The sequence below is a fragment of the Trichomycterus rosablanca genome, chromosome 2 (genome assembly GCF_030014385.1).
Source record: "Trichomycterus rosablanca isolate fTriRos1 chromosome 2, fTriRos1.hap1, whole genome shotgun sequence".
In the NCBI taxonomy this organism is placed as follows: domain Eukaryota; kingdom Metazoa; phylum Chordata; class Actinopteri; order Siluriformes; family Trichomycteridae; genus Trichomycterus; species Trichomycterus rosablanca.
In genome coordinates, this window is record NC_085989.1 from 45,436,647 (window position 1) to 45,508,735 (window position 72,089).

At 40.4% G+C, this 72,089-nt stretch overlaps 2 protein-coding genes across 2 annotated transcripts in view; one reads left to right on the plus strand and one right to left on the minus strand.

Annotated features, from left to right (window-relative positions):
- Positions 1-9,117: 9,117 nt before the first annotated feature.
- ubn2b (ubinuclein 2b) lies at positions 9,118-51,399 on the minus strand. Its single transcript, XM_063016410.1, has 15 exons — positions 50,762-51,399; positions 45,881-45,997; positions 45,198-45,299; positions 44,958-45,089; positions 43,828-43,931; positions 42,443-42,917; positions 36,802-36,872; positions 32,364-32,600; positions 32,129-32,239; positions 28,972-29,115; positions 28,071-28,121; positions 26,008-26,050; positions 24,418-25,899; positions 15,563-15,785; positions 9,118-9,789 (listed from the first exon to the last, which is right to left on the minus strand). The coding sequence occupies exons 1-15, from the start codon at positions 51,134-51,136 to the stop codon at positions 9,746-9,748; spliced, it is 3,711 nt and encodes a 1,236-aa protein (XP_062872480.1). The 5' UTR covers positions 51,137-51,399; the 3' UTR covers positions 9,118-9,745.
- Positions 51,400-59,056: 7,657 nt separating this feature from the next.
- Positions 59,057-72,089, plus strand: part of mcoln1b (mucolipin TRP cation channel 1b) — a 29,091-nt gene continuing 16,058 nt past the window's right edge. The window contains exons 1-4 of the mRNA XM_063016467.1: positions 59,057-59,224; positions 63,272-63,528; positions 63,672-63,836; positions 71,338-71,494. Coding sequence (XP_062872537.1) covers positions 59,176-59,224; positions 63,272-63,528; positions 63,672-63,836; positions 71,338-71,494 — 628 coding nt within the window. The 5' untranslated portion in view covers positions 59,057-59,175. The remainder of the gene's footprint in view (positions 59,225-63,271; positions 63,529-63,671; positions 63,837-71,337; positions 71,495-72,089) is intronic.

Genomic DNA, 72,089 nt, shown 5'->3' on the forward strand with positions numbered 1-72,089 from the left:
TCCTCAGAGAGTTCTTTGCCATGAGGTGCCATGTTGATTATCCAGTGGCCAGTATGAGAGAATTGTACCCAAAACACCAAATTTAACAGCCCTGCTCCCCATTTACACCTGGGACCTTGACACATGACACCAGGGAGGGACAACGACACATTTGGGCACAATTTGGACATGTTCACTGTGGGGTGTACTCACTTATGTTGCCAGCTATTTAGACATTAATGGCTGTGTTGAGTTATTTTCAGAAGACAGTAAATCTACACTACTATACAAGTTGTACACTGACTACTCTAAGTTATATCCAAGTTTCATGTCTATAGTGTTGTCCCATGAAAAGATATAATGAAATATTTGCAGAAATGTGAGGGGTGTACTCACTTTTGTGATACACTGTATATACATGGCCAAAAAAAGGTCACACTCTAATATTTGGTTGGACCGCCTTTACCTTTGATTACGGCACGCATTCACTGTGGCATCATTTCCACAAGCTTCTGCAATGTCACAACATTTATTTCTGTCCAGAGTTGCATTAATTTTTCCCCAAGATCTTGTATTGATGATGGGAGATTTGGACCACTGCGCAAAGATTCTCAATGGGGTTCAGGTCTGGACTCTGTGGTGGCCAATCCATGTGTGAAAATGATGTCTCATTCTCCCTGAACCACTCTTTCACAATTTGAGCCCGATGAATCCTGGCATTGTCATCTTGGAATATGCCCGTGCTATCAGGGAAGAAAAAATCCATTGATGGAATAACCTGGTCGTTCAGTATATTCTCTGCTGGATGCATGCCAATAATTTGACCCTTCTAAAAACAGATTAACAACTTTTCCACGACCACAGGATGTGTCTTTCCACATGGTTGTTTAACAAATGAGAAGCTACTCACAGCATTAGTTAGGGTTAAATAACTTGTTGCCAGCTGAAACATAATCACCCATGCAGTAATTATCCAATGGGAGGCTCTTACCTATTTGCTTAGTTAAATCTAGGTGGTGACCTTTTATTTGGCCAGGCAGTGTATATATATGTGTGTGTGTGTGTGTATGATCAGAAATCAAGCACACTATTTGAATGGTCAATATGTTACTTTTGTATTATCAATATATATATTATATATATATACTGTATATATTATTTAAATATATATATTTAGGTTCAAACGTGTGTATTTTTTTTCTTACCTGCTAAAAACGTTTCTGCCTGTGACCGATGGTCCTTCTGTCGTTTGCCTGCAACAGTTACAGTGGTGTTCAAAAAAATAGCAGTCCAACACCATTAACCTGATAAATCACTGTTTTTAGTAGAAATGATATTTCTACATAGCAAAAAATTCACTTGAAAGTGTAGTAGAGTATTGAAAACAAAACAAACCCAACAATTAGGACATGCATGCCACTCATTCTGAGTAATCGAAGCATTGATTGAAAGGGGGTTGTTCAAAATAATAGCAGTGAGGAGTTCAATTGGTGAAATCATTCATTCTGCAGAAGAACGGGTGTCAGTTTTGGCCCTTATTTAAGGTAGGAGGGGGGCAAATGTTGCACATGTTGGTCATAGCTCATTTCCTTCTGAAATACTGGGTAAAATGGGTTGTTCCAGACATTGTTCTGATGAACAGCGTACTTTGATTAAAAAGTTGATTGTAGAGGAAAAAACATACAGAGAAGTGCAGCAAATTATTGGCTGCTCAGCTAAAATGATCTCAAATGTACGGTGGCCCGCTGAGTCAAAACACGATAACATTTACAAAACAAACAAAAGCTGACAACACAACAACATTAGGGAAAAACGCGAATACAAAAAGGACAACACAACAACATTAAGGAAACACGAATACAAAAGGACAACACAACGAAATTAAGGAAACACGAATACAAAAGGACAACGCAACGAAATTAAGGAAACACGAATACAAAAGGACAACACAACGAAATTAAGGAAACACGAATACAAAAGGACAACACAACGAAATTAAGGAAACACGAATACAAAAGGACAACACAACGAAATTAAGGAAACACGAATACAAAAGGACAACACAACAACATTAAGGAAACACGAATACAAAAGGACAACACAACGAAATTAAGGAAACACGAATACAAAAGGACAACACAACAACATTAAGGAAACACAAATACAAAATGACAACACAACGAAATTAAGGAAACACGAATACAAAAGGACAACACAACGAAATTAAGGAAACACGAATACAAAATGACAACACAACGAAATTAAGGAAACACGAATACAAAAAGGACAACAACGAAATTAAGGAAACACGAATACAAAATGACAACACAACGAAATTAAGGAAACACGAATACAAAAAGGACAACAACGAAATTAAGGAAACACGAATACAAAATGACAACACAACGAAATTAAGGAAACACGAATACAAAATGACAACACAACGAAATTAAGGAAACACGAATACAAAATGACAACACAACGAAATTAAGGAAACACGAATACAAAAGGACAACACAACGAAATTAAGGAAACACGAATACAAAATGACAACACAACGAAATTAAGGAAACACGAATACAAAATGACAACACAACGAAATTAAGGAAACACAAATTCAAATCCTACAACGGAAATGCTCCCGGTCACTAGAGGGCACCTCTATCATTTTTTATCTGTATGAACATTGCAGCAAAGAAAGCAAGAAGCAGAGCAGCGTAGTGCAGAGAATCTGGATTCGGTTTAACTTTAATGTTCAGTGATATAATTCTTAATAAAATTGAGCTTTTTAGTGTCGGTTGTTTAATTGTAAAGCACCTTTTTGTTTTTTAAACATCAGGCAGCAATTAGCTTGCCAAATGTTTTAATATAATTGCAAAATCAACTAACTTGAGCTTTAACCAAACTGTGCCACGCTTTTACAGTTTAACATGTTTTAATGTCATAAACCTTTTAACAGTATATTTACAATGTATTAGTTAGTTATCATTAAGCATTTTAAGCGTATGTATTCATGCCCATTAGTTTAATATTCAACATTCTTTTGACATTCGGCATTCTGGTTTAAATAAGTGCTTGAAAAAACACATAAGACTTATTTTATGAATTCTTACACATGAAAATAGGTAACATACTTAAAAAGCTATTTTATTTTAATTTTAAGATTACGTCTATTTACTTTAAAAAAAAACTAATGGAAAAACTGAGTCGTGTTCATAACATTTTGTGCATTTTTTTCAGAAAAAGGAATCCATTAAAGTGTCATATAATTTGATGTATTAATGTCAAACAAATTTTTATATACACATCGGTTTCTTTCACCTATTACAAACCTTGTACAAAGCATTACAAAAATGTATTTCTTTTATAAAAAAAATAAATAAATACATCTAAATCTTGTATTATTTAACTAGATTAATGTCAAACCATTTTTAGACACAAATGGACACACCTGTAAAATATAATTATCATACAATTATTGATCTTAACTAGAAATTAAAATAAATGATTTAATAATGTAAAGAAGTTTGTAGGTGAGGGGTGTGTACTGTATGTGTATATATAAAATAGTTTACATTAATAAATGTAATCATGTCAAATAATTCTATAATTTACAATGATCCTATATGAAATAAGGTAATATATCCGTTATTTGTCATGTATACATATACAGATGTACAGTACAATGAGCATACATTTTTTTATCTTAACTATAAATTTAAAAGAAAATATAACTAAAAATGTAACTAAAAAAAGTTTGTAGTAAATGGGAAACATTGAGGTTTATACTAATAAATAAAATTACGAGACCTGCATAGATTAATTCATCTCCAAAATAAAATGATCAGATTTATTGATCTTTATTTAAAATTAATATAAAATAGTTTGTAGTAGGTGAGAAACATTAATGTGTTTGTATGAAAATGGTTTGAAATAAATTTATCAAAAGCTCAATTTTATTAAGAATTATATCACTGAACATTAAAGTTAAACCGAATCCAGATTCTCTGCACTACGCTGCTCTGCTTCTTGCTTTCTTTGCTGCAATGTTCATACAGATAAAAAATGATAGAGGTTCCCTCTAGTGACCGGGAGCATTTCCGTTGTAGGATTTGAATTTGTGTTTCCTTAATTTCGTTGTGTTGTCATTTTGTATTCGTGTTTCCTTAATTTCGTTGTGTTGTCCTTTTGTATTCGTGTTTCCTTAATTTCGTTGTGTTGTCCTTTTGTATTCGTGTTTCCTTAATGTTGTTGTGTTGTCCTTTTTGTATTCGCGTTTTTCCCTAATGTTGTTGTGTTGTCAGCTTTTGTTTGTTTTGTAAATGTTATCGTGTTTTGACTCGGTGGGCCACCGTACAAATGCCTTGAAGTGACAACCAAAACCTGAAAGATGCAGAAGGAAGCGTGGAACTACTGTTCCAATGGATCAAAGAATAGCCAGAATGGCAAATACTCAGCCAATGATCACCTCCAGAAAGATCAAGGAACATCTGAAGTTACCAGTGAGTACAGAAGATGATTAAATGAAGCCAATTTACCAGCAAGAACTCCTGCAAAGTCCCGTTGTTAAGATAAAGACGTGTCCTGAATGGGTTCAAATTTCCCAAAGAACACATTGACTGGTCCAAAGAGAAATGGCTCAACATTTGTGGACTGGTGAAAGCAAAATTGTTCTTTTTGGGTCTAGTGGCCGTAGACAGTATGTCAGACGACCCTCTAGCACTGAATTCATAGCCACAGTTCACTGTGAAGGTAGTAAAGCATGGTGGTACAAAATGATGATATGAGGATGTTTTTCATACCATGGTGTTACGTCTATTTATCACATACGAGGGATCATGGATCAGTTTAAATATATCAGAATACTTGAGGAGATCATGTTGCCCTATGTAGAAGAAGAAATGTCCTTAAAATGGGTGTTTCAACATGACAATGACCCAAAACATCTTGGTTACAGACAAACAAGATTGAGGTAATAGAGTAACCAGCACAATCCCCTGACTTCAATCCCAGAGAGAACTTGTGTTCTGACGTCTGAAACACGTTTTTTTGAGGCAAAACCCAAAAATGCAGAAGAACTGAGGAATGTAGTTTAATCATCCTGGACTGGAATACCTGTTCAGAGGTGCCAGAAGTTGGTCGACTCCATGCAACACAGATCTCGGAAACAATTGTTCTGCCACTAAATATTAGTTCAGTAATTTAAAGTAAAGTGAAACCTCAAACATTTTTTCATGTTATAGATACATTTTTTGAGTTTTTAAAGAAAAATGCTGCACTGCTATTATTTTGAACAGCCTAATATTCATTTTTCTTAACTTTCTGTAAAGGATTAAACACAAACTGGCTAAATGTTGTTAATGTTTTGATTTAGAATTGAAAGTGGAGTATTTTCAGTGCATTTGCATTTATGGAAATAAAAGTTATTATAATGATTTTGTGCTTTATTCTCTTTTTTAAAATCACTGCAATTTTTCTGAACACTACTGTATGTACTTCTCCTTTTTCTTCGCTGGGCAATTACTTGTTGAGGTACTACAGGCTGGCACAGACTCGTCTCCCACATTACTATCTCGAGCTTCAGGACACAGTGTGACGCGTTTCTCGGCAGCATATAAGCGCTTTATGTCTATAAAACACCTGTAGTTAAGTAAATGAGGTGAAATCCAGCATCTTCTGGAATATCCTCATATTCGATTTCTATACAATGTTTATATGTTTCTGCTATCCTCTGGCTCTCACCCTCCAATCCAAGCCAGCGTTTAACGCTGTTTCTGAAGGTATTCCACCTCGTGCGAGTACAAACCTTTGCGTCTTGTTTCTATATGGATGTGAGATGCATGTAACATTGTTTGTAACCCTGTTTGGGCGATTTGGAAGGTTTTCTGGTCCTATAATACTCGTCATCACTGCTCGATGTTGACAACAAGGGCGCAGACATTTTGGATTGCGGTTCCAAAGAGCGGCGACCTGATTGGTCCAGCGGGAAAGCAAGTGACGATTACTCCGCAAATCCTTATCGCTCATGATCAAAATATGACTACGTGAGGAGGGAACTATTGCCGACTTTAAACACTAATTAAAAAAAAACTGCTGGAAAGTAAATGGAGAACTTTTATTTTCTCGTTCTAAACCAATGGATGTTTTTAATAAAGTAAAAATCATTTAGTACCCATATATGGAAACAGGATTAAACAAAAAACTTGTTCACCTTATGGCCTATAGGTTGTTAATTTACTTTAGCACTGGATGCAATAAACCATCCGAATTATTTTTGTTTATTAACGTTCCAGGAAAAAAAAATAATTTTATAAATTTCGGATAAGGCAATTGAGTGGTACAGCCGTCTGTTACGCTAGCACGCCACTGCTGAGATCCAGGTTCAAACCTATACCTCCCAGGTGCTATCAGCCTCCCTAGGAGTCTACACAGACGTGATTGGCTATGCCTGGAAAGGACAGAGACCCTAAGATGGGTTGGAAGAAATATATTGAAACACTGCTGAAAAATAAAGCTAAACTCGATTAGATACACTGCCAACTAAATCTACACAGTAATGTGAACACACACAATGACTAACAGCATGAACAGAACTGTGTGGCAGCTATGTTACCAAAAGAACTGCTGGGACAGATGCTGAATAATTGAACCCTCACTGCTGCTGGTTTTTCTCCCTACACAAATTTGGTACTTGAAGTATTTTTTATCATCATTGCTGAGGTGCTGTTATACATCTGTGCCCAAACTAGCTGTTTTGAGCTGATCAGAGGTCCAGTCACAGCATCACACTTTTTATATAAAAAAAAAATTAGGAAAAAAAAAATCATGGTGTTTATCAGAGCGACTCGACACTCGGTTAATTAAAACTGTTAAAAACATCGTGGTAACACTTATACTTATCAGCCATAACATTACAACCACCTCCTTGTTTCTACACACATTGTTTTTTTTTTATCAGCTCCACTTACCATATAGAAGCACTTTGAAGTCTTACAATTACTGACTGAAGTCCATCTGTTTCTCTGCATGCTTTGTTAGCCCCCTTTCATGTGGTTCTTCAGTGGTCAGGACCCCCACAGGACAGGTATTATTTAGGTGGTGGATGATTCTCAGCACTGCAGTGACACTGACATGGTGGTGGTGTGTTAGTGTGTGTTGTGCTGGTATGAGTGGATCAGACACAGCAGCGCTGCTGGAGTTTTTAAATACCGTGTCCACTCACTGTCCACTCTATTAGACACCCCTACCTAGTTGGTCCACCTTGTAGATGTAAAGTCAGAGACGATCGCTCATCTATTGATGCTGTTTGAGTTGGTCATCTTCTAGACCTTGATCAGTGGTCACACTATTTTTGGTTGGTGGACTATTCTCAGTCCAGCAGTGACAGTGAAGTGTTTAAAAACTCCAGCAGCGCTGCTGTGTCTGATCCACTCATACCAGCACAACACACACTAACACACCACCACCATGTCAGTGTCACTGCAGTGCTGAGAATGATCCACCACCTAAATAATACCTGCTCTGTGGTGGTCCTGTGGGAGTCCTGACCATTGAAGAACAGCATGAAAGGGGGCTAACAAAGCATGCAGAGAAACAGATGGACTACAGTCAGTAATTGTACAGGGTGGGCCATTTATATGGATACACCTAAATAAAATGGGAATGGTTGGTAATATTAACTTCCTGTTTGTGGCACATTAGTATATGGGAGGGGGGAAACTTTTCAAGATGGGTGGTGACTATGGCGGCCATTTTGAAGTCGGCCATTTTTGATCCAACTTTAGTTTTTTCAATGGGAAGAGGGTCATGTGACACATCAAACTTATTGAGAATTTCACAAGAAAAACAATGGTGTGTTTGGTTTTAACGTAACTTTATTATTTCATGAGTTATTTACAAGCGTCGTGGGCCAGTTGAATGGCCCCCAAGGTCTCCCGATCTGACCCCCTTAGACTTTTATCTTTGGGGTCATCTGAAGGCAATTGTCTATGCTGTGAAGATACGAGATGTGCAGCACCTGAAACTACGGATACTGGAAGCCTGTGCTAGCATTTCTTCTGCGGTGTTGCTATCAGTGTGTGAAGAGTGGGAGAAGAGGGTTGCATTGACAATCCAACACAATGGGCAGCACTTTGAACACATTTTATAAGTGGTCAGAAACTTGTAAATAACTCATGAAAGAATAAAGTTATGTTAAAACCAAGCACACCATTGTTTTTCTTGTGAAATTCTCAATAAGTTTGATGTGTCACATGACCCTCTTCCCATTGAAAAAACTAAAGTTGGATCCAAAATGGCCGACTTCAAAATGGCCACCATGGTCACCACCCATCTTGAAAAGTTTTCCCCCTCCCATATACTAATGTGCCACAAACAGGAAGTTAATATCACCAACCATTCCCATTTTATTTAGGTGTATCCATATAAATGGCCCACCCTGTATAACTACAAAGTGCTCTTATATGGTAAGTGGAGCTGATAAAATGGACAGTGAGTGTAGAAACAAGGAGGTGGTTTTAATGTTATGGTTGATTGGTGTATATAGTAAGCATAACTAATGCCATTCAGCACAACAGCTCAACCTAACGTGTTTTTTAATTTTCATGTTCAGCAGGCTTTTTCCTGGTTAGGGTCGTGGTGGGTCAGGTTTCCCCAAAATCACTGGGCACAATGCAGTAACACGTTTCGACTGGACGTCATTCAATTAAATGGCTTTGACCCCTTCCCTCTCAGACACAGCCGATCATGTCTGTATGTAAATGTCCGACCAGCCTACAGCACCACTGGAGATTCAAACCCTGGATCTCGGCGGTGGGTTAGTGTCATTGATCGCTGTGCAATTCAAGCGCCTGGCTGTAAAATACTCAATAAAACGTAACGACAGTCTGAAGGCTAAATACGATTGTTTAGAATATGTTGATGTCTTTTATGGTTGTGCTGTTTACTATGTACAGATGGTAAATTAGCAGCTATTATAAATGATATGATAAAACCTTTAGTAGGATCTAAGTCTGGCTCCCAAATTCATTTCAGAATGTGAAATTGCACATTGAAAAGCCACGCCCACTTTACATTTTAGTGTCAAGAAATGCACTGGAGTCTAACTCACGAGAAAGAAGAACACAACACACACCCCACTATCCTGCAAAGCCGGAGCTTAAACTAACTATTGCTTTTTATTTCGCTAGTGTGGAGTTCAGCTCAAGTAGACAAACTTCAGAAAATTCAAGTACATCACAAATTGAAGCCCCACCTTCCATCTGTGTAGAAAATGTCTGCTGTTATTCAGCAGGGGCTTTTTTTCCCCATAATTCCACCTGGGACAGCACCAAAGAGACATCCACCTGGACCTGAGATAGGGAGGCATCCATTTATTCATCCATCCATCCATCCATCCATTCACTCACTCACGAGGAACTACAGCATTCACACGCTACTCAAGAGTTCATACGTCGCACAGAGTGTGTACGGGTGCGTTTACACCCGCTCAGGACACAACCTCCCCGTCCACAGCAATTAAGGTCTGTGTGTGTAAACATCCACCAAAAAAAGCATCCAGTCCACTGACATTATTAATCATCATCAGATTCTGCATCGAGTCAATTGAGGAAAAAAAGGTTTAAAAAATAGAGCCGTTCGTATTGGTTAAGCCAGCAGTCCTTGCGTGAGTGGGTTCTCCAGTGGGACAGCCATCGTCAGAAAGTCACTTCATCTGATTTCTCCAAAAAAAAACAAAAAATAAAGTCCAACGGAAACGGAGTTTGCGTTAGAGCTTCCGCTTCAGGTCGCCGCTCTGACTCTGACTGACATCTGCAACAAGGAAAGAGAGATCAGTTTCAAATCCAAAACAGAATAGTAAAGTCACAGTCACCGGAGACGATTACAGGACAAACAGCCACCCACCACCAGACAAACACCAACACAGCCACCGAGCAAGCAGTGAGAAGAAGAATAGAGACGGGTAGGGCTGTCACAGTTTAGATCCAGCACTGGTAGGTATTTAATTATTTTACATTTACATTTTCAGCATTTAGCAGACGCTTTTATCCAAAGCGACTTACACAGTGAGCGGAACACGATGAGCAATTGAGGGTTAAGGGCCTTTCTCAGGGACCCAACAGTGGCAACTTGGTGGTGGCGGGGCTTGAACCGGCAACCTTCTGTTTACTAGTCCAGTACCTTAACAACTGAGCTCTAACTGCCCAATTGAGCTATCAACTGTCACATTTATCTATTATTTTATTAGGATTTTAACGTCATGTTTTACACTTTGGTTACATTCATGACAGGACAGGTAGTTACTGGTTACACACAATTCATCAGTTCACATTTTTAATATCAAACACAGATATGGATAATTTTGTATCTCCAATTCACTTCACTTGCACGTCTTTGTACTGTGGGAGGAAACCGGAGCTCCCGGAAGAAACCCACACAGAAAGGACCTGGACAGTAGTGGTCTAAAAAAAGTATATTTAAAAAAAAAAAAAAAAATTATATATATATATATATATATAAAAATAATAATTATAAAACGGATAGTTCCGGTCCTAAAATCTGATTGGCTGAGCCGCGTTCGAAGCCGTTGTAAAATCCCAGATAAACTCACACCTATGACCACCTCACATCATTCCATATTAATACGCCACTGAATAGAGAAAGTTAATGTTATTTTCGACCTCACGTTGCCTAGCAACACTGTTAATCGAACTATTTTGCGTCGCGGAAGAATGCTTTATTGTAAGTTTATACACAATAAATACATTTATGAATTAAACATTGTTGTATTTATTATATTTTATGTTGACCGCCGTTTTATAAAAGCAATAAGCCACTCGAGACCGTTTCGAGACTCCGCTTCGCGTCGTGCCAAAAACGTCATTCCCCGTGATAAAATCACAGTAATGCACGGCCTCTCGTGGCTTATTACTTTAGTTAAAGCTGCAGTATGTAACTTTTTAAAATTTTGAGCCGTCTCTGGTGGACACCGGTTATAGCAAGCAACTAATAATTAATTCTTTTAAGTGCCAAGTAAACCATCGTATTTATAAGAAGTCAACCACCTCCTTGTTTCTACATACATTGTCCATTTCATCAGCTCCACTTACCATATATAAGCACTTTGAAGTTTTACAATTACTGACTGTAGTCCATCTGTTTCTCTACATGCTTTGTTACCCCCTTTCATGCTGTTCTTTAATGGTCAGGACCCCCACAGGACCACTACAGAGCAGGTATTATTTGGGTGGTGGATGATTCTCAGCACTGCAGTGACACTGACATGGTGGTGGTGTGTTAGTGTGTGTTGTGCTGGTATGAGTGGATCAGACACAGCAGCACTGCTGGAGTTTTTAAACACCTCACTGTCCCTGCTGGACTGAGAATAGTCCACCAACCTAAAATATCCAGCCAACAGTGTCCCGTGGGCAGCATGCTGTGACCACTGATAAAGGTCTAGAAGATGACCGACTCAAACAGCAGCAATAGATGAGCGATCGTCTCTGACTTTACATCTACAAGGTGAACCAACTAGGTAGGAGTGTCTAATAGAGTGGACAGTAAGTGGACACGGTATTTAAAAACTCCAGCAGCACTGCTGGGTCTGATCCACTCATACCAGCACAACACACACTAACACACCACCACCATGTCAGTGTCACTGAAGTGCTGAGAATCATCCACCACCTAAATAATACCTGCTCTGTAGTGGTGCTGTGTTAAAGAACAGGGTGAAAGGGAGCTACAACAGCATGCATAGAAACAGATGGACTACAGTCAGTGATTGTAGAACTACAAAGTGCTTCTATATGGTAAGTGGAGCTGATAAAATGGACAGTGAGTGTAGAAACAAGGAGGTGGTTTTAATGTTATGGCTGATCAGTGTATACTGACAGCTACAGTATATGAGCAAATTATCAATTACAGCCGAAAGATCGGTGCAGCCGGCTTTACCGCATTCAGAGTTCATTAAAGTCAAACATGCAAGTCAGCGGCGATTAGTAAAATATTTGTGAATAACGTCTCGGTTGTGTTTACCGTGACAGCCCAGAGGACGAGGGAGCGACGGAGAGCTACCCATTACCTGAGAAAGCAAGCTGCAAGTGAGGAGGCAGAGCAGCACCTGACATGAGACCCTTTAACAGATCTGAGGAGGGATGGACAGAGACAGCAGGACAGGAACAACAAACCGAGGAAGGACAGGCCAGGACAGAGAGAAGTACAGAGGACAGGACGTTAAAGTAGACCAGGTTAGGTTCAGCAGGAAGGTGAAATGTCAACAAAAACAGAATGAGTGAAGAAAAAAAATCAAAACAGAAAAGCACCAGGTCAAAAACAAAGTACATTAAACAAGAGCACAGGACACAAGCAGAGACAAGGACATAGAGAATCTTAATACGCTTCTTACTAATGCTTTTATGCAAAAGTTTGCACACCCCTGGTCATAATTTCATGCAAAAGAATCACATGTAAGCAGGGAAAACTTACATTTTCATAGGGATGTCCCGATCCGATCTCACAGATCGGGATCGGGGCCGATCAAGGCATTTTTAACTGATCGGAAATCGGCTTTACTAAACCCGATGGTAATCCCGATCTTTTGTTTTACGTCAGCATGTCCGCTGTGTGGAAATACTTTAAATTGGAAAGTGAAACGAGTCCAACAGCGGTGTAATGTCTGTAATGTGAGCGTTTCACGAGGCGGTGGGAGCAGAGCTGCGTTCATTACTGTAGAATTTTACTGTTCATATGGTGTGTGAGTCAAGGGTCACTCCGGTTTTACAAAACAATAACTTTTAATCCCAGTATGAAAACTTCAGGACCATAACATCCAGCTTTTACAAGTTTACGTGTTACAAGACTGAACGACATCTCAGTATCAAGCTCTCCGATTGGCTTAGTTATGTAATCGAGCGTCGTAGTGATGCACTCGCTTAATAAAGAAATAAAATACACGCTATATTCACAAATTGTCGGGAGCAGAACACTTTATTAACTTCTTCTGTTCCGAATAGCGGACAGCCAGAGCCGAGCACGCTATCCCATGCACTATGGAAGCCCCAAAGGGTCAAAACACACTCACTTCGCATAGAAACTTCCATCAAACCATTCACAAAACAAGCACTTTAAGAACTGGCTTTCCTTCATAACAAAAGAGTGACTTTCCATTTTATTTTGGTATTCAGGTTTTACTGTAATGCTGTTAAGTAACTTATTTGTTTTTTTATATTCAAGTTAAGCTGCTACACCACTTGTGAGTGGAGATTTTTGTTCATTTTTAGTGTATCACTGCATTAAACAGAATTATGTTCTTTGAATATAAAGTTCAAAGTGAAACTGTAATTATCTCACTTCATTTTTACTACAATGCTGCACTAGGTTTGTTTACTTTTATTTTGTAAAAGAACATTAAGCAATAGCTTGGATGCAGCATTTTTCCCTACAACACTGCAGAGCTATTCAGTTGTTAAACATATACATTGGATTAATTTGAATAACTGTAATGTAGTTGAAGTGTGCACTGTGTGAACAGTATTATCCAGTTCTTATCTAGACAATATCTAGAAAATACAAGTATCTGTTTGAGAATCGGTATCGGATCGGGATCAAAATTAAAGATCGGGATCGGGATCAAAAAAACGTGATCGGGACATCCCTACATTTTCAGCATTTAGCAGACGTTTTTATCCAAAGTGACTTTATTAAGTCAAGGGCCCAACCTTGTGGCAACCTGGCAGCGGTGGGGCTTGTACCAGCAACCTTCAGATTACTAGTCCAGTACTTTAACCACTGCCCATTGCATTTCTCTGCTAACTGTAGAGCACAATTCCTGAAATAGTACAAAAATACCAAAAGTGCCAACGCTTTTGGACATGCCATGCATTTCTCCCCTCAATATGTGAAATTCAACAAACATGAATTGTGCATTAAATAGTGCATGGGTTCACTAACTTTTTTAATTAAAAGGTTACCAAAACATGGATTCTGACCAGGGGTGCTCAAACGTTTGCAGAGGACTGTACACATCATTCATTCTCATTCACAGCATTTTGCAGATGCTTTTTTTCATCCGAAGCTACTTACAATTATGACTAAATACAGTATGAGCGCTTGAGGGTTAAGGGCCTTGCTCAAGGGCCCAACAGTGGTAACCTGGCAGTGGTGGGGCTTGACCCTGCAATTTTCAGATTACTAGTCCAGTACTTTAACCACTAGGCTACAACTGCCTGTTGCATTTCTCTGCTAATTGTAGAGCACAATTCCTGAAATAGTATGCCATCCCATAACATGTGAAATTCTGCAGAGGACTGTACACATCATATCATTTATTCTCATTCACGGCATTTAGCAGACGCTTTTTATCCAAAGCGACTTACAATTATGACTGAACACAGAATGAGTGGTGGGTCTTGAACTAGCAACCTTCTGATTACTAGTCCAGTGACCACTGAGCTACCACGGTTATATCTCCACACTGCTTATTGTATTAGGTAGATTACATAAACTCACCAGGCACTTTGTCAGGTGTACCTATGTGGTACATACATTATTTTATAAACTGAACTTTATGGGTATACAAACACTGACTGTACCCCGTCACCACCAGTACCCCATTTATCGATCAAAGAGAACCTCTATTGACTAAATGATGTTTGGGTGGTGGATCGTTCTCAGCACTGTGCCATCATGCTAATAACATGGTAGTGTGTGTTGTTCTGGAATAAGTGTAGCAGGTGCAGGAGTGTTGTTGGGATTTTAAAACATCTCGGTGTTGATACTGGGAGGACAACAGTGCTCCAGCCAAACATTAAAAGAAGCCAACAGCGTTCTGTGATCAGAAAGTATCCTCTGATGAAAGACCAGTGGGGCAGGGGCAGTGGGAACAGGATTAGTAGGTCACTGGTTCAAGCCCCACCACTGTCCGGTTGCTGCTGTTGGGCACTTGAGCAAGGCCCTTAACTCTCAATTGCTTGCAATGTACTGTATATGGTCTTAGTCGCTTTGAATAAAGGCGTCTGCTAAATGCTGAAAATGGGTAACATGGGTGTGTGTTACTAATTCACAAAGTTTAAACAGGATTTAAAACCCCAACAACACTGCTGCACCTGCTGCACTCTTCCCAGAACACCACACACTACAATGCTTTTACCATGACAGTGTCAGTACGGTGCTGAGGATGCTCCACCACCCACTAATTTCTTGTCATCGGGGGCCTACGGGGGTTCATTTCTACTGATAATTGGGTACAGGGGCTACAGGCAGTGATTGTATACCCACAAAGTTCATCTGTATGGTAGGTGTAGATAATAAAGCAACCAATGAACGTGCTGATCAGATAGGCATACAATAATAATGAAGTGTTGGGTGAGAGTAAATGTTTACACATTAATGGTGCATCTACAGACTGTAGCTGTTACTCGTCTGCAAAATTGTGTATATGTTTAACCATGTGATCTTATCTGGCTTTAAGGTGGAAGATTCTATTACATTTATAAATCATTTAGCCTGGACTGTGCTGTTCGATTCATGTTAAAAAAAACTAATGAACAGCAGACGAAGGAAATGATTGTTTATGGTCTCTTACTAGGCTGTAAGGTGTATCCTGAGCCGCTTTGGTTAGCATTGCTAGCTCCAGCGTTGGTTCCCGTTACAGTGGGCAGGTTAATCAGGCTGGGGAACGGAAAAGGCAGAGAGACTGGAGTGATACCTCCCAGCATCCCAAAGCTCAGAGGGAGGTTTGCAGCTCCTGAAGCCAGCAGAGGGAGGTTTGCAGCTCCTGAAGCCAGCAGAGGGCTGCTAGATGATACCTATAGAAAAGAAAAAAAAACAACAACACAGAGCTGATAAGGAACAGTTTACAATAACAAATAAATATAGTGTGTGTCCACTGGGTATGAGGGCTGTCCAGAGAATAGAATATTAAGAATGAAATGTAAAAAAGATGTACACTTGATTGTAGAACAAAAGGTGCAATCTGTACCCAGGGATGATGTCCATACACTATGGGTGTGTTCGAAAAGCTAGTGTGCTGTCTACATAGGGCTGGATGATATGGCTAAAATTTATATCACGATATAACTCCTAATTTCTGTCGATACGATATAATTCCGATATCGATATGAATAATACAAATGTCAGAAAAACTGCCAAAAACACCAAAATTGGATGGCTGTACCTGCAAACCTCTTTTCTGGTTTCTGGCAAGAAAACCTTCATCTCTTATCAGCTATTTCATCTGCTTCTTTTTTAACTGTGGACAGTGGCGGAGCCAGACAATTTTCATAGGGGTGGCCAGACTGAGACCATTGCTCACACAGGGGCGGCACAGAAACTGTCTGATACCTTATTTTTTTATGTGGCAAGTTGCTGTGGATCTAGTAGTGTTTTGGTCACTCACTTGTTTACCTATACAGGCAGTGAGTGTCATGTAGAATTACATCAAGCCTAGCATAATAAGCTTTTTATTTTTTCTCATTTTCCCTGACAAGTGAAAAACTAAAATATAGCCTATAACCTTAAGATTACGAGGAAAGAATTTCAAAGATATTCCTTTGCAATACTTGATCATTTGACTGCAAACTTGTGTGTACTGATGAGACTCATTTGAACCCCAGAACATGCTAGTGTACGGAGCCCCTTAGGGGTCACTAAGGAAAATAAATATGTGAAGACAAAATCCGTACCCTCGGTTTAGTAATCCGTACCCTCGGTTTAGTAATCCGTACCCTCGGTTTAGTAAACCGTACCCTCGGTTTAGTAATCCGTACCCTCGGTTTAGTAATCCGTACCCTCGGTTTAGTAAACCGTACCCTCGGTTTAGTAATCCGTACCCTCGGTTTAGTAATCCGTACCCTCGGTTTAGTAATTCGTACCCTCGGTTTAGTGATCCGTACTCACGGTTTAGTAATCCGTACCCTCGGTTTAGTAATCCGTACCCTCGGTTTAGTAATCCGTACCCTCGGTTTAGTAATCCGTACCCTCGGTTTAGTAATCCGTACCCTCAGTTTAGTAATCCGTACCCTCGGTTTAGTAAACTGTACGCATGGATTTGTAAACAGTACTCTTAGTTTAAAGTCCGTCCGCAGTCACGCTAACTGCGCTACAAGTTTTACTGCGCGCCTAAAACCCGTTTTACGGTAATACAGTTGCGAAACATTGAAGAGGATAAAGCATCTTTTTGCAGCTTAATATACTATATATTACATATAATAACACACACGTTATATCTAATATATAGTATATTAAGCTGCAAAAAGATGCTTTATCCTCTTCAATGCTTCTATATATATAATGCTTATATATATATATATATATATATATATATATATATATATAGGCAACAAAAGTCATACCATGGTAAAATTATGCAAATGTAAAATTTAAAAATTCCATTAAAACAAGTGGAATTGTTACAGACCAATTTGAAAGGTCTAAAATAAGCAAATCAAATTATTATCAAAGCACTCCACTTTTTTCTTTAAGAGCATTAACTCTTATTAATGGAATACATTTCAGACATCTTTACTGTAGTAATCTGGGGTGATGGGATAGCAAACTTATTAAAAAGTCAAATCAATAACAATAAATAAATCAATAAATAACACTAGTACTCATCTTGTGATTTTGAGACTATTTTACCCTAGGAATTTAGAATAATAGGATTGCAAACCAACGTAAAGTAAAATGCAAATCAAATTATTATCAAATCACCCCATCAGACTCTTAAAGAATACTCCTACTTCTACTTACTGACTTCATGAGTCTCAGACATTTATACTGTACATTTCACTTTATGTTGGTTTGCAATCCTATTATTCTAAATTCCTAAGGTAAAATACTCTCAAATCACAAGCTAAGTACTCGTGTTATTTATGATTGTGGGGTGGCATTTGATAAGATTTTGATTTGACTTTTTAATAAGTTTGCTATCCCATCACCCCAGCTGTAAAAAGATGCTTTATTCTCTTCAATGCTTCGCAACTGTATTACCGTAAAACGGGGTGTGGGCGCACAGTAAAACTTGTAGCGCAGACAATCCGTGCGTACGGTTCACTAAACCGAGGGTACGGTTCACTAAACCGAGGGTACGGTTCACTAAACCGAGGGTACGGTTCACTAAACCGAGGGTACGGTTCACTAAACCGAGGGTACGGTTCACTAAACCGAGGGTACGGTTCACTAAACCGAGGGTACGGTTCACTAAACCGAGGGTACGGTTCACTAAACCGAGGGTACGGATTACTAAACCGAGGGTACGGTTTACTAAACCGAGGGTACGGATTACTAAACCGAGGGTACGGTTTACTAAACCGAGGGTACGGATTACTAAACCGAGGGTACGGATTACTAAACCGTGGGTACGGATTACTAAACCGAGGGTACGGATTACTAAACCGAGGGTACGGATTACTAAACCGAGGGTACGGATTACTAAACCGAGGGTACGGTTTACTAAACCGAGGGTACGGATTACTAAACCGTGGGTACGGATTACTAAACCGAGGGTACGGATTACTAAACCGTGGGTACGTTCAATGTTATTTTGGCTCAAGAACGAGTGAGCATCCGACGCTGCCTTAGTGATCAAGGCAATCCCAGAATTCATTGCGGGTCGGGTGCTCTTCTCTCACAGAAAAATAAACATGGCTGACGGGGCGGAGAAACGAATGGAGTTATTATCAAACGTAAATAAAATATTACTGATTTTTAACTTGTATAAACTTGTACCGAGTGTTTTTATTTGCAAGTTCGAGCTTGTCAGGAAATTTAACTGTTATCGGTACATGAAGGGAGATGTTATATTGACGTTAGCGTGCTGTGCTACCTCAGTTTATTGGTTTTAATGGCGAGATGCTAAATGCTAAACGCGAAACCCGATGGAATCGCTATCTAAGTAGCGCGTTCGAATAACCTGACTTATAAGTCATTGACTTATTAGAATCCTCTCTACTGAGGCAGCTGCCTATGTAGACAGTAAGACAGCAAGGCAGCTCCCTAAGTTTTCGAACACACCCTATAAGGACAAAAGTATTGGCACATCGCTTTTAATTACTGAATATGTGTGTCAGCTACAGCAATTGCTAACAGTTGAAATAAATTAAATACATAAAGGCTGTGAGGGAGGAAATGAGGCTGGTCAAGGCACTGGAATTAGCAGTTTGCTTGAGTTTTGAGGGGTTTGGGGGTTCCGGCACTGATTAATTCTATTTACATTATTTCTTATGGGAAAAACAGGTTTAACTAACGAACATTTTGACTTAAGAACAGCCCTTCAGAACCAATTAAATCCGTAAGTCAAGGGTCCACTGTATAATGTTTTTGTCTGCTTATTCTATTTTGTCTATCTATTTTATGGCCATTTTATATTTTCACTTTTATGGCTGCGAGGCAAGTTAAAACTGTTCTTGTGCTGTCTTGTGTAAGAATTTCTTTTATGGTTGCAGGCGTGTGTACTTGTTGTCTGGCATGAGCAGTAGGGAATACAAATCGAGCATAGCGTGGCTTGCCGTGCACAATATCCACGGCTGGTTGGAAGGGCATGTGCAGGTCTGCCGCTCTCCCCTGCCAACATGAAAGCATGGAGGTGGTGCAAGTTCCAGAAGAATCACAAAAGGGAACTGGAAATGACTAGACTGGCCTATTCAAAGTATGGAATACTCTCTAGTAGGGCTGGGCGATATGGATCAAAAATTATATCTCGATATTTTTTTCTGAATGGCGATATACGATATATATCTCGATATTTTTTTTATCCCATAAGGTAATAACAAAAAGACACTTCTGAGACAAAGCTACATTTTCCAATTTTTTTACAGGTACTTTTATTAATATTTATGCTGGGGAAGCTTCACACAAGAATTATTTTTCCTTAAAAAAAAAAGAAAAAAAAAGAAAAGAGCTATTCTAAGAAAAGTAGTTTTCTAAGGCATCTCCTGTTGTGTAATGTGAATCACAAATATATTGTCTGGTCCTTTAAGAATGTTAAGTGTACTATAGGGCGCAGGGAGCGAGTGTGTAGGGAAGATGTTGGAATGATATGGTTTCCGGCTGAGCTTGTGCGACATTAAAAGTAAAACCCCGTTAAAGTAAACCCCTCTTTAACCCCCCACCCCCACATGTTTGGACTTTATACATTATTTTATGTATATGTCGCCACAACATTAACATTTACATTAATATTTTCTTTTACTGTATAGAACTCAGTTCTGTAATACAGGCAGAACTAATCGTTCATGTTACTGTGTAACTATTACAACATTTAATGCATTTTAATCAGCGTTCTGCTTCATGCACTTTATTACTATTTAACAGCTTTATTTGTTGTTTAATTGCTGTTTGCTCCTTGTTTACTGCAGAGTTAGTTCATGCAATTTAATAATGTTTGGTTGTTTATTGGCCGACAACAAGAAATACTATAATAGAAGATGAATAAATAAATGACGTGTCGGACGTCGGGCGATCGTCCAGTATAAACTAACACGACCACGTACAACATCCAGTACAGAAATCACTCCCCATAATGTTTGATTTTTACAGATAGAGCAAATATATGCACATCACATATACAAACACACAAGTCAGAACAACAGGAGACGCACCGCTACGTTATTATTACTTTCTCAACACTTGCATGATTTATACTGTTTATATATTAAGTAAATACGTGCATGTCAGCGTGTGCATGCGCTTGTATTGGTTTTTGAAACGAATAACGACTCGTTTTCTTGTTTTTTAACTTTGGGATTTGAAGTGAAAACGAATGAAGGTACACGGAGCTGGAACCTTTTGTCTGGACTTGTTTTCGGCGTTCTCTACAGAATACATTATTCTGCTGCTCATCTGACACTTTGAATTCGAACCATCTCCAAATAATTCCAAAAAGAATCATTATTTTTCTTTTTAGTAAGCAGCTCCTCTTCGATAGCTTGTGTCATGTCTTTATCCGTCTCCATGCTATCACCTGCCTGCAGGACTTACTGGTGAAGCGGTGGGGAGGGGCGAGTTGTGTTCAGTGAGGGAGAGAGTTGTGTTCAGTGAGGGAGAGAGTTGTGTTCAGTGAGGGAGAGGGGCGGGGCAGTGAGGGAGAGAGGCGGGGCAGTGAGGGAGAGGGGCGGGGCAGGTGAACATGTGCAGAGACAAACTGGGAGAAGAGAAAGACGAACTGTCGGATCTAACTGGAACGCAACATTTATATCGATATATGCGATATTGTCTTATCTTATATCGCGTATGAAAATATATCGATATTTTAAAAATATCGATATATCGCCCAGCCCTACTCTCTAGCCACTTTACTCATCAAGGGGGAAGTGCTTAACCTGTTGGAAATGATTCCCTAAAGCTCTGGGGCAGCAGCATACCAGACATGAGCCGTACCAGCTGCAGCTGCCCATGAGTGAATGGACGTAACAATATCAGAGAAAAGCCTCAAACAAACTACTCCACCTTAACTCTTTAATGGTCTTATCAAGAAAATAATGTTTAGGAATTATTTCTTTGCATTTCTTAGTTTTGTTGGGACTATACCAACAACAAACAATATTTATTTACTAGCGCACACAGTATTTTTTAATGAGCCTCCGCTTTTCATGGATGATTTTTCAGCTGCAGCTATAAGTTGACATATAGGTAAGAAAGGCTGTTTTCTAAAAACAGCAGTGTTATCTAGCAATAATTTTAAGTTTAACACGTCAGTCAAGGAGTAAATACGACCCAAACAAGATTATTTAAATACAGCTTATTTTTACCCAAGTATTTAGACTCAAAGTGGTTGAGCATAGTCTAGAGCAGTGTTTCTCAACATTTTTTCAGTCTCGGCACCCTTTAAAAGTATTCAAAATCTCGAGTCACCCCAGTCTAAAATGTATTTAAAAACGTACACTCTGCATCCCTCGGACTGCTAACACACAAAAACACTACGGGGATGAGACGTACTGTGGTTGCATCGCATTAAGCTTCAGAAAAATCCTCTCTTGTGAAGAGATGAGCCTGTGTTTGTTTCTGCTTTAAAACATACGTGCCATGAACCAATCAGATTTAACATCATTAAACAAGTTTATAGTTTATTTCTCAATTATTTGTCATTATACCACTAGCACTGCTCATTGTCTGCATGGTTTCTCTGTAGCTCGGTTACGGCTCTCATACTCAAACTCAAAAGAAGCTTTATTGGCATGACATTCGTATTGCCAAAGTTCAGTTACAGAGAAATAATAAAAACAACAATAAAAAAGAACAAATATATACAAAACAGTTACATGTGCAAAAATATAAAATAGAATAAAATATTAATAAAAACAGTGCAAAATAATAACAATTAAAATTATAATATTTACATTAATGAGGTAATGAGCTCTCTCTCTCTCTCACACACACACACAAACTGATTGTTATTATTACATCATTACTGTAAATATTATAATTTTTATTGTTATTATTGTTGCACTGTTTTTATTAATATTTTATTCTATTTTATATTTTTTGCACATGTAACTGTTCTGTATATATTTGTTCTTTTTTTATTGATATTTGTAATATTTCTCTGTAACTTGCTTTGGCAATACGAATGGCCTTATTGTCATGCCAATAAAGCTTCTTTTGAGTTTGAGAGTTTGAGTGTGTCGGTGTGTCGCTTCCTCTCTCCGCGATACTGAAAGTGATTAGAATTTCGACAATAAACAGCTCTTATTATGACTGATTAATTCCCTCTACTGATGGAAGCGGAATGGTTGAATTACAGCCAATAAGAAATATAAATATATATATATATAAATATACAGGGGTTGGACAAAATAACAAACACCTGGTTTTAGACCACAATAATTTATTAGTATGGTGTAGGGCTTCCTTTTGCGGCCAATACAGCGTCAATTCGTCTTGGAAATGACATATACAAGTCCTGCACAGTGGTCAGAGGGATTTTAAGCCATTCTTCTTGCAGGATAGTGGCCAGGTCACTACGTGATGCTGGTGGAGGAAAACGTTTCCTGACTCGCTTCTCCAAAACACCCCAAAGTGGCTCAATAATATTTAGATCTGGTGACTGTGCAGGCCATGGGAGATGTTCAACTTCACTTTCATGTTCATCAAACCAATCTTTCACCAGTCTTGCTGTGTGTATTGGTGCATTGTCATCCTGATACACGGCACCGCCATTGGATGCACATGGTCCTCCAGAATGGTTCGGTGGTCCTTGGCAGTGACGCGCCCATCTAGCACAAGTATTGGGCCAAGGGAATGCCATGATATGGCAGCCCAAACCATCACTGATCCACCCCCATGCTTCACTCTGGGCATGCAACAGTCTGGGTGGTACGCTTCTTTGGGGCTTCTCCACACCGTAACTCTCCCGGATGTGGGGAAAACAGTAAAGGTGGACTCATCAGAGAACAATACATGTTTCACATTGTCCACAGCCCAAGATTTGCGCTCCTTGCACCATTGAAACCGACGTTTGGCATTGGCACGAGTGACCAAAGGTTTGGCTATAGCAGCCCGGCCGTGTATATTGACCCTGTGGAGCTCCCGACGGACAGTTCTGGTGGAAACAGGAGAGTTGAGGTGCACATTTAATTCTGCCGTGATTTGGGCAGCCGTGGTTTTATGTTTTTTGGATACAATCCGGGTTAGCACCCGAACATCCCTTTCAGACAGCTTCCTCTTGCGTCCACAGTTAATCCTGTTGGATGTGGTCTGTCCTTCTTGGTGGTATGCTGACATTACCCTGGATACCGTGGCTCTTGATACATCACAAAGACTTGCTGTCTTGGTCACAGATGCGCCAGCAAGACGTGCACCAACAATTTGTCCTCTTTTGAACTCTGGTATGTCACACATAATGTTGTGTGCATTGCAATATTTTGAGCAAAACTGTGCTCTTACCCTGCTAATTGAACCTTCACACTCTGCTCTTACTGGTGCAATGTGCAATTAATGAAGATTGGCCACCAGACTGGTCCAATTTAGCCATGAAACCTCCCACACTAAAATGACAGGTGTTTCAGTTATTTTGTCCAACCCCTGTATATATAGCGGCTCCCAGAGGCGCGACTCGGTTCCTTTTGTTCATTTGAAAGAGCCGTTCAATAGAATCGGATCGTTCGCGAACGACTCATCACTATAGGAAACGTTGTATATTTGAGGCGGCTAATGGAACACATTTTCATGATAAGTTGACTTTTTGTATTTTAAATTTATTTCATAATATCAGTAACGTCAGAATATTTTTGACGGCACCCCTGACGAAGCCAGACGGCACCCCGGCTGAGAAAGGCTGGTCTAGACTGATACTGTGGAATGAAACTAAACAGCGTGCTGATGCTGAGGTGGAACATAATTCCAGCTATGGTTTCCATGATAACAGAGCACCTGTTCATTATTTCATTATCGTCAACATTACTGCAAAAAAGAAGAAGTTCTCCTGTCCTACTTCTCACTTACCTGTGATAGCTGAGAAGCGGTCACCGAGGAAATGGACACCATGGGTTTGACCCCTTGATTAGCTCCACCGGCCGGCCTCTGCCGCTGGCCGTGATTGGCCGAGCTTGCGGCGGGCATCGAGTGCTTGCTAACGGGGGTGGAAGTGCTTGCGAGACCGGCGTTGTTCACCTGAGAGGAATTCTTCTGCTGCGCCACGGAGGCGTTGTAACCCGCCGCCACTCCAGAGAACCCCGCGTGGAAGCCTGGGCCTTTGGGGGAGTACTGATGCATGCTGGGTAACGTAGGCGTCCTGGAGATAGTGGGCAAGGGGGAGCTGGAGGGCGTGACTCGCGGCGTGAGCTTGAGGATGGGCGAGTTGGAGCTGTGGGGCGATTTCGTGAGCGTGGCCTGCATGGGTGTGACAAACGTGGACTGCGGCTGAGGATGATGCTGAGGGGGCTGAGGTTTGAGTAGAGCTGGGGAGGGGGTGTTTTTGGGCTGAGGTTTGAGTAGAGCTGGGGAGGGGGTGTTTCTGGGCTGAGGTTTGAGTAGAGCTGGGGAGGGGGTGTTTCTGGGCTGAGGTTTGAGTAGAGCTAGGGAGGGGGTGTTTCTGGGCTGAGGTTTGAGTAGAGCTGGGGAGGGGGTGTTTCTGGGCTGAGGTTTGAGTAGAGCTGGGGAGGGGGTGTTTCTGGGCTGAGGTTTGGCGTTGAGGTGGGAGGAAGACGGGGTGGAGGGGGAGGAAGAGGAAGGAGAGTATGAAGAGGAGGCTATCGACAGGTTGGTCGAGTGAGGCTGAGCTGACTGTGTCGTGGCTACCCCGCCTATTCTACCGATGTTATTATTGCTAGGTTTGTGAAGGCCTGTGGGCGTGACCAGCGATGGGCTGAAATTCTTGTGAGGAGGGTGAAGTGGTGATGAGGTAGGCGGAGGCCTCGGCTTTGGCGAAGACGTGGCACTGGACTTGTTGATGTTACCCGTGACGGTTGTAGAGACAGGACGCTGGGGCGTGGTCATGGTGTGTCTCTGTGTTGGAGACATGCCGACCGTGCCAGGCTTTACTACCATCAGCGCCTCGTTCCGGACAGACGGAGAGACAGAGACGAGCATGGGGCGAGAGATAGACGGAGACGATAAGGAGCTGGATGAGGAGACGATAATAGGGCTGCTAGTAGCCGACGTCAGATTGTTCTTTTTACTAATCTGTGGAGAGGAGGAGCTAACGGGGGGAGCGGGGCCAACCATAGAGGCAGAACTGACAGGTTTAGGACCCTCAGGTGAGGAAGGACCGTCTGACTGGATCAAGCCCTTGGCGGCACTGCTGAGCAGAGCCAGAGCCTGAGAGATGGAGTCCAGAGACGGAGCTCCGCCCAGATCCTCGTCCAAAGAGTCCGACAAACAGATGGGTTCTGAGGGGGAAGGTAGGCGCTGAGGGAGGGACCCCGGAGTGGCAGTGGGTGTGGAGGTGGACATGGGTGACTGCTGGAGCCAGGCACCATCCTGAGGCTGGAAGAAAAAGAGAAGCGAAAGGAGATTATAGACGACGTCACACAAATTTTATTATTATTAGTATTATTATTTTTGTTTATTTTAAATCCTTAATCTCTGAAGTACCTTTGGTTTTGCTTTGGGAGTGGGGACCATCCTTTTCTTCACCCTGAAAACATCAGCACACACTTACACACTGAAGCAGCCATGTATACTGTTTTTAATCAGATGGTTAGACCACTCCCATGACTAACAATTGTATAACAAACAGTTTGAGGAAGGCCCTTTCCTGGTCAAGCATGACTTCACCCCTGAGCGCAAAGCAACATCCATAAAGAAACTCCAGTGCCCTTGTACTATATTTTTATGAATTCCTTTTGTATCCACTGATGTAATTAGAATTATTTGTTGGATGTTACTGTTGATTTATCGCTTAACACTAAAATTCCAGCCACACTGAGCCTTGTCCTTTAGTGTAGTAGGAATAAATAAGCATGAGACAACAACGCTGGCCCCCCCACCGCCGAGATACAAGTTGAAATCTCTCTAAGCTGTGTTCTAGACTGATCGGGAGTCTACACAGACGCTATTGGCTGTGTCCGAGGGAAAGATGGTCGAAGGAATTCCTCATTACTGCTAAAATTGCAGAAGTTGAAATTGTGCCTGCATTAAAATACATGCACATACACTATAAGTCCAAAAGTATTTGGACACCTGACTATGAAAACAAAATGTAATAAATGTAATAAAACAGGGTGACCTCTATGTGATCTTTTCAGGCTTTTGACAAGACTTTGTAGCATGTATGTGAGAATTTGTGCCCATTCAGTCAACGAGCATTTGTATTGCTCCTGTATGTTCTAGTTTGTTCTAAAGCTGTTCAGTGACACTGGAGTTTCTTTAAATTGAGCTTTTCTGTATCTATCTTTATAGAGCTTACTTTGTGCACAGGGCACAGTCATGATGGAACCGGGAAGGGCCTTCCCTAAACTGTTGCTGCAAAGTGTATGAAAGCTTTTGACTTCAACTTTTCACCGTTCAGGAGCCGTTCATCTGCTTTAATACATGACCTGGATGAAAAGTCTGACTCCCCCCCTGAGCGCAAAGCAACATCCATAAAGCCGTGGTTTGACTTTTTGTTTTGCTGTAGAGAAACTCCAGTGCCCTTGTGCTGGATTTTATGCATTCCTTTTGAATCCACTAACATAGTTGGAATTATTTGTGGGATGACTGCTGTTGGTTTATCGCTCGGCAATAAAAATACCGGTTTTATCGACCAGCCGGGCATCCACACAGACGTTACTGGATGTGTCTAAGGGACCGATAGTCGAAGGGATTCCTCATTACTGCTGCAATTACGACCTCTAATGGCTGGGCGAAGGCACCTGCACAGAGGTGGTGAGTATGAGAACAACGTGTGCCTCTGCTCTGTCTGAACCAGTCTCTGGCAGGTGATAGCAGTTATTACACACATGTTGAAGGGTGTGTGTGTTAGGTAAGGCCCTGAAGCAGTAGTGGAGATAAGACTGAGTAACTGATACGACCAGACTGGGACTGGATAAAAGTATTTGGGCACCCGGCCATGAGCTTGTTAGACGTCCCATTTCAAAAACAAATTGTATTAAAACATCATGACCTCTATGTGAACTTTTCAGCTAAAACAAGTCACTCTTCTGAGGAGGCTTCTCACGAGACTTTGTAGTATGTCTGTCTGTGACAATTTGTGCCCATTCAGTCAAAAGAGCATTTGTATGGCTGGGCACTAATGTTGGTCAAAAAAGCCTTGATTGATGTTTCAGTTCATTAGAGGGCTGTTCAGTAGGGCTGAGGTCAGGGCTCTGTGCAGGACACTGGAGTTTCTTTAAACCAAGATTTTCTTCATGTTTTTATAGAGCTTGCTTTGTGCACAGGGGCACAGTCAAAGGGCCTTCCCTAAACTGTTGCTGCAAAGTTATATCATTTGCTTTTTCAGCTGGTTTAAAAACATAACACAGGTGTACAAGTGTGTAAAAGCTTTCGACTAGAACTATTTACCATTCAGGAGCCCATAATCTGCTTTAATACACAACCTGGATGAAAAGTCCTACAGCTTTTTCATTTCTTTTAAGAATGTCAGTGTGTATTTTTATATTGCACTAGTAACCATGCTCCATTCGTGTGTTTAATAAGAAGCAAAATAATCTACTCACATGTTTCCTGTGAGGTGGCTGTGGGCCATGCGGCTCTCTTTAATCAACATCCTGAAAACAGTGCACAGCAGGAAGTGAGTTCACATCATAACATCCCACAGAACAGAAATAAACACCAATATGATAGAAGCAAACCAAAACCAAAAGCAGAGAGACCAGAAGAGACCCAAAAATCATCTGTGTTTATATACACAGTTGTTCTTTACAAGGGGCTTGGGATACATCATCATATCAAAACATGGTAGTCCAATATACCAGGAACGTAATCAGTTACTGTCCCTTGTAATTACTTTAAATGGCTTGTTATCGTTATTATTGTTTGTTTATTAGGATTTTAACGTCATGTTTTACACTTTGGTTACATTCATGACAGGAACGGTAGTTACTCATTACACAAGATTCATCAGTTCACAAGGTTATATCAAACAGTCATGGACAATTTTGTATCTCCAATTCACCTCACTTGCACGTCTTTGGACTGCCGGAGGAAACCGGAGCTCCCGGAGTAAACCCACGTAGACACGGGGAGAACATGCAAACTCCACACAGAAAGGACCCGGACCGCCCCACCTGGGGATCGAACCCAGGGCCTTCTTGCTGTGAGGTGACAGTGCTACCCACTTAGCCTTTATATTTGTATTTATATTTGACCATTGACCACACTGTAATTGTGCCAGCATATCAGTGGCAATGAGGGGGCATGTCGGAGGGGGCGTGTGAGCCTGCAGCCCCTGATAAGGTCTGCAGCAGCAAAAGAAAAGTTGCATTTAGGAAACACAACTAGATTGAAAAATAAAAAATAAAAAATAAAAATAATGGGGAATGGCTTTAACTTTTGGAACCACTGATACAGCATAAAGTACAACAGGAAGGAACTATTTAGAGGAACACACACACTAACCTGGCCTGCATCCAGCCTTTAGGCCAGAGGGGTTTCACCTCAGTTTCCATAAAGGCTTTGAGGTAGTCTTCTGGAGAGGGAGAGGTCTGACCCTCAACCTCATAACATCCCAGCTTCGCCCGCACCAGATTACACAGCAGATTTCTGCAACCAACACACACACGCACGCACGCACGCACGCACGCACGCACGCACGCACGCACGCACGCACACACACACACACACACAATTAAGTGGCTACACATTAAAGTTACTTAAGGATATTTAAACACATGTATGTTTTAGTTCTGGGTAAATTTGACTGAACCAAATTTGTTTAATTTTCCCCCTGATGTAATTCGTTTAGTTTGTTTAGTTTATTTGACATTTGACATTTAGCATTTGACGCCTTTATCCAAAGCGACTTACATTACAATTACAATATACAGTCTGAGCAACTGAGGGTTAAGGGCCTTGCTCAGGGGTCCAACAGCAGCAACCTAGCAGTGGTGAGGCTTGAACCAGCAACCTTTGGATTACTAGTCCTGTGCCTTAACCACTAGGCTACGGCTTGCCCCTTTTATTTATGACATTCACAGCAGGAATCTGTGTTTTATGCTAGTTTTATTGGTCTTGTATTATATGTGTGTTTTCAGTTTTATTGAGGAATTTGAGGATTATTATCTTGGGTGAGGGTTTCTTTTATTGTTTTGGACAAATGTAGTCTTTGTCTTTCACTGTTGTACTCTGGGTATTCAGGGTACTCGTTCAGGATGTGTTTTATGGTAATGGGTGTCTGATTCGTTTCGGCAGACATGAACACAATAATTGCACTTGGGAGTGATACAAAACAACCACACCAAGACCCTTGAGAGGGAGCGGTCTCAGTCCAGTCTCACAACTCTGGAGCAGTTGATCTGTGATGAGAATGTAGTCCGAACTCAATTCGACCCAGCTAGCATGTCGTTTCACATATCAGCTCCCTTTTACTGCCCAGTCGTCTAAAGGTCTTATATGCAAAGTCCGAAGCAGTACAGCATTTTATAGACAGGCCTTCAAAATGAAATTGATATTCTCTTGATGTAGTTTAGTCGGTTATTACTACAGCTATAAGCCAATGTTCTTTCTGTTTTGTTCAATACTAGAGTAGGGAATAGGAACTAGAGTAGTATCTGCTAGAGTAGGAAATACTAGCAGGGTTTAATACTAGAGTAGGGAAATGTTTACTGTGAAAGTCGCTCTGGATAAGAGCGTCTGCTAAATGCGAATATGTAAATGTAAGCGTTACATGAGAAGTTGCAGTTTTGTATGGTCTGCAATATTTAAAATAAATTCCAATGAAGTAAAAGACGTGTACATGTGTGTCGGAGTATTCTTATCTACAAAAGGAAAATGTTAGGGAACCACTGCACTAATCCAAATCACTGGACCTGTTTTCTCTATATTTACTTTCGTGCTCCTGCCTTGGATACATCTGATTATACAATGCTGATTCAGACCAGAGCAAAATAGTTAGTGTTTAGTTTTTAACGCCATGTCTGCCCTTTGGGCCATGTTCATGGCAGAAAAGGTTGTGATTTGTCTCATTTACTTATTTCATTTGACTTAGAGGAGTTATGTCTGTTGTCTATGTATGTTCATTTATATGTATTGCTTCAGTTTTGTTAAAGACAACAGATCTTATCAGCAAAAACCATAAAAGAACTCTTTACCAAGACAAAAGCAACAACACTTCTAAAATTCTTGTCATTCATGGTTATAGATGATACATTCCAGCATTAAATGTTTTATTGTAATCTGTGTTTGGCATGTTGCACAATATGGGGCAGTTTCGCCTTTTATCAGGTACGTGTGTTAATCGTGTGTCCAATACGGCATCTTGTGTACACTGTCTGATCCCAACGGTTTTCGAGGTAGGTCTTCATTTTTTCCCCAACAGTGGGATTAACTTCATACAAATAATTAATCTGGTGTGTGTTCCAGTCGTTTTGCCATTTGTCCTTGATATATGAGTTTATTGTAGGTTTGATGTCCATTGGTGGGATTTGGTACATTGGATCCGGTATGCATGTGGACCAGAGCAAAATAACAATAGGAGTTCGTAAATTCTATAGAAGCAAGTCAACTCTACAACACCATTATGATACTTCATAATGCCAAGTTCACACTACACGACTTTCAAAGTCGTCAGGTCGCTGTACAGTTCACACTACACGACTGGATCTCTTGTAATCGGGAGTCTTTCAAGTCGGTGTGTATTTCACACTACACGACTGATCGGTGATAGGGGGTTTCACACTACACCATCTATCACCAACTGGAATCGCAGGCGAGCTTCTCTGGTCTCCCAAACTACGTTTTGTCACGAAAACAAACGAGAGATGTGCCCAAAAGTTTAATGATACCACGTCCAAAAATGCACGTCAACAAGTAGCGAGTGATCAAAGTGTTTGTGCGCTGATGTGATGAAATCAAGGAGGAAATATAAATGAATCTGAGTGGATTTGGCAACACGAATAGCATGGATTGTTCTGTAGTGAGTTGGAGGTTAATAAATATTTTTGCAGTGTTGGTGTTTTGTTGTTATGTTTTGTAGAGAACGATCAGGTCAGAAATACTGTAAAACGTGTGTGTGTGCCGGTGTATTCTGATATAAACTATATTATCCCCCTGTCCCACCTGTTTACACTCCTCTCCTGCGTTTCCCCTCACACCGTATCCGGCGTTCTCATTGGCTGTTCGACGTAGCACTCATTGCAAGTCGGGAAACACCTATCCAGATATCTGACATGCTAGAAATCTCGATTTGGTTGCCGAGCACTCGGCGAGCTGCTCGGATGGAGTTATTGAGTAGTTCACACACAGCGATCGAGAGCAGAGTCTAGATCGCCGAGCGAACTCAGAGTTGCTCCCGAGCCGGAAAATCTAGCGCCGACCAGTCGCCGAGCAAAAATCAAGGCAAAAGTCGTGTAGTGTGAACTAGGCATAAGTAGTAAACATACTTAAAGATATTTCAAAGGTCAACTTAGTGTTGGAACTGCTTTAAAAATATGTGACAAAAATACTAAATCAGTCTGAGAAACATTTGTAATGTATTATAACCTTGATTATTTGTTGATTGTAATTTTTTAGGAATATGACAAAAACAAATAAATAAAGAAGAAAAGAGGTTTTTTACCTGAGTTTGTCATCCCATACAAACTTCTTGCGGGGTCCCATTACCCGTTTACCCGGCCTCTCGTCATCCTCCTCCTCTGAGCCGTTCTTCTCCCCGTCCTCCGACTGCTGCCTGAAGTTCCCACACACAAACTAACTGTTAAACCACAAACTACAGAAAATCTTAACAATGGAAACATCAGTAGTAACAGAGGAAGGTTCTTTTTAAATCACATGATAGTTGGCGACGTTCTTACTTGGCCACTTTTGCCAGGCAGTCCATGTTGTAGCGGGCGATCTGCTCGGGCATGGCGCTGCACACGGCCAGCTTGAGTTTGAGCAGCGGGTTTTTCAGACGGTCGTCCTGCACGTTCAGACTGAGCTTCTTCAGCCGCTTCAGCAGAGCCTCTTTATTACACGGTACAAAGGCCTCCAGGTGAGAATATACTGCAGAGCGAACTTCAGCTGGCTGCTCCTGTACCTGCAGCTCGATACTGTACACACACACAGAGAAAAACACAAGGTATGATATAATTTAGTTTTATAATGTTTCTTAAAATATTTTTTTAATATTTCTGTTCCAGGCACTGTCGCGAGTGGCAGCCTCTCCAGTATCTCAGTTAGTGTTATACTTTATTAGCATTTATTCTTTTGTTTGTGTCACTATTTCTCACTGTTATTTTTTCAATAACTTCCCTCAATAACTTCCCTATCTGGTCGTACTTAGACTAACGGCTTAAAGGAAACACATACAGTTCATATATACACTTGCAAGGTGCCCCATTTTTCTACTTTGGATTGATGTCTGTGTGTACTCCACAATTAAAGCATAAAATAAATAAACTGTCAAAAATAAGAAAGAAGTGATGGATTTATTTTGTGTCACACAATGAAATGTACATGTTGGACTAAGTGCAGTAGCTCTTTAAGCAGCTATGAAAGCTGAAAGTTCCACCCAACACTGTTGCAGAGATTCCTACAAATTTCTTTTGTCCAGTTTATCCCAAACCAGCTCGGCCATTGAGATCTTGATCGAGGTAGTTCTGATGCAGCCTGGAGGTAAAAATGACGTAGTAGCTTCTGTAAATCAGGCCTAAACCATTTTGTTTCCTCCTCCAAATATGAGCCGTAACCTCCAGACGTCAGTAGACCACTAGAGGTGGTCCCAGACACGCCTTTTTTTCAACTGAAGGCTTCTCCTCACAGTTTAAACACTTGCTGTTGGTGTAGGAAACTGTTCTCACCTACACGCTGGCTTTCTTCTGAATTTCTCAATAGGAAAAAGTCACTTTTAAGGGTTATGATTAGGGCCCTACTAAATTCACGGGAAAATGTGCTTAATTTCATGGATTTTCAAAGGAAAGAGCCACATTTCATGGCAGTCATTAAATTACACTCATAAATTAAATGATAGAATAAATGGAATTTATTTTGACACATCCCCCTCTGCATACACAGAATTGCTTGGGAGTTTTCCAAACTCACAAACTCCATTTTTTAGCTGCTTTATAGTCCAACATCTTGGACATTTTAAGTAAGCGACTGCTACCTGAATTGCTGTAGGATTGCTAGGACACCTTATAGTGCAAATTAACCAGTAAACAGGAGACATTTGAATGGTATGTGAATAAAAAATTTTAAATTGCTAAACACAAACCTTAAAGTTTGATTTGAATATTACACAGGAAAAGGCTCATGGTGCAATTTTCACTGTCATGAATTCTTAGTTAGAATCGTCTGTCTCGTCTTGTCAATAGCCATTTTCTAAACAGTACAAAAGCAATAACCCATATCCTGCAGAGCAATACTGTTAGCGTACTGACCTAGAGGGTGTAGAAACACAAAGTGTTCCAACTCTGATGTTTTATAAGTAATCAACACCTCTAGCAAACCTCTAAATTACCACACTGGACTTAAACTACAGTAGACCCTTAAGTTATGAACGGTTTACCATACAAATATTTCGGGTTACGAGCGATCTTTTTCAACTTAATGTACGAACAAATTTCGGATTAGGAACAGAAATTCGCGAAACACGTGACGTCACGAACAAGTTGACTCCAACCGTGTGTCTCTGTCTCTCTCTCTCTCGCTCTCTATATATACAGTGAAGCCCGAAATTATTCATACCCCTGGCAAATTTTGACTTAGTTACTTTTATTCAACCAGCAATTTTTTTTTTGGACCGGAAATGACACAGGCGTCTCCCAGAAGATAATAAGACGATGTACAAGAGGCATCATTATGGAAAAAAATATTTCTCAGCTTTTATTTACATTTGAACAAAAAGTGGCATGTCCAAAATTATTCATACCCTTCTCAATAATTAATAGAAAAGCCTTTATTGGCTATTACAGCAATCAAACGCTTCCTATAATTGCTGACCAGCTTTTTGCATGTCTCCACTGGTATTTTTGCCCATTCATCTTTAGCGATGAGCTCCAACTCTTTCAGGTTGGAGGGTCTCCTTGCCATCACCCTGATCTTTAGCTCCCTCCACAGATTCTCAATTGGATTCAAGTCAGGACTCTGGCTGGGCCACTGCAAAATGTTAATGTTTTCGTCCGCTAACCATTTCTTCACCACTTTTGCTGTGTGTTTTGGGTCGTTGTCGTGCTGAAATGTCCACTGGTGCCCAAGGCCAAGTTTCTCTGCAGACTGCCTGATGTTGTTGTTGAGAATCTTGATGTATTGATCTTTTTTCATGATGCCGTTTACTGTGATTAGGTTCCCTGGTCCATTGGCTGAAAAACACCCCCAAATCATTAGGTTCCCACCACCATGTTTGACAGTGGGGATGGTGTTCTTAGGGTTGAAGGCTTCTCCTTTTTTACACCAAATGAAGGATACATCATTGTGGCCAAACAATTCAATTTTTGTTTCATCTGACCATAAAACAGAAGACCAGAAGTCTTCTTCTTTGTCCAGATGAGCATTTGCAAAGGCCAAGCGAGCTTTTGTGTGCCTTTTCTGGAGAAGTGGCGTCCTCCTTGGTCTGCGTCCGTGGAACCCAGCAGTGTGCAGTGTCCGTTGGACTGTCTGCCTTGAGACGTTGCCACCAGCAGAGCCCAGATTCACCAGGATGGCCTTGGTGGTGATCCTTGGATTCTTTTTCACCTCTCTCACTATCCTCCTGGCCAGCACAGGTGTCACTTTTGGCTTCCGACCACGTCCTCTGAGATTTTCCACAGTGTGGAATGTCTTGTATTTTTTAATAATACTTTGCACTGTAGCCACTGGAACTTGAAAACATTTAGATATGGCCTTATAGCCCTTTCCTGACTTGTGAGCTGCCACAATGCACAGCCGCAGGTCCTTAGTGAGCTCCTTTGTCTTAGCCATGACTGTCCACAAACCAACTGCAGAGAGTTGCTGTTTTTCACCTGTTGAGTTTATTAAAACAGCTGTTCCCAATGAATCAGGGTAATTAGGATGCTTTAGAACAGCTTGGACTATTTGGAATGGTATAGAACTTTGGATTTTCCCATAGACTGTGACAGTTTGCAAAGGGTATGAATAATTTTGGACATGCCACTTTTTGTTCAAATGTAAATAAAAGCTGGGAAATATTTTTTTCCATAATGATGCCTCTTGTACATCGTCTTATTATCTTCTGGAAGACACCTGTGTCATTTCTGGTCAAAAAATAAATTGCTGGTTGAATAAAAGTAACTTTAAGTCAAAATTTGCCAGGGGTATGAATAATTTCGGGCTTCACTGTATATATATATATATATATATATATATATATATATATATATATATATATATATATATATATATATACACAGTGAGCGAACATTCGGACAGCGGGCGGTGTTTTCTTTATATTTTGTAAAATTCAATATTAAAATGTCCCCAAAGAAGGTGCAGAGAAAGTGCAGTGGTGAGAAAATGAAAAAAAAAAATCACTATCTTCTGTTGTATAATTACTCCTGCCAGTAGGTGTCACTGTGTATCAGACAGAGTGGACAGTGAGTGAGAGAGAAGAAGGAAATCGCTGAGTAAAGTATTCTTTCTTTCGTTCAATTACACCTACAAAATACAACACTATTGAAATAAAGAAGGAAATAATAGAGACATATGAGAGCTATTGTTGTTTCTGGTAGATACATATTACAAAAAGAAGGAAATTTATGATGGTGTATGGTACAGCACATGTACTGTACTGAAATGTGGTGTGTGTTTATGTACAGTACTACTGTGTATTGTTGTTTATTATTGTTTATTACAGGAATGTATATTCTATAATTTAAGATTTATGGGAAAATATACTTGTATTTATAACAAAAAGGGGGGGGGGGGGGGGGGTTGGGAGGTCTGGCACGAATTAATTCTGTTTACATTATTTATTATTATATATATATATATATGGGAAAAATAGGTATAATTAAGGAACATCTTGCCTTAAGAACAGCCCTTCAGAACCAATTAAATTTGTACGTTAAGGGTCTACGGTACTTAATATCAATAAAAACTGGAGAAATAGGGGTGTGATCTAAAAACTTTTGACAGTGGTGCAAAACAAGAAAACACAAAAACGAGTTAAGTTAATGTCAGTGAAAAGAACTAGTTAAATGCAATGTAACTTTGCTTTTTCATTAGAAAAAGTTTTAGCCTGCAGACTTTATAGCCAAATTTTGTCGTCTGCCAATAAATGAGCATGTAAAAGCAGTGAAACTGGTGCAGACTTACTCCTGCAGAATGTTGTTCATGTCCAGCGTGAAGAACTTCTTCCTTCCCTCCATATCAAACTGCCGAGATGCCTGAAAAAAACAAAACAAAATCATGAGCACTTAAATGTGCAGCACAAAGTTATCTGCAGTACTAAAAGAACATGTTTATTAACCTGAAATCAGTGGGTTTAAACCCAGGGAACTATAGACAGAAATGTGTCTAAAGTGCAAATATTTCATGACCAGTTTGACCAGTTGGCTGACGGCTCAATATAAAATGTCTTCAAATCAAAGAGGTGCTGCTTTGGACAGCAGGGCTGTGTCTCAAACCACACACTACTTACCATACAATGTATTCTTAATTGTATTATTTAAATAAAATATATATATTAGGGCTGCAACTATCGATTATTTTTGTAATCGAGTATTCTATCGATTATTCCAGCGATTAATCGAGTAATCGGATAAGAAATACTTTTGCTTTAACAAAGAGCAAAAACAAATACATATTAGATTAAATAAGACATGTTTCTTAAACCAAACTGTACATTTGTATTCCTTGCATACAGGACAGTTTAACATTTTTTAAATGCAAAAATAAATCAATCAAAAATAAATCAATTTACTTTTAAAATGTAAACAGGCAACCTGAAACATCAGGTCATCAAGTCATAAATAATAATAAACAAAAATACATGAACATAAGCCTGTAATTAGTGCAACTTTCAAAACTCAAAGTTTCAGCTACAGCTCACGCAGAACATAAAGCTTTAATATTGTGTTGGGAGGTTTTGTGGTGTTTGTAGGGGGATAAAAATCTGTCAGGATTGTGTCTCTAGATGAGGTAGATCTGGTGTGTGTGTGTGTGTGTGTGTGTGTGTGTGTGTATGTGTGTGTTTGCCTAAATCTTCATAAAAGCCTGTGGTGGTTGAAACGAAGTAAAGTCAGTAAACATGAGTAAAGTAAACACGACGCTCTGATGGTGTGGATGTTATACTGAGTTTTATCAGCTTAAAATGATCTCAAACTTTCTGTGGTTTTCTCTGTCCAGTCTCCTCCTGTTCGCTATTTTCTCTCTATATTTTGCAGTCCGCGCTATCAAATCTCGGCTGCGTCCTAAACTGATACGTTCAGTTCGCAGGAGCGGCGAACGTGTCCAAATACGTAGTGTTCATTAAACTGTCCGCAAAAAGAACCCGGATCAAGTCCTGTTAAGTTCTGTTTATGTTTAAGATATTTGGGACGCAGCCCTCAGATTCTTCACGTCACCTGCACACAGCGTTAAACACGCTGCGCAAAAGTGAAAGTCGTCCGTGTAAAACACCGTGAGCTGTATATGGTTGTGCGGATTAAACGATTCCTTGATGCAAAAAATTTGAATCGATGATTTTTAGTAATCGATTTACTCGAGGAATCGTTTCAGCCCTAATATATACTGTATATATATATACACATTATTTGAACACAACTTTATTTATAGGATTTGTTTCTATTTCATGTCATGTAATAAAATTATTGTTTTAAGCATTAGAAACAAAATAGTACACAGTACTTCTGCATTTATTTAAAGGGCACTCAGGTGGTGCAGAGGTAAAATACACTAGCCCACTGCTGCTGGGATCGGGGGTTTGAATCTCGATTGGCTGCTCGGGAGTGTAATGACATATTGTCTTGAGATAAGGGTGACTGGACTTCTTTTTAGGTTTCACCTCTCACCCAAAAGACTTCTTCATTTCACTCTACCATGACCTGGATGACGGAGAACCTACACAGATGTACTTACAAATTTGACTATTTCTGGTAAAGGGGGGATGGGATGGCTTGTCAGGGCACTCTCAGTGCTGGTCCCAAGCCCACATAAAATAAGGAGTGTTATGCAGGAGGACCATCCGGTGTAAAATCTGTGCCAAATCAGGTATACGGACCAGAATGATTTGCCGAGGCAGCTGAAAGAAAAAAACTCATTTAACAGGCTGTGTGGTGTATAATGTGATATTTGGGACACGGCAGAAAACTGGCCTAAAAATTATCTTTGGGAGAGCATTATTCGACATCATCATGAAAAAAAATCTATGCACCCCCCACCCCCATATTCCAAATCATTCCAACCCCCTGTTGCATACTGCAATCCTCTGCTGCTTGCACCACGCTGGTCTGACTGGAGAATGGCCGCAAACTGTCACACGCCCCCTCCGACGCACATGCAACTGAGCGGGCTATTTCTTGTTTATCCACACAGAGCCTCACTGCCCACGAAGAGTCATGCTTAAGTCAGAGTCCCTCGACTGGTCATGGAGATGGTATATCACCACAGCAGATGAGACACCCTGCCCAACCTCCTCACCCTCACACAGGGCCGATTGTGTTTGTTGGATGCCCGACAAGGCAGAGGGCACAGCTGAGCTTCAAACTCAGATAAAGCCAATATTTCACTGAATAAAGACTACAGAGTTGAAATGAAACACGTTAATGTGTTGCTATAAGATTCTCAGTTTACCGTAGCCTACTGATGGTCGGCTACAAAATAAAACATTGGAAAAAGTATCATTGGAAATTGGAATTGAAAAGTATAACATGGAAGCTAAAACAACTGAAGGTGCCTTGTGCCTGTGTTCTATACCCACCTCATGAGTCTGCACTCCTACTGCACTCTGGCCTTCCTTCACCTCTCTTATAGCTTTTTCTTTTCTTTCAGCTTTAGTCTGTCTCTTTCACTAGCTAACACTCACTGCACCTCACTTCTCACTTTGACCCTGTTCTTCCTCATCCTTCCTTTTCTGACTGGAGGTACAAGAAGCGGTTTTCATTCTGTCAGCACAGCCAGGTAATTAAGAGAAGGGCACAGATCATAAACAGACTGCAATCTCTGCTCACAGTCTTCCATTACATTTTACTATCCAACTAAACTAGAAGAATAAAGTGACATGAATGTAAAACCTTTTTGGATATTTTTTGCAGTAAAGCCAATGAAAACAAAAGCACCATCAATAATAAGACTAATGATTAGTGATGGGTCAATCCACTTTTTTAGTCCCAATTCAGACACACAACTGCTGAAACCACACAGAACATCATATTAAGAGTGAAGAAGTTTCTGCAAGTGATTAAATTAGTCATGTTATATGACGAAACCTTACTTCCACCCCTCGACACGCTAGGTTTGCACACATGTACAAGTACAGTAGACCCTTGAGTTACGAACGGTTTACCATACGAATATTTCGGGTTACGAGCGATCTTTTTCAACTTCATGTACGAACAAATTTCGGATTATGAACAGAAATTCGCGAAACACGTGACGTCACAAACAAGTTGACTCAGACCGTCTCTCTCTCTCTCTCATATATACATATACATATATACATACACAGTGAGAGAACATTTGGAAAGCATTTGGTGTTTTTCCGGTGTTTTCTTTATATTTTGTAAAATTCAATATTAAAATGTTCCCAGAGAAGGTGCAATGGAAGCACAGTGGTGAGAAAATGAAAAAATCTATTACATTTGTTGTTGTATAATTACTCCTGCCAGTAACTGTCACTGTGTATCAGACAGCGGGGACAGTGAGTGAGAGAGAGAAGAAGGAACTTGCTGAGTAAAGTATTCTTTCTTTCGTGCAATTACAATTACAAAAAACAACACTATTGAAATAAAGAAGGAAATAATAGAGAAATATGAGAGTTATTGTTGTTTCTGGTAGATACAATGTATTATGGTGAATGGTACAGCACACGCACTGTACTGGAAATGTGATGTGTGTTATGTACAGTACTACTGTGTATTGTTGTTTATTATTGTTTATTACAGGAATGTCTATTCTATAATTTAAGATTTAAGGGAAAATATTAGAGATGGACCGATCGGGTTTTTTGGCACCGACTCCGATCTCCTTTCAGGGACATCGGCCGATAGCTGATTCCGATCGGGGGGGGTTAGCAATAAATAAACTTAAAAAGAGCCTCACAGTGAAGATAAACCGGAGCAGCGCACGTGTGTGTGTGTGTGCGCCTTTAGAAGAGACGCTTTGTTCACAGTATCGCTATAAGTGATTCATTGATTCATGAGTTGATTCGTTTTTATGTGAAGCGTAAGTTTCTCTTCTCAGTTATCTCTCCGTGTTTACTGTTATTAATTAAATGTCGTGGTTTTAAATAAACACCAGCTACTACAGAACATTTTGTGTGACTCTCTTACATTAAAAAGCTTCATTAAACTGCTATTACCACAGATCTGTAACCGAGGCAGACTCGTTCTGTCTAAGGAGCTAAAAGTTTTCTAAAAGTTCAGCTGATGATCCTGAACTAACGAATTTGGTAATGAATAAACTTTTGCCTCTGTAACGTTTTCTGTTCTCATCTACATCACAAGTAAGAACCGCTTACGATTTACCAAAGTGAACCAGGAGTTTATATAACGTGCTGATAGAATCGACTCAGATGTGACCGGGTTGAATTATCTTTTTAAAGTAAATATTACAATCAGCAAAATTACATCGTATGTATGATGCACAAAGTTAATGATGTTATTTTAGGTCATGAAGAGCTTTCACCATGGTTTCTGTACGATGGTTGATGAATGGTGATGTGATGGTTGGTGCGTCGTAGCTCAAAGTCTGGATCAATCCACTGAGCTGTTAACTTAACATGATCTTTATATATCACACGATCGGATCGGCTACTTTTAGGAAATATCGCCGATCGCATATTTTGATTAAAAATCGGCCGATACCGATTCGTAGCCGATCGATCGTCCCATCTCTAGAAAATATACTTGTATTTATAACAAAAAATTAACAAAATTAACAAAAAAATACAATTTAAGACATTAGAGAGGTTAGGTAAGGGGGGTTTGGGAGGTCTGGCACGGATTAATTCTATTTACATTATTTCTTATGGGAAAAATAGATTTAATTAACGAACATTTTGACTTAAGAACAGCCCTTCAGAACCAATTACATTTGTAAGTCAAGGGTCCACTGTAGCTGTTTTGCTTTTCTGCATTTCCAGACTAAATTATTTCCATACAAAGGACATTTTAGTAAAATAAACAGCTAATGTAAATTTTTTCCTGTTACTGACTGAAGTGGTCACGGGTTCATGATAAGATGTGTAACGGAACTTGGATCGGTGACGTGCCTCATGTTGCATTTTGTTAAGTTATGGCAGGTTTATGATCCAGCACGAGATGCGGACTGGAATTTGGATCGGTAAGTAGATCAGCCCGTCCGTCAGATATCCGATCTGTATATGACGCCAATATCAGACTAAGACAGAAACTCTAATACACGTTTTTCCCCCCACAATGTAGAAGGACATAATCTCTCTGTGTGACTTTCTTGTGACTGTAGCTACAAGTCAGACAGTTTGGGCCCCTGAGCAAGACCCTTTAACCTCAACTACTTGCACTCTGTAATTGGTTACAAAGCTTTGGATAAATTCTCCTTCCGTGTCCTTCTACGTGCTGCCGTCTTTGTTAGTTTTGCTTCCAACTTCCACACAGAGCACTGCCCAGATAAATTCTATTGATTTGCAAGACTTGGATCTGATTTTGGCAAATCTTCCACATTCATGGATCTCTTTACAACACCAAATTCCCAAATCATGCTAGTAACACAGGGAGTTACTCTAAAAAGCAGAAGTATTAACACAATCAGCACTCACCACTCGTAGATCTTCGATGCGTTTTGCGAGGGGCGCAGGTAAACCATCGGGTAGGGGAGGAGGGGGGATAAGACTGGCCCTCTGAACTCGCCCTGCTAAAAGGCCTCCTCTCTGGACCACAGGACTGCCGTCCTCGCTCTGGCCCTCCTGGCTCACTGTATCGGGGATATTCATGAAGACAGAGTCCAGCTCACTCAGGAGAGCCTGCAGATCCTCGTTCTCTGCACCCAGCAGTGGTAACACACCCGGGTCGTTGGTTAGGTCGGCCAGGTCGTTCACAGGGGCCACGGAGTGGGAATTAAGGGCACGGTTGGCGGCAGGGGGTTTAAGGCTGGCTGCGACGGCAGCAGGGGGGTTCTTCTTTCTCATCTCATCTTTCTCACGCTGGAAGCGGCGGATCATGGCCGCCAGCGAGAGCGAGTCCTTCATCAGCTTCTTCCTCTTTTTCTTCTCGGGGCGATTCAGAGCCGACACACTGAGACCGGGGCAGGCAAAAACGCAGAGATTAGATACAAGGTCTCAACAGAGAGATTTTAGTTTTTAATTTTTAATTACATTTTTGGCATTTAGCAGACACTTTTATCCAAAGTGACTTACAGTATAAGCAACTAAGGGTTAAGGGCCTTGCTCAAGGGCCCAAAAGTGGCAACCTGGCAGGGGTAGGGTTTGGACCAGTGACCTTCTGCTTACTAGTCCAGTACCTTAACCGCTAGGCTACAACCATCATGTTTGTCATGATGGTGATCAAATGCATTGACGGGTAATTTATTATTCATTTATCAGGATTTTAACGTCATGTTTTACACACTGTGGTTACATTCATGACAGGACAGGTAGTTACTGGTTACACATAATTCATCAGTTCAAGTTTTTTATTCTCAAACACAGTCATGGACAATTTAGTGTCTCCAATTCACCTCACTTGTACGTCTTTGTACTGTGGAAGGAAACCGGAGCTTCTGGAGGAAACCCACACAGACACGGGGAGAACATGCAAACTCTACACAGAAAGGGCCGCTCCACCTGGGAATCAAACCCAGGACCTTCTTGCTGTGAGACGACAGTGCTACCCACCGAGCCACTCTGCCACCAAGGGGTCTGAACACTTTCTGAATCCACTCTATACAATTTCTGAGCATTGCCACCTAGTCCTTATTTAAAAATAGTAGAATGCCATTAGATGTTACTTATTTTTCAAAGTCGAATTATGGTTGTCATTTTAAATATGATGTTCATGATCATCCCTCGATGTCTGTATAAACTCAGTATTACAACTAACTTTTATAGACCAATGTTTAAAAACGTGGGCAGGTCAAAAATCATAAAATACTTTAATTTAACACACGAGTCAACAAGGCTCAGTGTAAGCCCAGGTCGAAACTCACCCTGGCTTTGGTACTTTGTTTTTTCTGGGTTTCTTCTCATCTAAAATGCCATCCTGCTTTTTCTTTCTTCTCTTGATCACTCGGTCCTCTCCATCCTTCAGCTTCTGCAAAATAAGGAAAATGAGACAAATATCCCCACAGAGGTCTGAGTATAGGATGGTCTAATGCATTCTACAGACATAACTGAAACACAGAGAGCATTGAGGGTAACTCTGTACGTGTTGCTGGAAGTAGACGGTTAGTGGACGGAAGTATTGGGATAGGTCTCAAAATGTAGGTGTTTCATTCAGTCCCATTGTCACAGGTTTATAGAATCGAGCACTGAGCCATGCAGTCTGCCTTTACAAACATTTGCAAAGGAATAACTTGTTCTGAAGAGCGCACTAAACTCCACCGGTGAAACAGGTCAGTTTGTGAAAGTTCTTCCCTTTTAGATATTCCATAATCAACTGTGAGCGGTATTATTAAAAAGTTGAGTTAAAAAGTGCTGAGGCACATAGAGGAAAAAGGTCACATCTGCTGACTCAATAACCACAGAGTTCCAAACCTCCTCTGGCATTAACATTAGCACAGAAACCGCCGAGAGCTTCGTGGCGTGGGTTTCCATGAACGAGCACCTGCATGCAAGCCTTACATCGCCTAGTACATTGCCAAGCGTCAGATAGAGTGGTGTAAAGCACACCACCACTGGACTCTGGAGTAGTGGAAACGTGTCCTGTGGGGTGACGAACCACGCTTCTCTATCTGGCGGTCTGATGGACGAGTCTGGGTTTGGGGAATGCAAGGAGAACATTACCTGACTGCAGCTGTAAAGTGGTGGAGGAGGAGGGATAACGCTATAGGGTTTTTTTTTTTTTCAGGGGGTGATCTAGGCTCCTCAGTTCCAGTGAAGGGAAATCCTAATGCTTCAACATTCCAAGACATTTGTACAATTGTATAATTTAGACAATTAAATACAATCAAAGCCTATGGATTTAGAACGTGATGTCATAAAAGCTCCTGTAAGTGTGCAGGCGTCCCAGTACGTTTGTCCATCTTACCATGGCCTGTTTTACCTTCCGTTCTTTTTTAAGTGCTGCTAGTAATTTTACAGCTGAGCGAGCTGCTGAGATATTTAAAGCAGTGTGAACCTTGAAGTGGTTTCCGTCCTTGTTCTTGTCCTCGTCCTCAGACTCGGACGCAGCTCTGAACTGCAGAGTTCCAGTGTTGATGTAAAATCCTCCGAGTTTAGTGGTAAGAGACGCAGGCACCAGCTCGTCATACTAATAAAACACACAACAAAAAATACATTACAATACAATACAATACAATATTACTGATTAAGAATACAATCCTGTCAGAACTGGTCAGAAAAACAAAAAAATACTCACAGCCTCAGAGTTGTCTATGAAGGGATCGGTCTCATCGTAGCCATAACCGATGTCGATGAGGTCCTGCATCCGATCTCGCTTTTTCTTCTTTCCTGTTCCCCCCTTATAAAGCGTAAAAAAACAGATTTAAAACTAAATACGTGCAAATTTCAGGTTGACTAGTCACAGCCAAGGTAGTCAGTCTGTTTATTTCAGAAAAATACAGATGAGAATAACATGTGCTTCCTCCAAAAAACATAACCAGCCAACCCCATGTTTACAAGTGGCCCAAGCTATGTTAAAGGGTTGGATTCATATAGAAACCAAGGTTTAGTTATCATAAGCAATTAGCTCTCATCTGTGAACAGATTAACACATTCGAGAACCAACACAATGTCCCCATTTGCTCTTAATTTGGTCATCCAATTGTAATCTAGCCACCTTTTAACCTGCTCGCAACGGAGTCTCACAGAGAGCTGCATCACATATCAAGAGACATGCTAAGCCCTTCAGATCGTCCGTCACTAATGCAGGCACCTTGATCAGACAGCAGAAGGTGCAATTGTACAGAGGCAATGACTTCAACCCCCCTCCATTCAGGCACAGTCAATCATGCCTATATGGGCACCCTGGGACCCAGGTATATAGCACCATCTGGGACTAAAGATGTATTCGGTGTATCTTAATTAGAGTCAAGTACTCACATATTTACTCTCGAATTTCCTGGCTAGAGCTTCAACCTCCTGCCTCTCTCGGTCTTGGTCAGCAAGAGGGTCGGTCGGGTCCAGAACTGGCGTGAGCACATCAGGAGGCTTTCTTACCTAAAAAAATAAACCATAGAATAAAAAATATTAAACAGAAGAACTTCAGACGTATTAAATACCATTTGCAAAATAAACATTTTTTAACCAGATAATTATTATTATTATTACGATTACATTTTGAGTCTATATCACACATTTTTGTCCAAACTGACTTACAACTAAAACCAAATACAACCCAAGCAATTTAAGCTTAACAGTGGCAACTTGGCTTTGGTCTGATCGGTTGTAACCTAGCGGTTAAGGTACTGGACTAGTAAGTAGAAGGTCACTGGTTCAAACACCACCACTGCCAGGTTGCCACTGTTGGGCCCCTGAGCAAGGCCCTTAACCCTCCATTGCTTTGACTGTATACTGTAAGTCGCTTTGGATAATAGCGTCTGCTAATTGCTGAAAATGTAAAATGTCTGTTTTTCAACCTAAACGATAATGTAAAAGACGATACTCTCTGGTCTGTGGTTCACAGTAAATGATGACATGATTGGCAATACTCTCTGGTCTGTATCTAACAGTAAATGGCAATACTCTCTGGTCTATAGTAAATGTAAATGAAATGCACAGTAAATGATTACAAATGACAGTATTCTTTGGTCTGTAGCTAACAGTAGATGATGACATGAATTACATTTTTCTCTGGTCTGTAGTACAAAGTAAATGACAATATGAATTACGATACTCTCTGGTCGGTAGTTTACAGTAAATGACAATACTCTCTGGTCTGTGACTCTCAGAATATGACAACGTGAATGATGACACTCTGTCGATCTCAATCAATCTAAATAAAATCCAGAGGCAAATAGTTATTTAAATATAACCCACATGGCACAAACCAAAAAGCGCCAAAGACATCATTGTTCGAATAATGTTGTCAGTTAAACGTTTTATTCAAATTCCTTTCCAACATTTGACGCTCGATTCCAACTGAGAGAGAAGCTATCTGTACAGATTCAGTGATTCCAACCTGACTGAGCATAAAAACTTACAAATTGATAATATTTGAATCAATGATGGATGATGGAATTGATAAAAGCATGGAGTATGGAGTCTGACTGCATGTTCAACTCTGCACACGTGGAATATTAGTGTTTTTATAAACACGAAGCAGGTTTGTTCATCATGCTCCAGTATGAATGTAAAACTCTGATTATCTTTCTATAATAAACACACTAATGATATCAGGAAAAGCTTAAATATACAGACTGCAGCTGTATTCATTGTAATGACTGTCTAATGAATCTAGTGACTGTATAAAATCTACATTGTGGATGCTAAACTGGTTTTGCTGACTGTTTAGAATCATCTTACCGTTCTACGTTAATGCTATGTTCACTACATTACACCGTTTCATTTAATAAAGAATAAACACATGTTGATATGAAGCTCCGATGATGCTGTATGATGGAGCATTTACAACAAGGTTTGGTCAAGCTTTATTACTTTGCAAAAATAGCACAATAGCAAGAAATTTAAGACTTTTGACACATATAGTCTATATTATTAAAAGACTCAGGGAATCCGGGAAGATCTTCATGCATGTAAGTTAATCAATGCATCCACAAACAAGCAAACCATTAGTCAACATTTGGAACCGGTTCCATCATCTCTGAGCTCAAGCTCATCTAAGCGATTGACGCAAGGTGGAAATGTGTGCTTCGGTCTGACGAGTTCGCCTTTAAAACTGTTTTAGAAAATAACAGACATCGTGATCTTCAGGACATCTGGCACAGAGCTACCAACTAGAAAACATATTTTTCTAGGACGCACCTGCTTGTTTCAGCAGAATAACGCCAAGCCACATACTGCACGTGATACAAACGTGTAACATTGCACTACAGAGCTAAGTCACGAGTCCTACAAGTTGATATTTTAATAAAATCTTGAATAGTGTTTATTAAAAATATTAGAAGCAGATCTAAGTACAAAATAATTTCTAACTGGTCGTCTGTGGCTCTATCATCACCGGCTACTGATATAAATGTTATTTAATAAATAATTAAGGCATTTACATTTTATTTAAATTGAAGCCACATGTGGGTTTAGAGCCACAATATAGGTATAACTTATATATAGTGTAACTAACTTGTTATATAATTTACAGCATTTATCAGACACCTTTATCCTAAGCGACTTACAGTTGTGAGCAGTTGCTCAAGGAGCCAACAGTGGAAATTTGGCAGTGGTGGGGCTTGAACCAACAACCTTTTGATCACTAGTCCAGTATCTCGACCACTGATCTCTCACTGCCCAAACATCAGCACTACAAACATTACTAGATTAAAAAAGTACTGAAAAGTAAACAGCTTTACTACATGCTGTCACACTGAGAAATCACATGTTCCTATTATCAAATCTATATCAGATGTGGATGTAAACCCAGTAATCTGACCATCATCATTTGATTTAGTGCAGTAATCGATGCAAACTCAAAGCCAAGATAACCAAACCAAAGCTCTCTCATATTTTGAACACGAAGACAATGCTTGGAAAAGTAAAAAAAGAAAGAGGACAGCCAGCAACAATATGGACAGATGAATACAATTAGATGAATGCTGAACAAGCCTTTAAGAAGCCTGACGACTCTAACAAAAGACGAATAGTCTGGAGAAACACTAACCATATAATCACCAGGAGTCAGAACTAATCTGGTTATTGTGTACATGTAAACACATTTAGCGCTATATACGTTTCAGCACCTTCTAATCTATGGCAAACCTCTATTTTGGTGGTTTATGGATTACGTTTAACCATCCGAACATTTTTCTTCTAGCAAAAAATAACAGTTTGTGGGTCTTCAGTTTTCATTCTGAACGTAGTAAAAGACCACTGTTCCAAATAGGTTAAATTGTCTAAGTTGGTGGATGTATATGTTTAGAAAGTTACCAGAAAGTCCTGGAACTTGAATTCATGACATTTTTGGACAGAGAAGTAAGTGTGCCAGTACTCATGTCTACATTTTACTCTTTGGCGTACCAGCACTCCTCACAAGCTGCCCATGTTCTTTTTTGTCCTCCCATATCAGGTTCTGGGTGATTTATAATGACCTTATATAAACTGTCTGCATTACCCAGAGGGCACTCTGTGATGTTACTGATACCTAAGGTCCTACCTAATTCACGGCCGTGAAAATCACGTCACGGATTGTGGAATGAGCCTTTCCTGTGTAATATGCAATTTGCTGTAAGGTTCAAAATGTAATGTTCGATGTTTGTGTTTAGCGATTTGAGATGATGAAGTCTAAAGCAGCTAAAAACACGACTCGGGTAACTGAGTTTTGGAAAACTCCCAACCAGTCCCCGACTGACCGACCATAGGCATAACAGATCTGGGCCTGTGTAATTCTACATATATGCTGATACCGGCTGATACATGCGTCAACATGTGAATAAAGCGAGCATTGTCTGTTGTGGGTATTCAAGGACTGTCATGACATACAGTTTTCTTTCAAGTGTATGTAAACTTTTGACTTGAGTGCATGATGACTGTATGATTACAACCAAATGCTGACCACCAACCAAGGCCTGTAGGAAACCACTAAAAAATTACAAGTGGTAAACAAGATTTTCCAGCTGAGAAAATCTGCATATATGCTGATAACGGCTGATACATACGCCAACATGTGAAGTATTGTCACTTTTCTACCCACTTCAGTACTGGTCAGAGAAAATGAACTGTTGTGGGCATTCAAGGACTGTCGTGACATACAGTTTTCTTTCAGGTGTATGTAAACTTTTGACTTGAGTGAGTGATGACTGTATGATTATAACCTAGCCTGATCTGTGGTTCAACCAACCAACGGCATAACAGATCTGGGCCTACAGTTCAAAGTAATGAATCCAAATGCTGACCAACAACCAGGGCCTGTATGAAACCACTAAGAAATGACCATGATCAAAAGAAAAAGTGGTAAACAAGATTTTCCAGCTGAGAAAATCTGCATATATGCTGATAACGACTGATACATACGCCAACATGTGAAGTATTGTCACTTTTTTTTGTCAATAAGGGAGTAGTATTGTCACTTTTCTACTCACTTCAGTACTGGTCAGAGAAAAGAAACAGTTGTGGACATTTAAGAACTGTCTTTTCTTTTAAGTGTATGTAAAGTGAGTGATGACTGTATGATTACAACCACGGGCATAACAGATCTGGGCCTACAGTTCACAGTAATGAATCCAAATGCTGACCAACAACCAGGGCCTGTATGAAACCACTAAGAAATGACCATGATCAAAAGAAAAAGTGGCAAACAAGATCTTCCAGCTGTGTAAATCTGCATATAAGCTGATACATGCATCAACATGTGAATAGAGGGAGTCTAGTCACTTTTCTACCCACTTCAGTACTGGTCAGAGAAAATGAACTGATGTGGGTATTCAAGGACTGACATGACATACAGTTTTCTTCCAGGTGTATGTAAACTTTTGACTTGAGAGAGTGATGACTGTATGATTATAACCTAGCCTGATCTGTGGCTCACTTTGCATGACCAGCCCATGGGCATAACAGATCTGGGCCTACAGTTCACAGTAATGAGTCCAAATGCCAAGGCCGGTAGGAAACCACCAAGAAATGACCATGATCTAAAGACAAAGTGGTAAACATGACCTTCCAGCTGTGTAAATGTGCATATATGATCTGGCCTGAGTTCCTGAAGGCTGTATGATGAATGATGAGTGTGCATGATGTCTGGTGTGTAACAGCAGGCCTGCCCTGGCGTGGAGACCAAGACTGATGGGTGGGAATGGAAGGTGAGCTGTTTGTTACCTTATGGAAGGACTGGATGAGCTCGGTGTAGTTGAACTCTGAGGAGGATTTGTCGCTGGGCTCGGACAGGGTCAGTGTGAGTCTTACAGTCGGTTTATTCTCTCCGGTAGCTCCCGAGTTCTCAGTGCCGGCGCTTTTCCCGTTACTTAAAAAGCCCACAGCAGCTCCAGCAGCAGCCGGAGCAGGAGCAGGAGATGGACAAGGGCCGGACACGAGTCCTCCGACCTCTGCTTCATCCTCCCGCCGGCGCTTCTTGCACTCCGGTCCCGGGGTGGAGGTGGTAGCGGTAGCGGTGGTGGCTGATGCGGAGGTGGTGTTGCCGGTGGTGTTGTAGGATGCCAACGTGATAAAGGGCACTTTTCTTGGATCGGCCATTTGCAGACACGCGCGCACGGCTAACCGACTAGCCTAGTTAGCAAGTTAGCATTGAGCTAAATCTGAGCAGAGCTAACGGCTAAAGAGCGCTGCTAACCGGCTAGGTAAACATCGAAGTTTTCTGTGCTAGCAACGCGGCTAGCCTGCCCGGTAAACAAACAACGATAGCACGAGTGATTCTCAGCGATCCCCCAGAGCACAGATGTGATCTATCGGGTGGATTTAATTCATAAAAACAACGGTCGCTATGCCTCTGTTACTGCAGCAACTGTGCTGGGAGCCATTTTAACCTAGCGATAAACGCTTTTTACGCCTTAGGGTCACTGCGCACGCGCAATGCCAACCGCTGGACCTGGACCACAAACGCGAGCCAATCAGAAGTCAGAGCGCGTCCTGATGCCCCGCCCACAATCACAAACTCGCGCGAAAACGAGGCGGTGCCGGTCCTGTGTTTTTCCACACTAAAGTACCACAACACACAAGAGTGGGAATAAAGATTTATTCTACAGTACATCAATATTCACCTCATTTACCACCCGCCTTTCTAAAATCCTCTGCTTTTGATTGATAAGTAGTCAGACACAGTGAATAATTCCACATTCCACGTTTATACATTTCCACACTTCTGTACATTACTGTGTATTGTTACTTTATGTAGTTCAAGTTGTTGATTTGATTTAAACACACTTGTTTTGAACATGACGCTCACAAAGTAAAGTAAACCACCTGCTGTAAATAACTTGCTGTGTTTACTGATGTTTCTGTTTACGTGTAGAAAAAGGTGTTTTGAAAGGGAAACTTTTTTATTGTTTTACACCGTGTTATTGTTTAAGGTTTTAACTTTTAACAGTTGTGGCCTAGTGGTTAAGGTACTGGACTAGTAATCCAAAGGTTGCTGGTTCAAGCCCCACCATTGCCAGGTTGCCACTGTTGGGCCCTTAAACAAGGCCCTTAACCCTCAATTGCTTAGACAATATAGGAGCAGGGGATGTAAAGAAACTCAATAAACTGACCAGGAAGGCTGGCTCAGCGTTGGGCTGCTCACTGGACAGTTTCGAGTTGGTGGTTGGAAGGAGGTCACTGAATAAACTCAAAACCATATTGGACAACCCATCACACCCCCTTCATGAGCTGTTAGTCGGACAGCGGAGCACTTTCAGCAACAGACTCGTCCAGCTCCGCTGTAACAAGAAACGGTACAGAAGATCGTTTATACCAGCAGCGATCACGCTGTACAATTCTTCACTGGTTCGGGACATCATTGAACACTAAAGTACTATCTGGACAGACTCATGGAGCATGTTCTAGCACTCTGTTCATAAAGACCATACTACATATCTGTTAAGTTTTTTATATGACACTATGTTTTTTTACTTTATTTTATTCTGTTTATTCAATTACATACTGTGTACAACATTACTTGTGTACTTTAATTCTTTGTACTTTAATACTTTAATGTACCTGGAGCTGCTGTAATAACTGACTTTCCCGCTGGGATTAATAAAGTTATCTATCTATCTATCTATCTATCTATCTATCTATCTATCTATCTATCTATCTATCTATCTATCTATCTATCTATCTATCTATCTATCTATCTATCTATCTATCTATCTATATACTGTCACTGTACTGTAAGTCGCTTTGGATAAAAGCGTCTGCTAAATGCTGAAAATGTAAATGTAATCATCCAAGACAACAAACCACACAAACAGAATTTAAGTAAACATGACCAAAAATATCCACATCACCTTGTGAAAAAGCTATTTCACCACCGTGGTTATTTATGTTTTAATCAGCCAATTAATTTCTGCTGTGTAACACTGCATGGTGTTTGTCTGTTGTATTAGATTAGATAAGATAGAGGAAGAAGAAGAAGAACCTTTATTGTCATTATACTTGCATACAACGAAATTTACTTTGACACTCTCCGAAAGATAAAAAGAAGAAGCAAAGTATTTACATAAGCATATGGATATTTAAAAAGAGGCAAACGTATTTACATAAGCATATGGATATTTAAAAAGAGGCAAACGTATTTACATAAGCATATGGATATTTAAGAAGAAGCAAATGTATTTACATAAGCATATGGATATTTACACAATAACCAGTAAAATTTAAAGTATGGATTTCAAGATAAATAATAAAATAAATTATGGGTGAATATGAATATATAAAGTGACTGTGCTATGTGGAGATACCAGTTCAGTTTCAGAAATGATGATTTATGTTGAGTGAGAGAATGGCTGTATGAAGATGTGCAAATACGCAATGTTCGAGTTCACAGTCTATGAGGTGCTGGGAGGGGTGATGGAGGCCACAGCTCTTGGGAAGAAGCTGTTCCTCAGTCTGTTCATGTGTGCATGAATAGCCCTGTACCGCCTCCCAGATGGTAACAGGGAAAACAGATAGTTCCCAGGGTGTGTTGCATCCTTCCTGATGCTGTCGGCCTTGTTCTGTAAACGGTTGTTGTAAACACTGTCCAAGTTGGGGAGTTCGGTCCCGATTATACGTTCCGCCGCTCTGACCACCCGACGTAGGTCCTTCCTCTCTGAGGCTGTGCAGCTGGAGTACCACACAGTCATGCAGTTGGATAGGACACTCTCGATGGTGCTGCGGTAGAAGTTCACTACTACTACTACTACTACTACTACTACTACTTGTTTTAGCTTTCTCAGGAAATAGAGTCTTTGATGTGCTCTCATGTTCAGGTACGAGGTGTTCTAAGATAGATAGATAGGTGTTCTAATCTAAAATAGATAGTTCTTTATTTTTAATCCAGTCTTTGAAGAAGACTTGGACATTATAAGTTCTGGACATTTTTGTTGCAACATGCCAGATTCCCGTCCCATCTCAGTACAAAAGACAGACAAATAGACAGTGGTGGCTCCTGCTAAATCTCTCAGGGGGGGCAATTGTTGCGATGATGGCCAGGTGACCCGTTCAATGGGTAAATTAAAGCTTAAATAATTAACATCTTAAGTCATCTGTCAGTTTGCCCTAACAAATAACTTTGAACATGGAGAGAGAGACCAGCTTTACCATTAATCATAAAATGAAGTAAAGCCTTCACACTAACAATTTAATTCAGTCTTCATCAGATAGCATTTAATTTTAGGTGCAGCAGATCCAGATTAAAGATTGGCATCGGGGCTGATGTGCAATGAATAAAGAAGTACTGTACAATTAAACAATTGGGGAGAAACAATAAGTGCAATCACAATTCACAATTTAAAAATTACATTACTTACTTGTAATTTACTTGAAACTTATATGATTTTCCCCCCTTTGTAGATACTTGCTTGATGTTTAAATTTGGTCTGGGTGGCCCTAAATCTTTAGTTGCTAATTTATCCTGATTACTACGATGACTGAATGGCATTTCCCTTAATGACATGATGGAGTTGCTCCTTAACATGAGAGTCTATGAGAGCAATCAGGGGCGATTTTCAGTCAGACTGAAGTCGCCCCAAAGGGGGCGGTACTGTACGGAACACAACTCGATGCTGATTGGACTACGATAATCAGAGGCTCCAGAACAGTCACAGCTGTGATAGAAAAATTTCTTCCCATTTGCCCATTGGTGGTGCGTCGCCCGATCGCTCTAAGGATGAGCCGCCCCTGCAAATAGACAGTACAATGTAAAACAATATATACATTATCAATAATAAAAGTAAAAAACTCTGAAAAAATCTTATTTACAAGTGATTGCATATGAAATCTTAAATTGCACATGGGAAAGTGAAAAATATGTGTTGTGTGTGTGTATGAGATCTGTCTGGAGCAGTGCTGGTTGTATAATCTAACAGCAGCAGGAAGGAAGGACCTGCGATACCGCTCCTTCACACATTTGGAGTGAAGCAGCCTGTCGCTGAAGGAGCTACCCAGTGCTGCCAGAGTTTCATGCATGGGGTGGGAGTCATTCTCCATTCTCCATGGATGCCAGCTTTTGAGAGCCCTGTATTTGATTTTAGCATTACTAACATTACACTAGCTGTATAACACTAAACGTCTTTGTTTAGCAAGTTAATAAAATGAAATGCAGCTATTTGGCACAGGTACTACAGTACAGTTTTATAGATAGATAGATAGATGGATGGATGGATGGATGGATAGACAGACAGACAGACAGACAGATAGACATATTTACATTTTCGGCATTTAGCAGACGCTCTTATCCAGAGCAACTTACGGAAGTGCTTCCATAGTAGACATAACCTTACTCTAGTTTAAGTAGACAACAGTCCAAGAATAGAAATCTGCTAAAAACCTGTTAGAACCAAAGTGTTTTTTGTTTGTTTTTTAAGCAAGAAATAAATAAAAGTGTTAGTAAGTACATGTCAGCTTAAGTGCTTAGTAAAGAGGTGATGAAGGAGGTTTTAATCGCCTTTTGAAGACAGTAAGAGACTCAGGGTGGAGGATCAAGTCGGGGTGGAGGATCAAGTCGAGCGAGACTAGTGGCTCGGAGGTTGCGTGGTACAGAGCGAGGTTTGATTAGACTTCGAAGGTAACTTGGGGCTGGTCCATGTGGCTTTGTAGGCGAGCATCAGTGTTTTAAACTGAATACGTGCAGCTACAGGAAGCCAGTGCAGAGAACACAGCAGTGAGGTGATGTGGCAGTGTGTAGGTTGGTTAAAAACCAGACGGGCAGCTGCATTTTGAATGAGTTGTAAGGGTTTAGTAGTGGACATAGGAGCACCTGCCAGGAGGGAGTTGCAGTAGTCCAACAATGAGATTACAAGTGACTGAACCAGAATCTGGGTAGCTTCCATAGAAAGAAATGGACGAATATTCTGGATATTGTAAAGGAGGAACTGGCACGATCTCGTCATGTTGGCTACATGAGAAGAGAAGGTCAGCTGGTTATCCAGGACAACACCAAGGCTTCTTACATTATTAGATTATTTGATCTGGGAGTCATCAAGAGAGATGACTAGGTCCTGGGTTGAAGACTGATCTCCAGGAATAAGTAACAGTTCTGTCCTGCTGGGATTGAGTTTTAGATAATGAGCTGACATCCACTGTGAGATATCTCACAGACATGCTGAGATGCGAGTTGAGACTTGTGTGTCTGAAGGAGGAAATGATAGAATTAAACTTCCTTCGAATGTAGCTAAATCGTTTTGGCACAGGTACAGGCAATGGAGGCATCCTCATGTGGGACCACAAGTTTAAAAAACGTACCATACCATAGGATGCCGTGTCCTGGAAAAGGGGCATATGTTTCACTTGACAATGGAAACCTCTACAAACTGTGGAATTACAGATTTTGTACACTTGCTCCCTAAACAAGAAGGGTAACAATATTTGGCATGATAAACTTGAATACGGTTTGGGTCACCTGGTAATGAAGGCATGTGTGTAATCACAGATTTAAAACTGTACCATAATGTACTGAGGAATGGAAAAGAAGCTTTAGAAACCAACTAATCTAAGAAAAACCCAACCTGGTATGATTATAGCAAACCTGTAGAATTTAGGTTTCACCCAGCAACAAGTTTACAACATTGCTACAACCATTAATATTTACATTTGTAGTTGTAATTATGTAATTAGAAAGTCAAACTCAAAGACTTTTAGGGATCCCCAGATCTAAACAGTGGTCTAAGCCTTTTATTTACAATTAACACAAACACAAAACTGCATCAAACTGTTGAAAAACTGTAAAGGGGTTTCGGAAAAGTGATTTTATTTAAAAGTGTCCCCAAAATATTGGAACACTCATATGGGGGTAGGACAAAACATGAACATATTGTCTACACAATATGCAGTCTTTATTAAACTAACTGTCATATTACAATAATTTACTGCAAAAAGGTTTAATTAAAAATATCCCTTTATTTTTAATACATTAAATCAAAGATGCTCAACTGTTTTTGTGATCAATTCTTAGGTTCACAATTCTGTATACATGGATCAGGGTTAGCATTCTTTCCTTGTCTCTGTAAGTATCTTTTGTGTGTTCCAGCTCCCTGCCACCTCCCAAAACAGGCTGAAGCTTGAATGACTACTTTAAATTGCTCTAAGATGTGAGTAAGTGAGTAAATAGGTGAGTGTGTGATGACATGAGATAGACTGGTATGCTGTCCTGGGTGTATGAGCCCAGTGGTTTTGTGAGGTGTGGGACCCATCATGACCCTGATCAGTATAAAGCAATTAGTGAAAATGAATAAATGTTTGTAGGCATAGTTAAATTGTTTATGAAATGTAGAATGATTTGACAAAAACACTTTAAAATGCCAATATGGCACATGGAGCAAAAGGGCAGATGCTTGCGCACAGTGCAGAGTAAAGCGATTAATTAACAAAAGACAGTTAGAGGAAAAGCCTAAAAGTAAAATTAAGATGACACAGAAGGAAATCAATATTTAACCTAATTATATTACTAGCTAAATAGTATAATCATAAAGCCAAAAATGCTAAAATATTGCCATCTTTTATTTTTTTTATAAATTCAGATTTAAATACATATTTGCAAACAATAAATTCCCTAAACCCCTCTTTAAACAAAAAATTATTTACATTATTAACTGTCTTAAAGCACTTTAGATTTATATAAAGATAACACATTTCTTTTATTTAGGATTTTATTTTCATATCTCTTTTATATGTGAAGATACTGGAACAAGTATCTTACCATACAGAAGCACTTTGTAGTACTACAATTACTGACTGTAGTCCATCTGTTTCTCTGCATACTTTGTTAGCACCCTTTTATGCTGTTCTTCAATGGTCAGGACCACCACAGAGCAGGTATTATTTAGGTGGTGGATCATTCTCAGCACTGCAGTGACACTGACATGGTGGTGGTGTGTTAGTGTGTGTTGTGCTGGTATGAGTGGATCAGACACAGCGATGCTGATAGAGTTTTTAAACACCTCACTGTCACTGCTGGACTGAGAATCGTCCACCAACCAAAAATATCCAGCCAACAGCGTCCTGTGACCACTGATGAAGGTCTAGAAGATGACCAACTCAAACAGCAGCAACAGATGAGCGATCGTCTCTGACTTTACATCTACAAGGTGGACCAACTTGGTAGGAGAGTCTAATAGAGTGGACAGTGAGTGGACACGGTATTTTAAAACTCCAGGAGCGCTGCTGTGTCTGATCCACTCATACCAGCACAACACACACTAACACACCACCACCATGTCAGTGTCACTGCAGTGCTGAGAATGATCCACCGCCTAAATAATACCTGCTCTGTGGTGGTCCTGACCATTGAAGAATAGGGTGGAAGCCAGTTAAAACAGTGTGTAGAGAAACAGATGGACTACAGTCAGTAATTGTAGAACTACAAAGTGCTTCTATATGGTAAGTGAAGCTGATAAAATGGACAGTGAGTGTAGAAACAAGGAGGGGGTTTTAATGTTATGGCTGACGCTGGCAGCACTGTAGAAATCCAAAGAAAAGAAACAAGGTAATAATTATTATATTATTAAATTAATTAAGTAAGGAAGAACGAAGTTAAAGAATAACTTACTACCTAAATAAATACTGAAGATATAGAGGAAAACCTGAATAAATACATAATAAATAAAATACAATAATAACTAAGACATAAAGTGTAACTAAATAAATAGAAAAAATAATTAAATAGGTATTTAACTAATAAGAGGAAACACCATTATTAAATAAATAAACAAAAAGCTAAATAAATACGTAAGAAATAAAGAACAATAGAATAATTAAATAAAAAGCAAAAGAATTAATGAATAAATGAATGAATAAAAATACAGAAAGACTGTTGATGACTGATGATGTAGGCTTACTAGAATGGTCACGTGATTAAGATCACGTGGAACAGCAGGAAGTGATGCAGGCTTTGTTGACTTTATGACGGAAATGGTGCAGGATGTGTCGGAGCGACAGGATTTTTCATGCCGCGGTGTGTTGACATGTCCGGTGTGTTGAGACAGGAGCGTTAGAAATGTTCGTTATTCTTTATTTCTGCTTTTCTGAGCGCTTAATGACCAGCTTTACTACTCATTAAAGATATAGTGAGCGGTTTTATTAATGAAAGAATAATCACCATGGCAACCGCGGTATTAAAACAAGCCGAGAGTGAGGAGCAGGATTCAGGTTTGTTTACTCAGCACAGTTCTCCTTTAATCATCATGTTAATTACTTCATCTGTGTATGGGCATACACTAGCACACCAGAGCTGGGTTTTCGAATACATCGTATCGAATCTCAGCTCTGCCAACCGGCTGGGCTGGACGGCTGCATGAACAACGATTGGCTGTTGTTCATACAGTGTTAGGGGCAAGTCGGATCATGGGTCCTCATAACTGGTGCAGTTAGGACATATGCTGGCTGATTGAGGGCTGAGGAATAATGCTGATCGGGGTGTGGCTCTCCGTGCACAGTGCTGCTCGGTATATATATATACTTGACTCGTGCGGGTGAAAAATGCAGTCTGTACTGAGCACGTGCCGGAGGGGGCGTGTGTCAGTTGAGAAGCGTCCTCAGTCAGCGGTGGAGGGTTGAATCAGTGGAGGATGCAATCGGGGTAATTCGGCATGACTAGATTAGGGGGAGAAAATTGGGGGGAAAGGGTCCAAAATAAAATGTGTTTATGCTCTTTTAATGGTTTGTTTTAATGGTTTATTGTGGAATTTCTGAAAATCAGACAAATTCGCTCGGACAAAATGTACACACAGCAGCTTAGATGGTTTATGTCGTCTGTGTGGAACAGTATCTGATCTCAGCTTTTTTGTGCTGTTCCGATACAAACAAAAGATAAACATCCAAACATCTGTAAGAGCATCTGTAATTGCAGCAGTTTTCTGGAGGAAGTGGTACATATCTGGGAGAAGTGCAGGGGTGCCAATATTGTTGGCCACAAGTCACGACTGTAAAACATGCTGTAATGGAAGTAGCTGACTTCAGTGTTACAACAATGTATTTATTTTTTAAAGAATTGAAGTGTGTTTATATTGTGTGTTTATTTGAATCACTACAGTTGAACACATGGGGCAGTTGTAGCCTAGTGGTTAAGGTACTGGACTAGTAATCAAAAGGTCACTGGTTCAAGCCTCACCACTGTCAGGTTGCCAATGTTGGGCCCTTGAGCAAGGCCCTTAACCCTCAATTGCTTAGATAATATACCGCCACAGTACTGTAAGTCACGTTGGATAAAAGTGTCAGCTAAATGCCTAAAATGAAAAGATGACATTTAGAGGTGCACAGCACCTATAGATGCACATATGCCAGACAGGCAGATTGTGCTACAACCTAATGATTTAGTCTTTATTATTTTTTTAAATTATTATTATCTATTATTATCAGAATCACGTTGATTCGGACTCCTAGTTAGTGTTTTTCCAGACTACCCTGTGTACTGTTGGGGTCTTCAGGCTTCTTAATAACTTGTTCATTGTTTTCATTCATCTTGTTGCTGGCCGTCTTCTTCTTTTTTTTCAGACGTCTTTATCCAAAGCAACTTACAGTACTGTGACAGTATGCAATCTGAGCAATTGAGGGTTAAGGGCCTTGCTCAAGGGCCCAACAGCAGCCACCTGATCTTCTGGTTACTAGTCCATTACCTTTACCGCTAGGCTACAACTGTCCTTCTTCCAAGAATAATTGTATTTTCCAATTAGTCGGTTCCTCATAATGTGGATGGATCATTCTGGTTTGCAGACCTGAATTGGCACAGTTTTCTTGCCGGATGCCCTTCCTAATGCAGCCCTTCTTAATTTTGGACTTGGAGTCCTAAGAGCGCACTAAGAGTGCACTGACAGGTGCACCTCCCAAAGATTAGGCTGTTTGGCCATTTTTTTAAACCATTAATTACCTTTTTATTAAAAATTTCAAAAATATAAAGAAATTGCTACAGCAAAAAATGCTGCAGCAGACGTTTCATCCGAAATTAAATCATTACAGCATCAAAACCAATGAAACAAGAGACAGTAAAACAAATTAAATTGTCATGGTCTCAGCTTGTATGCAGTGTTAAAACTAGGGGTGGGTTTATAAAATCGATTTTTCGATTTTAATCGATCTTTATTTGAACGCGATTTTTTAAATACGCCCCTTTTTACAGTGCACACGGAAATCTATTACTATTGTTACCCCCTTTAATTTCGCGTGACCAGCCACTGTTTTTTCATGCAACGAGATCTGACCTGCACATCAGTTTAGCATGGCAGAAGCTCAAGTTATGACCACTACACAACTTTTTGCACTGATTTTCGCTCGGCTCTGGATTCGGGAGGAACTCGGTGTTCGCTCTGCGATCAAAACTCGGCTCTCAATCAATGTGTGAAACAGCGAGGGGAAACACAGGGGAGAGGTTGGAAACAGGTGGTGGAGCGCAATATAGTTTCTATCAGAATACATCAGCACACGCAAGTTTTACAGTATTTCTGACCTGATCGTTCTCTACAAAACAAAATATTTATTAACCTCCAACTCACTATAGAACAAGCCATGCTGCTCGTGTTGCCAAATCCACTCAGATTCATTTATTTCATCAGCGCACAAACTTTGATTGCTCGCTACTTGTTGATGTGCATGTTTGGACGTGGTATCATTAAACCTTTCATCACTTCTCACGTGTGTTTTCGTGACAAAACGTAGTTTTGGAGAGCAGAGAAGCTCGCCTGTGATTCCCCCTGGTGATAGATGGTGTAGTGTAAAACCCCCCATCGCCGATCAGTCGTGTAGTGTGAACATTACAGCGACCAGGTGTTAATCAGAGTGTCGTGTAGTGTAAACTTGGCATAAGCTGTACAACAGCCAGGTGTATGTTTACATTACATTTACAATGTTGTAGCATGTCAGACAAATGGAAGAAAACAGTAACATTCATTTTTTATTATTATTTCATTTGTCTGACATGCTACAACATTGTAAATGTAATGTAAACATACACCTGGCTGTTGAATGTTACTGTTTTCTGTTTTGGATTAATTATTTATGTAAACAAAATACACAATTATTTTTAATAATGAGTGTTCTTTGTACAATTATCACATTCGTTCTCTGAACATCTGTACATATGTAAACAAAACCTGTTAATGTAACTCAAATATGCCTAAATGTGTTGAATCGAAATTGGATCGAAAATCGAATCGAAAATCGAAGATCGAATCGAATCGGGACCTGGTGAATCGGAATCGAATCGATCCAGGAAATTGGTGGCGATACCCAGCCCTAGTTAAAACGTTTCTTTATGTGTACTGTAGATTAAATCCACATGGTGGTCAATAGCACTGCAGCTTTAAAAAGTTGAACTCTAAATTGCTGAGTGCTGGCTCATGCTACTCACAGACAAACAAAAAATAAATTGCATCCTTAGTTTTAACTTACTGGTTGATTCATTTACTCACGTTTAGCAGGAGGAATAATCTCCACAAGGGGGAGCTGTTGTCACTCTTCTTGTGTGTTGGACCTGTTTGTTTGTTTGTTTATTAAGATTTTAACGTCATGTTTTACACTTTGGTTACATTCATGACAGATACGGTAGTTACTCATTACACAAGATTCATCGGTTCACACAGGTTACATCGAACACAGTCATGGACAATTTAGTGTCTCCAATTCACCTCACTTGCATGTCTTTGGACTTGCATGTCTTTGGAAACCGGAGCACCCAGAGGAAACCCACGCAGACATGGGGAGAACATGCAAACTCCACACAGAAAGGACCCGGACGTGTTGGACCTAATCACAGTTATGTTTAGTATCAATGGGACTGTGCACCTTTATTTTAGTTAAAATGTTGCTTTTGTGATCACACTTATTTTTTTTTTTTTTTTCATTTTCATTTCTTTCAACTGCTTAATACAGGTCAGGGTCGCGGTGGTCTCGGTTCCTCCGAGAAAAACTGGGCGCAAAGCAGGAACACCCTGGACAGGGCGCCAATCTATCACAGGGCTTCAGCCACCCCCAACCGGTCTAAATACAGACATGATTGTCAATATCTAATTGGGGTTTGGCCGCGGTACTGCAATAGATTGGCGAACTGTCCAGGGTGTGTTACTACATTGCACCCAGAGATTCCAGGAAACCGGACCAGCTGCAACCCTGAAGAAAAAACACTGATTCTGCCAGACTGGATTAATGATGTTTGTTAATTATTTAGCTGAATCTGTCTGTGCCTGCTTTTACTATCCGCTACAGAAAAGGAGAGACTGCTGACTGCTGTGACGTTCGATGACGGCGTAAATGACCGCAGCGACGGCGGTCACAGCATTCCACCCTCACTAAACCTTCAGGGGTCTTTGTTCCCAAAACAAGTGCAGGAGGAGGAGGAAGAGGAGCTGCGCAGAAAGCTGAAGTACTTCTTCATGAGCCCATGTGATAAGTACCACGCCAAGGGACGTAAACCCTACAAACTAATACTGCAGCTGCTCAAGATCATTATCGTCACCTTACAGGTGAGCACTCCAGTCTTCTCCAGCACTGCACTGGTTCCCACACACACTGCATCCTGTACGTCCTGAGACGTTGGGCCTCCTTTTTAAATTGACTTTCAGAAAACGTATAGTTTAAATTGTAACTGTTCTTTGTGTTTGTGTAGCTGGTGATGTTCGGGTTGAGTAATCAGATGGTGGTGATGTTTAAGGATGAAAACACAGATTCCTTCAAGCATCTCTTCTTACGAGACTACCAGGACGACTCGGACGGTCTTGCCGTACACACACAGAACGACGTGTATCAGCACATTAACTACACCATCGAGCAGGTACACACACACACACACACACACACACACACACACACACACACACACACACACATTTAACTGCTACCATCCTGTGCAAAATCCTCTATACAGTTTGTGGAGGCAAAATACACATGCATCTTTTTTCAGACAGGTTTATTACAGAATATTTTTTCAACTGATTGGAAAAGATAAGATAAGATTCCTTTATTCATCCCCATGGGGGAAATTTGAGTGTTACAGCAGCTCCAGTACAGTGTAAGTACAGTAAATAGAGTAAGTAGAATAAAAATAAAAGATATATAAATTAACTATGAAATGCAATTACTATTAAACAGCAGTGTGACAATTACAGCTATATGATAACGTACTATATTCTGTATGTAAATATATACATATGTGTGTAGTTAGAGATGTAGGGTCCAGTGCTGGGAAATGGATGGGGGGGATCTTGAGTCGCTTGTCAGTGTGAGGACAGCCTGTGTATTCTGCTATTGTTATGCAGTCTGATGGCAGTTGGCACAATTAGTCTAATTGGTGGAATTAGTCTATGGCTAAAATAACTGCCCAGCCTCCATAGTTCCTCATTCAGAGGGTGAGAAGGATTATCCAGGATGGCCCTTATTTTGTCCTTTGTTCTCCTCTCACATACTACCTAAAAGAAGACAATCATGCTTGGAGGAGTGAAAGGTAAAAAAAACAAGAGGGCAGCCAGCAAGAAGATGAATGGAAACAAAAAGAGGAACAATAAATTATTCAAAAAGAAGCCTGAAGATAGTCTGGAGAAACTCTGCTGTTGTATCTCCAAATGATGATCCATTCTCTATTAGTTTTTTTACATGTACCATTTTCAGTTGTTCCTCACTCACAGACGAAAAGTTTGATATTAGACTATGCTGGGTACCAAGGCATTGTGGAATATCAGGGAACGAAAAAGTTGACCAGTTGGCAAGAGGACGAACTCTTCAAAAAAATCATTCATCTCAAACTTTCACTAATGGACATCAACCCCCTTATAAAGGACTACTTTAAAAATAAATGGCAGCCGCTCAGGTGGCGCAGCGGTAAAATACGCTAGAGCTGGGATTTCAAATACACTGAATCTCAGCTCTGCCATTTGGCTGGGCTGGGAAGCTACATGAACAACGATTGGCTTGTTGTTCATACAAGGTGAGATAAGCCAGACCAGGGCTCCTCATTACTGGTGCAATTATGACCTCTGCTGGCTGATTGATGGCGCCTGCGCAGAGTTGGTCAATCAGGGTAATTGGATACGACTAAATTAGGGAGAAAATTGGGGAAATATTGGAGAAAAAGAAGAAAATAAATAAATAAATGGCAACTTAAATGGAATGGAACACAAAAACAAATAATAAACTACACAAGATTCACCCTAACATCAGAAATAAACCAAATATACGTTAGGAAAACGTACAGACCAAATTATCTACACTAGATGTAGAATAGACCATTCCAGACTGACACACCAACACTTAATACTAGGAGAAGATCCCAGACTTTGCGAAGAATGTCAGACACCCATCACCATAAAACATTTCCTGAATGAACACTCAAAGTATAACAGTGAAAGACAAAAACTACATATAGATAGATAGATACTTTATTTATCCCGAAAGAAATTATTGGTCTCCAGTAGTTTAACAAGCAAAAAAAGAGAAACTATTACAAATATGAATTAAGTAAGTAAGTAAGTAAGGTGCATTTATACAGCATACGGCATGCAACAGAAAAACAGTATGTGCAAATTGTGCATCTGGTACATGTAATAGAAGCAGTAGTTTATCTACTCTTATAAACAATATATACAGATATATAAGAATAAATATAGAAGTAAGGATATTGTCATAGTTATAAATATATACAATGTATCAGCTATGGATATATATATATATATACTGTTTATATATATATATATATATATATACAGTATATATATACAGTGTATCACAGAAGTGAGTACACCCCTCACATTTCTGCAGATATTTAAGTATATCTTTTCATGGGACAACACTGACAAAATGACACTTTGACACAATGAAAAGTAGTCTGTGTGCAGCTTATTTAACAGTGTAAATTTATTCTTCCCTCAAAATAACTCAATATACAGCCATTAATGTCTAAACCACCGGCAACAAAAGTGAGTACACCCCTAAGAGACTACACCCCTAAATGTCCAAATTGAGCACTGCTTGTCATTTTCCCTCCAAAATGTCATGTGACTCGCTAGTGTTACTAGGTCTCGGGTGTGCATAGGGAGCAGGTGTGTTCAATTTAGTAGTACAGCTCTCACACTCTCTCATACTGGTCACTGAAAGTTCCAACATGGCACCTCATGGCAAAGAACTCTCTGAGGATCTTAAAAGACGAATTGTTGCGCTACATGAAGATGGCCAAGGCTACAAGAAGATTGCCAACACCCTGAAACTGAGCTGCAGCACAGTGGCCAAGATCATCCAGCGTTTTAAAAGAGCAGGGTCCACTCAGAACAGACCTCGCGTTGGTCGTCCAAAGAAGCTGAGTGCACGTGCTCAGCGTCACATCCAACTGCTGTCTTTGAAAGATAGGCGCAGGAGTGCTGTCAGCATTGCTGCAGAGATTGAAAAGGCTGGGGGTCAGCCTGTCAGTGCTCAGACCATACGCCGCACACTACATCAAATTGGTCTGCATGGCTGTCACCCCAGAAGGAAGCCTCTTCTGAAGTCTCTACACAAGAAAGCCCGCAAACAGTTTGCTGAAGACATGTCAACAAAGGACATGGATTACTGGAACCATGTCCTATGGTCTGATGAGACCAAGATTAATTTGTTTGGTTCAGATGGTCTCAAGCATGTGTGGCGGCAGTCAGGTGAGGAGTACAAAGATAAGTGTGTCATGCCTACAGTCAAGCATGGTGGTGGGAATGCCATGGTCTGGGGCTGCATGAGTGCAGCAGGTGTTGGGGAGTTACATTTCATTGAGGGATACATGAACTCCAATATGTACTGTGAAATACTGAAGCAGAGCATGATCCCATCCCTCCGGAAACTGGGTCGCAGGGCAGTGTTCCAGCATGATAATGACCCCAAACACGCCTCTAAGATGACCACTGCTTTATTGAAGAGGCTGAGGGTAAAGGTGATGGACTGGCCAAGCATGTCTCCAGACCTAAACCCAATAGAACATCTTTGGGGCATCCTCAAGCGGAAGGTGGAGGAGCGCAAAGTCTCGAATATCCGCCAGCTCCGTGATGTCGTCATGGAGGAGTGGAAAAGCATTCCAGTGGCAACCTGTGAAGCTCTGGTAAACTCCATGCCCAGGAGAGTTAAGGCAGTTCTGGGAAATAATGGTGGCCACACAAAATATTGACACTTCAGAAACTTTCACTAAGGGGTGTACTCACTTTTGTTGCCAGTGGTTTAGACATTAATGGCTGTATATTGAGTTATTTTGAGGGAAGAATAAATTGACACTGTTATATAAGCTGCACACAGACTACTTTTCATTGTGTCAAAGTGTCATTTTGTCAGTGTTGTCCCATGAAAAGATATACTTAAATATCTGCAGAAATGTGAGGGGTGTACTCACTTCTGTGATACACTGTATATATATATATATATATATATATATATATATATATATATATATATATATACGTATATATACAGTACAGGCCAAAGGTTTGGACACACCTTCTCATTCAATGCGTTTTCTGTATTTTCATGACTATTTACATTGTAGATTCTCACTGAAGGCATCAAAACTATGAATGAACACATGTGGAGTTATGTACTTAACAAAAAAAGGTGAAATAACTGAAAACATGTTTTATATTCTAGTTTCTTCAAAATAGCCACCCTTTGCTCTGATTACTGCTTTGCACACTCTTGGCATTCTCTCAATGAGCTTCAAGAGGTAGTCACCTGAAATGGTTTTCCAACAGTCTTGAAGGAGTTCCCAGAGGTGTTTAGCACTTGTTGGCCCCTTTGCCTTCACTCTGCGGTCCAGCTCACCCCAAACCATCTCGATTGGGTTCAGGTCCGGTGACTGTGGAGGCCAAGTCATCTGCCGCAGCACTCCATCACTCTCCTTCTTGGTCAAATAGCCCTTACACAGCCTGGAGGTGTGTTTGGGGTCATTGTCCTGTTGAAAAATAAATGATGGTCCAACTAAACGCAAACCAGATGGGATGGCATGTCGCTGCAGGATGCTGTGGTAGCCATGCTGTTTCAGTGTGCCTTCAATTTTGAATAAATCCCCAACAGTGTCACCAGCAAAACACCCCCACACCATCACAGCTCCTCCTCCATGCTTCACAGTGGGAACCAGGCATGTGGAATCCATCCGTTCACCTTTTCTGCGTCTCACAAAGACACGGCGGTTGGAACCAAAGATCTCAAATTTGGATTCATCAGACCAAAGCACAGATTTCCACTGGTCTAATGTCCATTCCTTGTGTTTTTTGGCCCAAACAAATCTCTTCTGCTTGTTGCCTCTCCTTAGCAGTGGTTTCCTAGCAGCTATTTGACCATGAAGGCCTGATTTGCGCAGTCTCCTCTTAACAGTTGTTCTAGAGATGGGTCTGCTGCTAGAACTCTGTGTGGCATTCAACTGGTCTGTGATCTGAGCTGCTGTTAACTTGCGATTTCTGAGGCTGGTGACTCGGATGAACTTGTCCTGAGAAGCAGAGGTGACTCTTGGTCTTCCTTTCCTGGGTCGGTCCTCGTGTGTGCCAGTTTCGCTGTAGCGCTTGATGGTTTTTGTGACTCCACTTGGGGACACATTTAAAGTTTTTGCAATTTTCCGGACTGACTGACCTTCATTTCTTAAAGTAATGATGGCCACTCGTTTTTCTTTAGTTAGCTGATTGGTTCTTGCCATAATATGAATTTTAACAGTTGTCCAATAGGGCTGTCGGCTGTGTAGTAACCTGTCTTCTGCACAACACAACTGATGGTCCCAACCCCATTGATAAAGCAAGAAATTCCACTAATTAACCCTGATAAGGCACACCTGAAAACCATTTCAGGTGACTACCTCTTGAAGCTCATTGAGAGAATGCCAAGAGTGTGCAAAGCAGTAATCAGAGCAAAGGGTGGCTATTTTGAAGAAACTAGAATATAAAACATGTTTTCAGTTATTTCACCTTTTTTTGTTAAGTACATAACTCCACATGTGTTCATTCATAGTTTTGATGCCTTCAGTGAGAATCTACAATGTAAATAGTCATGAAAATACAGAAAACGCATTGAATGAGAAGGTGTGTCCAAACCTTTGGCCTGTACTGTATATATATATATATATACAGTGTATCACAAAAGTGAGTACACCCCTCACATTTCTGAAAATATTTCATTATATCTTTTCATGGGACAACACTATAGACATGAAACTTGGATATAACTTAGAGTAGTCAGTGTACAGCTTGTATAGCAGTGTAGATTTACTGTCTTCTGAAAAGAACTCAACACACAGCCATTAATGTCTAAATAGCTGGCAACATAAGTGAGTACACCCCACAGTGAACATGTCCAAATTGTGCCCAAATGTGTCGTTGTCCCTCCCTGGTGTCATGTGTCAAGGTCCCAGGTGTAAATGGGGAGCAGGGCTGTTAAATTTGGTGTTTTGGGTACAATTCTCTCATACTGGCCACTGGATATTCAACATGGCACCTCATGGCAAAGAACTCTCTGAGGATGTGAGAAATAGAATTGTTGCTCTCCACAAAGATGGCCTGGGCTATAAGAAGATTGCTAACACCCTGAAACTGAGCTACAGCATGGTGGCCAAGGTCATACAGCGGTTTTCCAGGACAGGTTCCACTCGGAACAGGCTTCGCCAGGATCGACCAAAGAAGTTGAGTCCACGTGTTCGGCGTCATATCCAGAGGTTGGCTTTAAAAAATAGACACATGAGTGCTGCCAGCATTGCTGCAGAGGTTGAAGACGTGGGAGGTCAGCCTGTCAGTGCTCAGACCATACGCCGCACACTGCATCAACTCGGTCTGCATGGTCGTCATCCCAGAAGGAAGCTGACGCACAAGAAAGCCTGCAAACAGTTTGCTGAAGACAAGCAGTCCAAGAACATGGATTACTGGAATGCCCTGTGGTCTGACGAGACCAAGATAAACTTGTTTGGCTCAGATGGTGTCCAGCATGTGTGGCGGCGCCCTGGTGAGAAGTACCAAGACAACTGTATCTTGCCTACAGTCAAGCATGGTGGTGGTAGCATCATGGTCTTGGGCTGCATGAATGTTGCTGGCACTGGGGAGCTGCAGTTCATTGAGGGAAACATGAATTCCAACATGTACTGTGACATTCTGAAACAGAGCATGATCCCCTCCCTTCGAAAACTGGGCCTCATGGCAGTTTTCCAACAGGATAACGACCCCAAACACAACCTCCAAGATGACAACTGCCTTGCTGAGGAAGCTGAAGGTAAAGGTGATGGACTAAACCCAATTGAGCACCTGTGGCGCATCCTCAAGTGGAAGGTGGAGGAGTTCAAGGTGTCTAACATCCACCAGCTCTGTGATGTCATCATGGAGGAGTGGAAGAGGATTCCAGTAGCAACCTGTGCAGCTCTGGTGAATTCCATGCCCAGGAGGGTTAAGGCAGTGCTGGATAATAATGGTGGTCACACAAAATATTGACACTTTGGGCACAATTTGGACATGTTCACTGTGGGGTGTACTCACTTATGTTGCCAGCCATTTAGACATTAATGGCTGTGTGTTGAGTTATTTTCAGAAGACAGTAAATCTACACTTCTATACAAGTTGTACACTGACTACTCTAAGTTATATCCAAGTTTTATTTCTATAGTGTTGTCCCATGAAAAGATATAATAAAATATTTGCAGAAATGTGAGGGGTGTACTCACTTTTGTGATACACTGTATATATATATAAAATATATATATATAAAATAGAAAATGAATATAGACTGTGTATCAGATATAAAATATATCAGACATAGGTATGGATGAGTATAATAGTGGTAATATACGGATACTAATAATAGCAATATATGTGGATAAAGTAATATACTGTACTGTAGATTATAACCGATAAATACATACAGGTATGAATACAAGAATTTAATATCAAGAAGGAATATGTAGTCTTGGTAATGGTGGTACAAATGTGTGTTTGAGTTTGTTGATTCGGTTTAACGACCCCGTCGTTGTGTGGTGTTAAACAGTACATATGTGTAAAACATTAAAAGAAACCCTTACCCAAGGTAATACAGAATTAATCCTCAAATTCCTTAATTATATAACATTGAAAACATATAACACAAGACCAAAAAAAAACTAGCGTAAAACATCATAAATGTGATAACACAGCGTTATAAAACAAACAAACAGTTGTCCCTTAAGGCAGAAAAAATAAACTAGTATTGAGCTTTTTTTGCACACACTGTAAGTTCATGCCAGCAGTTGTATTAATAGTGATTCAGGTGTAAGGCTGTAACTTCTAGGTTTTTGTATTCACCTTTTCACTCTCTCTCTCTTTCTATTTCAGTATCTCACGCTGCCTAAGAACGCTGTGAGCCAGTATGCCTATGTGATGGGCTCAGGAGTAAACAAGAGCGCCCTCACTTTGTGTCAGCGCTACTACAAAAAGGGCAGCATCCAACCCATCAATGACACCTTCAACATCGATCCTCACGTCATCACCGGTAAACTGTGTTCTGAGGAGACACGTTAATCCATTTCACTGTAATATTATTGTATGTGATGTAAACACCCCCTACCATAGTCAGTAGTATGTTTATTTAGTGCACTACCAACGGCTTAATTGGTAGTGGTGCACATTTAATGTGGTCAAAAATAAATATTGTACTTTGCAGGGCATAAAAAGAGAATAACTGTGCTTTGTCTTACTGTTGATCATAATGGAGATTTTACAATCAAAGTACATTTTATTCTAAAGGAATTGGCAGCGTCAAACATAATAAGTGAGCAGTAGAATTTGCAGCGAAGCTTAACATGTGCTCTCATCCATGGCACCAGTGCTATGAAACTCACCTGAGAGAACTAAATCAAGTGTTAAGCTTATTTCCAAAACCTTCACATTGGAGAAGTTGTTTTGCTTGTGCTTTAGATTTAACTCCTCCAGCATTTAACAGGTGACTTAAAAAAAAAAATAGGAAAAAGCCTTTTTACAGCAAAATTCAGTCATCCTTAGTAAAGACTCCAGTTGTTAGATCTTGATTTGACCCTGCGAGAAGACTCGAAGTTGGTACTCGGAGGAAAAGATTTTACTGTACTTTT

Excerpts from the sequence above, each read along its gene's own strand:
- ubn2b (XM_063016410.1), bottom strand. The coding sequence starts at position 51,136 with ATGGCCGATCCAAGAAAAGTGCCCTTTATCACGTTGGCATCCTACAAC. Across the intron at positions 45,998-50,761 it reads TCATCCAGTCCTTCCATAAG|GTAAGAAAGCCTCCTGATGT; the intron begins GTAACAAACAGC and ends TTATTTTTTTAG. Across the intron at positions 15,786-24,417 it reads CCGCTTCTCAGCTATCACAG|GTATCATCTAGCAGCCCTCT; the intron begins GTAAGTGAGAAG and ends TCTTTTCTATAG.